Raw genomic sequence first — 71089 nt, forward strand, 5'->3', positions numbered from 1 at the left:
GCAGAGTGAAGAGGGACAGTGTGCTCAGGGGGGCCCTTCGGGCCACTTGGGTTTGCCCCTGACCTGGGGGTCTGTCCTACTTCTCTCCCTGCCCCTTCCCTCCCTGGGGTGGGCTGCGGGTGGCATTCCCTGTGTGGCTGGGCCCTCTCAGCACCACAGCCAGGATCTCCCTCATCCACACAGACAGGCCTGCTCTCTGGAGGACACTGATCTGGGACATGGGCTTTAAAGCACCATATTTCTGAAAGCCTAACAACCCTGTAGCTCTGGCCACTAGAAACAGAAAAACCATAAAGGGTGAGTTTGCTGAAGTACTGGTGCAAGAGCTTCGGGAAAGCATCCTGGTAGGATGCCAAAGCAGACCCAGTCCTCCCTGGGGACACACTGGCCCTCTTCCTGTGAGCTCCTACACATGCCTCAAGACCTCTCTAGCGTCTCTGCTCCTGGGACCCCTCCCTGCAGGGCCTGATTCTCCCTGCTCCACTGGCTCCCGCCTCCCCACTCTCTCTGACTGTTCAGGTGGCCCACCATCTTCACTTGGGCGTGGTTTGGCCTGGCCTCTTCACAAGGGAGCTGAGACCAGCAGTGCTGGAGGAGGGCCCAAGCCTGGGAAAGGTGCCGGCAGAGGGACTGTGGGGACCAGGGCCATGGAGGCCGGGGACTCGGGGACCCGGGAGTTAGTGCCACCGAGCACATGCTGAGTGTTGGTGCCAGGAGCCCCCCACTGCATTTCACCACCACGACACCCACAGGTGGGCCCCATCCCCAACAGGAGGGGTGGAAGCAGAGACCCCACAAGGTGGATCCAGGCGATGAAGAGGGTGAGAGGCAGACCCTTCTTCACTGGCTGACCTTTGCGGAGGGGAAGAGCATTGCCCCCCCCCCCCATCCTCAGAATCTTCACAGTTACAATGAGGAGCAATGTGGGGGTTTCATCCCAACAAATCTGTCCGTTTCTAAAATCTGGGCATGATGCTGCTGCTGGGATTCACACCCAGGCGTATGCCCGTGTGCCCACTGCCCCTCTGCCAGGGCTCTCCTCACATCCCTCTGCTGCCACCTCTGTGCCAGCCTGTACTGGCCTGGTGCTGCAGGTTCTGCTCTGGATGGATGGAGGGAACAGGTGCGTGGCCTGTGGGACAGCCAATCTTGGCGTTTCTCTGAGGCTACCTGGAGTCCTGGGCAGTAAGGGGACCCCAGACCCTACAGCCCAGCTCTGTGGCACAAAGCTTCAGTTTCCTCTTCTGGGCACAGGAGGAAATGACAGCTAAGCAGGCCTGGAGAGCGGGTGTGTGAAGTGTGGCATGCCCAAAGGTGCTCAGAACAGGGTTCCTGCCCATGGGAGGCATGGCCACTTTAGAGGAGCCCGTGCAGGGTGACTGGGCTGTGCTCTGGAAGTGGAGAGGTTTTGAAAGTGAGGAAACCAGTGAAGGCAGCATAGCAGGGGTGTCTAGCAGCCGTAGGGCCTCAGGTGGGGCCTCCCTGTCCTGAGGAGGAGAGGCAGGAGCTAACGTGGTGACAGTGTCAGGCCCTGGACACTCCCGGGAGTACCCAGCCCATGCTGCTGGAGGCCACTCAGGCCCACCCTCCCCTGGACCACGTCTGCCTGTGAGCCCTCAGGGAGCAGCCCTCCCAGAGAGCCCAGTGGAGACAGAGGCTCTGCCCGTGAGGCTGGCTGGGCCCAGGCACGTGTGGTCGTGTGTGCTCTCGATGTGCTGTTTTGGTGGTGGTTGTGGAGTCAGACAGGAGGGTTGGCCGGGCACAAAGCACAAAGCAGTTTTCACTGGGGTCACGTCACAGACTCTCAGCCCCACAAGGACTGCAGGCTTTTGTCTTCCTCTGAACCCACCTGGCACCAACTTCCTGTCCATCTTGAGTGGCTGATGCTGGTTTCAAAGCAAGACCCCTGGGCCCTCTAACCTCCCCTTATCCCTCGAGCCCACTGGCAGCCAGGTCACCCACCCTTGGGCTCTGGGGGTGCATGCCACACCCTACCTGGGAAGCCGCTGAGCCTACGGCTGTGCATCATTTCCTGGAACATGGAGGAATTCACTGGCACAAGGTGTGTTTCCCTAGGCCTCTGTCGGAGTCACAAGTTTTCTGAAAGCTGGCCAGTAAAATTGTGCAGTGAGGGCAGGCTTCCTGGGAGCAGCTGTATTGCTGAGTTGCTGTGTGACTTTGGGCTAGCCCTTTAATCTTCTGCGCTACTATTTTTACATTATTTTGAATGACATGAAAGATTATGTAATTGTTAGGCATCACTGTTGTATGAGGTTGTCTCATTGCTGTCATCTTCCTGGTGGACCAGAAGAAACCCTGGGAATCCCCAGTAGGCAGTTCAGCTCCTACTCATCTAGTATAAGAGCTACTCTGTCACATCAGCAGGACGAGCCAGCCAAGGACGGGCTCACCAGGGCTTACCAGCCAGCTGTCAACTGCAAGGCCCCAGGGAATTAGGGCAGAGCGTTACTGAGTGGCTGGGCAGATGTACACACACACCTGCACATGCCTTTCCACACCTGAGCATGTGCCTGTGTGCACACACAGGAGATAGGTAGGTGCACACACACATGTATGTCACACACGTGTGCATGTGTGTTCACATATATGTGCATGCACTTGTTTGTGTACTCACATATATGTACAGCTCCACACCAACTCTTTGCACCAGCAGGAACTACACTGAGAACTGTGAATGGACACAAATGCAAGGCAGGTATGACAGCAGGCTGACATCCATGTCCATGTCCCAGCAGACACAGCAGATGGGCAGAAGCCACTGTTTAGGTAGCTCCTGTCATGGATCCAAAACCTGCCTTGGAAGTAAACTATAAAGGACAAAAGGCTAACCTGCCCCCTCTCTAAACACACTGGGGTGCTAACATGGGCCAGGCACCCCTGTGGACCAGGGACATACCTCTTGCTGCCCAGCTGTGCATGCATTCCCTGTAACTTCCAGGATAGTCTTAGTCTGTCTCCTCCTGAGTCTCTCCGGAGTTAGAGCTCTGAAGACAGAAGGCACCATTGTGTGCTCAACCTGGAACTTAAAAATTGAAGCTGATATCAGTGCAGACCATGAACCCAAGGCCAGGGGAGGCAGTGTCACCCTCACTTCTGGGTGCCTTGGAGGTGGGTACCAGCCTCTCTGATGACCTCCTCCACACTCTGAGGGTCCTGGGCGCTTGGGGTTCCTCTTGATCAGAAGAGCGACAGCACAGGGCAGGGAGTGGCAGTGTGTGTGTGTGTGAAGTTAAAAGAGACACCAACACCTGAATCCTCCTGGATCCAGGAGGAGCCACTGGGGCAGATGGTAAGGGCTTTTTAGTTGCAGACTTCTGCATCTTCAAGAGACACTGTACACACAGTAGCCAGAGGATGGGGGCCTGGAACACCATGTACCCTGCCCTGGCAGCTCCTCTGACACAGTCTCCCGGAGGGTGCTGAAGGCCCTGCCTCCTGGGTCCTTTTACAGGGGGGCAAACACAACTGAAGGAGCAGGGGCATCACCCCAGCACATCCAGGTCTGCCAGACCATGCTGGCTTCTGGCAATGCCCCAGAGCAGAGGGAACAGGTTCCCCATGGCATTCCAGGCAGAGAACACACAGAATAGAGCAGGTGAAGCTGTTAGGCTCTGAGAAACTTCCAGCTTTCTAAAAAAAAAATGCAGAAACTTCTCTCTGGGCCAAGGACAAATTAGCTAAGGACAGACACAGTGCGATGATCATTTATCCTCTGAAGCCAGAGAGGATACTGGGATCCTGTCCTTGCCTCATGACTCAAGGTCAGAAGTGGCTGTTTTCCCTCATTATTTCTATTTTTAACAACTGTGTTCAGGCCTCTTGCAAAAATAGCAGGAGGTGAGAACACTTCAAGTGCTACATGCCCCCCACTGTCAGAAAACTGCAGGATGCGGGGAGAACTGGCCAGGACTGGGGCAATGCGGCATTAAGTCCTCCACCAGCAAGGCTACAGTGGCCCCTGGCGATGCTCTGATTCACCTGCTCACTGCACCAGTGGGTAAACTAAGGCAAGCCAGGGCAGGCACATGCCAAGGTCACACATGGAGAGAGGTCTCAAAACAGTGGGCACTGGTCCTTCTGAAATGCAGGCCCAGAAGGGACACCTGGCTGCAGAGAGCCTGATGGCAGGGGGAAGGAACAGGACTGCCCTGTTGGGTGCCCCAGCTCCTTAAGGTGCCTTCTGGAGCATACTCGGAGAGCTCAGAACCTAGACATGACCCCTGCACAAAGAAGCTAGGACGAGCCCTGTGGGGGGAGAGCTGAGGGATGAGGGACACACCTGGGAGTCTCTTCTGTGCATATGTGTGTGTGTACATGTGAACTCATATATGTATGTACGTGCCATGTCCCCAGGCCCGGAGGAACAGGACTTCTCTGGATGGGTCTGGAGGCCCCAGCCAGACCCCGGCTCCTCCCACCGCATGAGGCTGGGCGTCAGCCCCCACCTGGAGCCGCTGCACGGAGATGAGTAACTGAGAGGACAGAACTGCAGGGCTCTGCCTGCCTGGCTCAGAACCACCTGTGCGGGTCCCAGGTCAGTGGGGGTACGGCTCTGGAAAGGGCTGTCTCCACCAAGCACCTGTTCTCTTCCCCCTACTAGGTCTCAAAGCTATCGTGTGGCTCCAGGCAGAGCCAAGTTTCTGGGCCCTTGGAAAGCATATGGGAGGGGCACAGCAGCAGGACAGCCAGTGCCCCCACTGGGGGCAAACCTGCCCACACACCCCAGACCCACCAGCTCCTGGCCGCCCTTGGCAGCACTGTGGGCCCCTGGGACTAATCCTCTGGGGCTCACGATGGCCTTGCATCTGGTTCCCTGACCCTGAGCTCACTAAGCAGCCATCCTGGAAGGCCTTTGAGGAGCCTGGCCTGCCCTGAGTCTGGGACACAGAGAACTAGGAAGTCATGGGCCATGAGGAACAGGGACATGCATCGGGCCCCAGATGGTAGATTCTCAGTGGGCTGCATGGTCAGAGGCCTGGGGCAGGGAGGCTAGTGGCCGGTGCCAGCACTCTGAGACTTGCTGTGTGTCACACAGCCTGACAAAGGAGCTGCAGTGCCTCCGGAGCAGCGGAGGGTGGGAGAGAGACATGGAATGTCCCAGGAAGAGCCATTGTCCTGTCACCCGCCTATTAGAAGTCAGTCCCCATGGCCTGGCCATGCACAGGGGAGGGGACCCCATCTGACACAGAGCCCTGCGAGTCACCTGTTGTGAGCCTGTCACCTGGCTCCGTCCAGCTCTGTCCTTGGGAAACCCACCCAGGTGCCACAGGTGTCATGGCAGATCTGCATGGCCTCCTTGGGAATCAAGACCCACAAAGCTATTCATCCCTATGGACCCCACGAGGAAATCAACTGTAGAAACAAAGGAAAGCTTAGTAACAACAACAAGAGGTAGGCTCGAGTTCCTGGAGACCCTGGTGGCTTTACCTGTGAGTGCTCACATGGGGGGAGAAGAAGCATGTCTGCACCTGCGGGATGGAAGGTGAACGATGGCTCCAAGGGTGCTGGGATATGATGCAGTTCATACAGTGGTCGTTTTCAGAGACCTAGATCTTGAGAAAATAGTGCCAAGTAGATGTAAAAACAATTTGATATGTGCACTAGGGAAAGACCATGTAAAACGTCCACATTAGTAATGAAAATGGTAGTGGATGTGAGCAAATGGGAGCAAGAATTTGTACAGTAAAAGAATTACGGGTGTGTTTTCTTCTCAAATTTCTCTTTCACAAAAAGTCAGCATTTGCTAAAATATAAGACATGAAAGGAGTTCAGGTCAGGGGATCCCTGCTGAGCTGGAACGGCCTTGGGGACTGGGGACCGCAGAGGGAAGCCGGACACAGGTGAGGTAGGCAGGCCGGTCTGAGTAGAGGAGCGGAGGTGGGGAGGAGCCAGCCCCTAGGATCCTCCTATCAGGGCTTACCATAATTAAAGGATCAAAGATCAATGTTGTTAACATTATCCCAAAATGATGATGGAGAAAGTAATTACTGAGATTTTTTTAAGGTAATGGAAAACAGTATGTGCATGTAAACATTTTTGCCTTTTAATCAGTTGTGATTAGAAGAGCCAATGCTTTGAGCTACTGTCTGGTGCATCTTGCCCTTCTTCCAGTTCCTGGCCATTACTTAGCCGGGGTCTGGATGGGAAGAAACACATCGTCCCACTGGCTCATTTTACGACTCACTAAACAAGCATAGCAGACGCCCATTACTGCTTTTTGGCATTTGGGGGATTTTGAGATGTATGTACGGCTAACGATGGAATCAGCGCAGGTCAGAGCAGATGTTAATGGAGTTCATACCACATGGTCGGTAGAAGGGCCTGTCTCCCTGCCTGGTCATGTGTGGTGTTATTTAGAGCAAGGCTGGAACCGCACAAGGAAATAGCAGCCCCTGGCAGGAGGCATCTGAGTGACTGATGCACAGGGGTCCCCAGGTCTCGGTGGGTCCTGGAAGGGAGGGTTGACCAAGGTTAGCAGGAGGGAATAGACACATCTGGCTGCCAGCGCCGCTGCGCCGCGCGCTCATTGGCTGTGAGGTCCGTCAGTCGGAGGCGGGCCTGCGCCGCGGCGCCTCGCGCTCATTGGTAGCAAGGGCCGTCAGTCGGGGGCGGGCAGTCATTGGGCGCAGGGGCGTAAGTCCTGCGGCTGCGTAGTAGCTGTAGGCTCCGCTACCACCGTATTCAAGTCAGTAGCGTCTCGAGCGCCGCGGGCGAGGCAGCTTCGGCTGCTCTCTCCGTGCTTCGGTCCGCTGGCCCCGGGCAGGAGCGGCCCCTGCGAAGACCAGATGTTGATGGACCCGCGCCGCTGCTCGGCTGCGCCATCCTCCCGGCGCGCATGCGGGGGCGGCACCGACCTCGTGCCCGGCCTCGGATCGCCGCCTCGCGCCCGCTGGGCTCCCGGTGCCGCATTCGCCTTTCTCGGGTCTCCCGCAGCGGGCGGAGGGCTGCGATCGACCCGGACTTGGAGCCGCTGCCCCGGTCGGACTTCAGAGAGCTCGGCCGAGAAGCGGCTCCCGCTGTCGCATTTCTGCAGTGGAGGTTCCAGAGCGGGCCCTACTTCAGGGGTGAAGGCGACAGCGACAGCCCTGCGGGCTGGAAGGTACGTGGCCGCGGGGCGCGGCGGAACCCGGATGGGGCGCGGGGACCCCTGCCTCCGTCTGAGGGCGCGGTGGAGCCGGACGAGGGGGCGGCCGTGCAGGTGGCTCGGCGGGCAGCGCGTGGCCCGCGGGGCCGGGAAGCGGCCGACGTGGGTGGTGGGCTCGTGGGGCCCCGCCGGGGCCGGGAGTTGACGCGCTCCGCCGGAGGGGCCGCCCGTGAAGGGAGGGTGCGGAGCAGGTGCGCCCAGGGCGGGCGTCCGAAGTTCGCCCTGGCAGGGGGGGAGGGGCCCGCCGGAGCCGCCGCTCCTCCTTTCCGGCCCGGGTGGTGAGGGCGGCTGCTCCGCTCCGTGGCGCGCGTACGCTCGGCTCGGGGTCGCGCCGCCGACCTGCTCCCGCCGCCCGGGCCGGGGCCGAGCAGACGGGGAGGCCGGCGGGCGTTTTGCCGTGTGTGGGTTTTTTCGGCGAGGGCCGGGCCGGCTGAAGTTCAAGTGTGACCCGCGGCGGGGGAGAGGCCGCCCGGAAGCAGCGCCTCTAAAATTAAAATCTTTTTCATTAGGTATCTCTCGTAATTTTTTATTTGGTAATGAAGTTTCTTTACTTTGATCTGGGAACTGACAGTGCATTTTCTTGTATTTAGAAATTAATATCTTTCTGTCATTTTGGTTTGAAATCTGCAGCTGAGTAACTAACTTATAACTAGCCACAGGGATTCTGAGAGAGGGACCATGGGTGTAGTGAGAGTAGGGTGGGGGCCTCTGGAAAAAGACCCCTACCAAAACTCCGTATTAAACAATTCAGCAAAGTCAGAGTCATATTAATTCTCTAAAGTAAAATATCAAACTGGTCGTATAAGCATTCTTCCGTGAAGATCAGTTAAAACTAAAAAGCCAGGAGTAACCTGGCCTGGAATGTTTGAACATCCCCCAGATAAGAAAATACCTCAGCCTAGCCCATGTCTTCATTGTGTCAATTAAGTGAGGGTATTGTAAAATTTATTTTAGCCTGCTAAAAGACCCAGTTTATCTTTAACTTTGCCTAGATGCTGCTCTTCCTCCTCCAGCCCCTAATCAAGTAATATATAACCTGGGCAATTAATATAGCAAGTAAGCCCAGCCACAAGCAATATATAGTAAAAGGCAGAAAGGATCCCATCTTAAAGATAAGATTGCATTTTAACACCCAGGAAGTTAAGAAGTAAGATTCTTAACTTACTGTTTAGCAAACAGACAGGTCTAAGACCTCAGCCCACCTTGGGAGAACTGTCTGGAGAGGTGGAGGTGGAGGGGAGAGGTGGCAGTGGGGTGGGGGCTGAGCAGCATTCAGAGGGGTTGCGCTCAGGGTTTGGAAGGCCGGATGCTGTGTTTACAGGTGCCTCCTGCTAGGGCAGCCCGCGTGTGTGTCAGTCCCTCAGTCCCAGGACTGAGTCGCCTCCTGTGTGCAAAACCCGTTTTCATACTAGAGTCTTCATTTTGTAAAAGAATCCCCTACAGGATCCCTGAGAATGGTGAGCTCCTCCCACCCCATTCCCCTCAGGTAGGGTAAAATAAGGTTGACAGGTTACACTCCCAAACACCCCGACTTAGGAAACACCCACTGTGCACCCGTGAGAAGCCCCAGGAGGGCGAAGTTTGCAGTTATGTAAGGCATTGGGAGAATGGGGGCAGTGTACGTGTGCGTGTCTACCTTCAGGTGTCTGAGCCTTGCTGGTTTCCTGACAGGCTGTGGGGCCTTAGCTCAGTCCCTTTTCTTCTTTGTGCTAGTGACTAAGTTGGATTAGATGGTCTCTGCAGCCCCTTCCTGCCCCGACTCTTTCAGAAATGTGTTTGATAGAAGTTTCACAGAAGTGGTGAGGGCTTGCAGAAATTGGAATTGACATGAGGAAAGAATTCATTCTTCCTCTGGGACCGTGGTCTAGAAAAGACCTAGACATCTCAAAGGACATGTGTCTGTAAAGAAATGGGAGGCAGAATCTAAGGCTGGGGATCAGCGCCCACCTCTGAGAGCCAGACAGATAGCACGTGTGAATGTACTTGTAAGTTGTAGAGTGTTGTGCCAACATACTGAAGCATTGTTGCGAAATGTTGTGAAAGTCCCTCCGCCTCCCTACATTAATTTTACACCTTTCTTCCATCTGCCTCTCTGCTGTGCTGAGGCCCCCAGGAAGGAAACACGCACTGACTGGGGATGTGGAAGCTACAGGAGGGCTGGTGACAGGGATGAGCACATGAGCAGGATTTGGCATAAGCTTCCCTGCACTCCTAGTACAGGCAAAGCCAGGTGGCAGGAGTTCTGTAGGGAACCCCTGGCTTCCAGTCCAATATGTTGGCGACAACGTCCCCCCCCCCTCCACCAATCCCAACAAAATACTGCAAACACCTCCTCCTTTCAGGGCCTGAAAGGGCAGGCAGGATATGGATGGGGCTTCTTCTGTTTGGCTCTTTGGGCACTAAGACTGTGATCTGTAAAGCAGTTCTCATGTGTTAAGTGACTCCTGGACAAGTGTGCAAAGTGCATACACACTCACTAGGGAAGAAAAACAGGAAGAGAAAGGAGGCACCTCTAATGTCCCTCAAGCCTACTTTCCCACCTCCAACATCATACCGTACATCTAAGGCAAAGAGCACTGTCCCCAAGTCATCACCTCCCTGAAAGTTGTCAAATATCACCCTGTCTGGTCCCCAGTATAAAAATTCATACCTAGCCTTCCCAGACTTGTGGAAACAATATCCTCCTTAGACAAACCAAGGGTGACAATAACTGAGCTTTAAAAGCATAATAATTGACACCTCACTTCAGGAGGCTGCCTCCAGAGCATTCTCCTTAGGAATCTGAACTTCCCAGGAATCTGTTCATACTCAGAATGTTCTAGGGCTCTTACCATCTCCCTTGCTGCTGCAGGCTTTCCTAGCATTCTTCCTTCACAGCTTTTGTCATGATGTGCCATAACTCTTAACAGTTAGTTATTGGACTGTGTGTTTGGTGTCCACCTGCCTGCCTGACTGTCAGCTAATGGAAGGCTGGGAAGGGATCTGTGTGGTTGCTCTACTGGCACATAGTAGAAGCTCACTAACATGGCTGGTTCAGTTAGTTAATTAGTAATATGAAACACACCTTATGGTTCCCCCCAAATTAATTAATTGCAATGTTGATTTTTAAAAAATAATAACTAAATCCTCACATCAGGACAGTTCTTTGTGACTTGCAAAGGCCTTCTTAAAATTTGAATGAAGTGGTCATGTGGGTGAGGCACACAAGACCAAGTTATCTATCTAGATCTTAAGTTGTCTACCTGATAAATAATGGCAAACATCTTACGAATTAAAGCAAACATGACTATATATGAATTAGAGTGCAAGATGCATATGTGTTTTTAAGATAAAACATGAGACCAAAAATCATTCCAGTAGACCTTTCTTGTCACGTCCCTGTCCCCAGGTGGGTGTGTGCACTGTCTCCTGTTGGACTGTTGTCAGGGAAGGAAGACTTAAGAAACACATCTCATTGCATCCCCATAACTACTGTGTGGGAAGTAGGACTGTCATGTCCAGGATACTGGGGAAGGAACTGTATTTCAGTATTAATAACATAACTGAAAATCATCAAGCTCTTACTGTGCTAAAGGCACTACCCTCAGCTTTTTACATGGCCTTTCTTAGAATACAGGAGCAGACAGGGGCTATGAGTATGTATTATCATTAATCCCCACCTCGTAGGAAAGCAGGCTTGGCAGGTTTGTTAATCATCTAGAGCTGCCATTACAAAATACCAGAGACTGGATAGTTCAAACAACAGATTTATCTTCTCACTGTTCAGGAGGCTGGAAGGCCAAGATCAAGGTGCCATTCAAGTTGGTTATCAGTGAGGCCTGCCTCTCTTCTGGGCTTGTACGTGGCTGCCTTCTCACTGTGTCTTCACATGGCCTCTTATGTGTGCATGTATGGAGAGAGAGATCTCTAATTTATCTTCCTCCTCTTAGAAAGACATCAGTTATATTGGATGAGGCTCCACGCCTATGACCTCATTTAACCTTAAGGACCTCCCTGTAGGCCCAAACTCCAATTATAGTCACACTGGAGGTTAAGGCTTCAACATATGAATTGGGGGGATACAGTCCAGCCCACAGCAGTGGGGTTGGGTTGCTGACATTAACTTGCACAGTCATTCACCATCTGTGAGACAGAACTGACCATGAACCAAAGTCCTGATCTAAGCTTGCTGCTGACTGTCTCCATGGTGGCAGGTGACCTGTCCAAGCTCTAGGGCAGGCCCTGTATGCCAAGTCTTCCTGCTCCAGGTCCACTGTGCCTCAGCTGCACTGTTCAGCTCCCCAGGAACAATTACAGCATAGAAGCTCAGCATCAAAGTCAACTGACTCAAGAATGAGAACAAATCTGGGAAGCAGAATTTCTCTTCTAACAGGATATGTGTCTCACCATGAGTAAAGCAGGATCCATATGATGCAGTAATAGACACAGAAACCACTATAATGAAATCCCTTCCAGTAGGATTCCTGAATGTCATACAAAGAGAATCAGCCTTTGGTGAAGGTAACACTTTCACTTACAGTAATGACTGTAGACCACCTTCTACAGGACAAGTTAATCAACTCTCTATCCTCATATGAGGATAAAACATGGATATTAATAACACCTAGTTCTTGGGGTTATTGTAAATATTAAATGCATGGAAAATAGTTCAAACAATGCCTAGCATGTGGGATCCACTTAATAAATGATGGCTACTGTAATACTGACAATAAATATCTTTTTATCAGACTCAACACAATAAAATTGATTTATAGAATTTCACTTGGTTCTTCTCCAAGCTGATCTGAACACTTTTTGAGTCCTTACTCTGTTTTAAGTACTGAGAGAGACACTTTTGTATACAACTCAGAGCTAGGAATCATGTCATAATCTTGCCTGTGTTCCAGAGCTCCCTCATGGTGCGTGTCCCTTGGAAATCCATCTCTGATCTTCAATAACTGGACCACTATACAACTGCCATTTCCGAGTGACTGAAAAACTACTAATACATATGCCAGCATGTCCATTTTCTCCTTATTCTACTTATTTCTGCCTATTGATTGTGGTTGTGTCTTCACAACTTTGCTTTTGTGAACTTTTTGGTCTCAAGCTATCCTCTCTTTACAGTCTCTGATCTAAATCTTCTCTGCTTTTTAATATGCTTTCTTAATGTCCAGGTTTATGTATGATCTGCCTGGCTCATATGAAGTAACTCATTTCCCCAAAGTTCCTTTTCTTCCACTTCACAACTAGTTCTTTTTTAAGTAGCTGAATTCAGTGCAAGATGGGATTTTCTTTTGCTGCCATCTGTATTCTTCGGGAGATCGTATTGTCTACTGAGAAACTCAAGAAATAATCTGAAGCTCTGCTTTTTAGTACATGAGATTTTTACTGCTTAGGAGATGGTAGAAAAAACTATTCTGTCTTGCCTCTATTAGACCAGCTTTGAGATCCATGTTAGGAAAGCCACATCTTCCCTATCCATAGTGTTCAAGGGCCAAGAACATGTAACCTGTAGCTTCTCCTATGATGAGTTCCTGTCCAGTGACTCACCACCCGACCTCTGTCCCCAAGGGTATGAATCCCCACTCCGATATACCTCTTCCCAGACATCCCAAGTTCATTCTCTACTGCTTCTGTTGGTTACTGTCTTTCAGAAAGGAATTCTTATTGATATTCATCTTTTCCATCCAGATATGTTCCCTGAGGTCATCTCTGCCAGCCTGAAGACTCAGTAGGGCTGATGGTTCAGGAAATGGACAAACTTGGGTTTGAGTTTCGACTGCAACTTTCTCGTTATGCAAACTTGTATGAATTGAGTAAATTAACTTAATTTCCCTGAAACTTCAGTTTCATTTCATTTTTCATGCCATGCAGAAAGGTAATACATGTAAGCTTGCACTTAGGAAACACTCAGTAGTAATAGATGTTGTATTTATCAAATGCAATTATTTGAATTTTGGCTATTCTCTGTGTTAGCCATATTACAGAGGAATACGGAGCTATGAGATTTAATCCTCCTCTTTCCTGTAGAGGCTTCCTACAGGCTGCAACACTGGCGGTGTTTCCATTTCCTTGTATACTCAGTCTCCACAGCATTTGGCTCCTCTTTTTCAGTCAAGGTTTTTCCTGCCTCTCCCTCAAATATCAGTTTCAAACCTGCCTTTCTCACTTGGGTGAGCACCCTGCCAAATAAGTTCCTCACTCCTCACCCTCTGCCAGGAGCCTGTGATTATTCCATTCTGACCTTTGGTCAGGAAAACAATCCTGTTTTTGGATACTATCAATTTCTCATACCCTTCTTACTCTTCCAAAAAAACTTATAACTGAACAAAAAAGTAAAGCCCCCCACACAAACCCACTACCCCTAAGCATTTTCCTCCTTCCTTTCCTGGCCACTCTTCTCAAAAACATGATCAGTGCTTACAGCCTCTTGTTCCTTCCCACATATCCCCCACCCGGTCTCATTCCCATTCACATGGTCTGCAGAGAGCCCACCTTCAGGGTCACAGTGGCTCCATTCTGTCTGACTTTTTGCCTCTTCCAGGCCCCATCTCTTGGACTTCTTGTAGGTCTGCAGTTCTGCTGACCTCCTACTCCTTTCTAGATGTATTCTAATTTGTGGGGCTAGAGAAAGCATGGATTTGGGAATCAAGTAAGTCTAGGTTAGATAACCTCTGCTCCATCCCTCCAGGAAGCCTTTCTGCCTCTCCTTGGGCCACACAGCCCCACTGTTATTACAGATATAGCCTCTGGGCTTCTCTTGCCCTAAGACAAGTTACCGAGCGACCTAGGGAGCCGAGTCTTTTTCCCTCTGTCTGTAAAGCAGGAAGAATGGCACCCAGAAATGGGAGATGGGAATGTGGTAGTGTTTGCCTAGCCCCCAGTGCCTGGCCTCTGGTAGATATTTACTAAACGTTATTTCCCATCTTCCCCCCAGCTCACTTACTTTTCTTCTTTGGTGGTTCTTGCCCCTCTCCTCACCACTACAGCCCTCTCTACACTCACTCCTATAGTAAATCAAGCCCCTCTATAAGGGTAATTGTCAATGTCCATCTTCAGAATGAGTTGGGCTCCACTCCTGCTGTGGTACATTTCCATTCGGAGGGCAACTCAACCTCTGAGTGACTCAATTTTGAACTCATCTTATTCACCACCAAATCAGATCACCCTTCCTGTTTCCCTTTTTCTGCTAACAAGACAACCACATAAGGAGCTATTGTAGGAAATGGGGCTGTTTGTGAACAAGACTAAATTTGAAGGGGGGACATGGGATCAGTCAGTCCTGTAGAAGATGTAATAGAAAAACTCCCCAGAAGGCTGCACAAGAGGTTAAACAGAGGCCAGTTTGGGCTTGATCTAGGCAAAGCATACAAATGAAAAGAGTATTCAGTAGTAGAATTGTAGTTCCCAAGGATATAATGAAGCAGAAGTTGTATGGCCACAGATAAGGAAGCCACAGAATTGCTCCTTTGGGGACCACAATAACGTAAACATTAAGAACAACTGTCACTTAATAGTCAAGAGGTTTCCATAGAAACCAGGACTTCTAGGAGTGCATATTTCAACCAAAGCATTCATCTTTTACTTAAACGTACACTCTATCATAACTTTTAATGGGCCTTAGGATTTGTCTGTGCTTAAGGATAGAATTGGGAAAGAAGAGGTCCTGATGCAGTCAAAGCCAGTGATTTAAAAGTATAGATTTGGTCATACCACCTCCCCCTTGAATCCTTTTGGTTACACTAGACATCAGATTCTGGGCATGTTTGGCAAGATCCTTAAGCTACAGCACTTGATGCTGAGAATAAGGAAAGCAAGTTAATGTCGTGTGTTGTACTAAGACACTTTGAAAGCAGCCCCAGGCAGAAAAGACCATCATATTTGGAACCACCCAGACCAATGCCTGAGTCCCTGCCACTTCCTAACTGTGTCCTTAGCCAGATCCTTCACTACTTTGAACGTGTTTCCTCATCTTAGAATGGAGAGTTAAAGACTTAGTTGGTCTGGGTTGTGAGGAGGATCGAAGGAGCTAATGAATCCCAGGACTGGGCACAGAGCCTGATGCCTTAGTAGGCAAGCCATTCATTCATTCATTCATTCATTCCACAAATAGTACTTGCTGTGTGCTAGTTTCCATTTGGGGCACTGGGGGTATACCAGTGAACAAAACAGAACGGATAAACATCCTCTCCTTATGCAGCACATGTGCCAGTGGGGAAGCGGCAGGGAGACAGATAAATCAAATCATTAAGTCAGATTTACAGGATGTGAGAGAGTGGTTGGTGATAGCAAAGGAATAAAGAGGGGAGGAAAGACAGTGCTTTGGGAGTGTGGTGCTGTGGGGGTACAGGACTCCTGGTTTAACTAGGGTGACCAGGTAGGGCCTCACTAGGAGGGCAGCATCTGAGATAAGGCCTGAGGTGATGGAGAAGTGTGTTCCAGGGCGGGGGGTCTCAAGGGCAGAGGCCTAATAAGGGCAGAGGGGTGGCAGGGCCAGATCACGTGGGGCCTCAGAGGTCATGGTCAAGTCTTTGGCTTTTCTGTGAGTGAGGTGGGAGCCATGGAGGGTTCTGAACAGAGGAAGCATCCAATCCCCATGCTGCTGCTTGCAGTGGGCCTCCCCCTCAGCAGCCTTTGGTAACCTGGCGGCCCCTCCCCACGAGGACTCTAAATAGCGGACACCCTCAGAGCATTCTGCTCCAGCCTGATTCCTTGGAGATAAAGAGGTTTAGACAGTTCTGCCAAGAGGTGGATAAGGAAGAAAAGGGCAAATGCCAAGCTGAAAACGGAACCCAGAAATCCCTTCTCTGCCTCATACTCCTCCATGAAGGCTAGTGAGCTCACTTAGAGCAACTAGGCCCCAAATGGTAATCACTCCATCTCAAAATCACTCCATCTCAAGAAAGCAAAATGTGCAGCAGCTTTATGCCAGGCCCTGGTGAGTTCCAGCAAGAGTGTCATCACACAAGTTAAGGGGGTGGTGGGAGAAAAATCCACTCAAGACTAGGTCCCAGCTGCCCTCTTTCCCCAGAATGTCACCCTCCAGCCTCCCGATGGCGAGGTTCATTGCCCTATGAGAAACTGTATTACTCTATTCGGACTCTGCCTATAGCTGGCTGCGTGACCTTGAGCTGGTCACTTGACCCATCAGAGCCTGTGTTTCCACATGGGTACCATAGGGTTAGTAGTCCTGTTCCTCTATGGTGGCTGTGAGGATGTAATGGTTTGATGATACATAAACCTTGGTATATGCAAAATTCTGGTGTTCACTTCCTTCTACTGACTCGCAGTAACCCCAGGCAAGGCAGGCCAAGTCCTTGATGTCAGCTGGCTGGGAGGAAGACCTGGCTAGAAGTGACACACCTGAACTCATGCCTCCCACATATTTCAGTAACAGAAGCAGGCATCTTGGAGGCCTGAGCCAGCCCTGACAGCTAGCCACTCCCTTCTGAGGCAGTGTCTGCTTCTTTCTCCCTTTGCCCATCTGTTAATCTTTTTACAGGAGCTCAGTGAGTGAGCTCCCTGAGAGAGAGCAAGTGGGCCCCAAATGGTAGTTTGTCCTTTAAGGGATCATTGCCCTTCTGATTAGGTGTGATTATGAGACACTCTAATTACCTCTTGGTGATGGGTAGGTAGGGAAATGGTGCCTGAAACAAAGACTATTTCTAGGGCAAAGTTTGGTTACAAAATGTATTTACACCACTGAGTGGGAGTGAAGTTCTTGCATTTGCCAATAGCTGATATTTCTTATGGCACTGTTGCCAGCCCTGGGGCTTCCCCTCCTGGAGGCAGGCTGGGCTCCTGGACCACTCTCTGGTCTCAGTAAGGCCTCTGGAGCCTTCCCAAAGAGGGAAGAGTTAATGGTGAACTGGGGGGCTGTCCACTGACCTGAAGGGCTTCTTTGGAAACAGCCTGAGAGTCTGCAGGGCTGAGGCGAGAAGGTGGCACTGTTGTTTAGAATGGCTTCTGAACATTCCTGGGCTGCTACAGACTCCTGGGAGTCATACTGCCCCTAGAGAGTGGGAAGGACACCAGTGAGACCTTGGTGACCCTCCATTCTGGCCTGCCCAGGGCCGCCGTCCTGCTCTTACTCTGTCCTGTTGTCCTCTGAAGGATGTGTCTTTGTGGCAGATCATATGCTCTGATTTTTGGAATCACAAGAGTCACTTATTTGACAATAACATATTGATGGCTGTGAGCTAAGCTTTGAGGCTCTTGGTTGCTATAGTGAGGACAGGACTGTGAATTTGTGGTTGCACACAGTGGGGCCGGGACTGCCCACCTTGTCCCCTGGCCTCCTGTTTGGAGGAATTTCAGGCTCCGAGGGGGTAGGGAAGAGGATTCCTGACACTCATCTGCCTGATCAGCCAACCTTTCCAGCATGTACGTCCTCCTGTCACCTTGGCCCAGGAACCCCCTTGGCTGGCCTGGCCTCCTGGAACCTCTCACACACCTTACTTACGGTCTTCCCACCTGCATGCATGCTGCTTGGCTCTGGAGTCCTCTCTGCAGGTCAGAAGCCTATCTGTCTGTCAGGGTCTGGTTCACGTTCTTTCCAGGTGTCCTTCTTTCACAGGAAAGGCTGTTTGCCTCGAGAAGACAACCATATAATGTTAGAACCAGATGGCCCCAAAAGATCACTGCATAGCAGTTTTCAAACTGTGCTGTTGAAGAACCCTGCTGCGAACGTGCTCACTGGAGCAGTGACACTTTTCCTTAAGGTGTCCTTGAAGGAAGGGCCAATCGGCTTTAAACCACATTTGAAACCCACTGATCTTGTCCAAGCTCCCCATTTTATGGATGAGAAGACAGATGAGGTCTACGGGGTGGGGTGAGGTGGGGGGTGTCTTCCTTAAAATCACCAGTGGGTGAGTGATGGAAGCACAGTGGGTCATAGCTCTGGCCTGTGAGTTCAGTTGCTTAGTCCCAAGTGCGGTTCTGCTTTTTCCTAAGAGAGTTACTTTATCTTATGTAGAATAGTAATACACACCCCCAGTCCCTGTTCTGAAACCCTTGGGGCCAGATGTGTTTCTGAATGCAGAACCTTTCAGAATGTGGAACATATACTGGATTATATGGCGCTGCTGGTGGGGTTTAGGGGCAGCACTGTGTAAAACGTCACTATTTCTGATTCAAAACGTATGAGCAGTCATTGCAGAAGGGGTAGATAGGTCATAGTCTTGTGTTGGTTCAGTTGAAGCTCTGCTGCCCAATCAATTAACAACAAAATCAGCTTTTGGTTTTTAGAGAGTCCTGGATTTTAAAAATTATGGATAAAGGATTATGAACCTGTAATAATAGTGCCAAACTTCTAGGGTGGTTGTAAAGACCAGATGGGAGGGAAGGAAAAACCCCAACCAGCACCCCTGCCTGTAACTGCCGGTCAGGTGCCCATGCGGGGTGAGCCTTCAGCCACCGTCTCTGGCGGGTGTTGTCGTCCCCTCCCCCATCTCCCAGTTCAGGGCTGTTTCTCCCCTACACTGCCCATCTCAGTGCAGGCCTTGTCTCCTCACCTAGGTGGTCGGTGTCGAGAGGACAGAGGGCTGTTTGTGCGGTCATGAGCTGTCAGGCTCACACTTGGTGTGCCGTGCTGAACTGACACACAGGACTTTCTCTAGATGCCTCGGCAGTCGGAACAGGCTTAGAGAAGTGAGGCCAAGGGCCTTCTGGAATGGAAGTGAGTGCCAAAGTACAGGTGGTGGCTGTCCCTGAGAAGTGGTGTCCTGTGAGGACTGGTGTTTACTTCTGGGGCTGCTGTTGTCAGGTGGCCTGGGGACATCCAGAGGCCCCCTGGTTTTCAGTCCAGCATTTTCCACTGCACTCACTGTTTTCCAGACTGAGCCCAGGTTTGCTCAGTTCTCAGCCTCTCCAGTTGCCTGCCTTCTGCTTCACTGTCTGTGTCTGTGGATAAAATGAGAGTTCCTGTGGCCAGGATTCTCACCTGGCCCTTGTTGACTAAGCTCACTGCACACCTGTGGGCAATACATGGCTGTTGACTCTATATGAAGAGCTCTGCCCGGTGCTCTGGGTGCAACACGGTGGCAGGGCTGCAAGGCTGCAGGAGAGCAGAGCAGAGGCTGGAGTGGTGGCAGTGCCGAGGACAGAGGCCCATAGAATAGCTGTGTGGGACGACTGTGCAGAGAGGCTTGGGGAACGACTGTGCGGAGAGGCCCGGAGGACGGCTGTGTGGGATGGTTGTGTGGACAGAGGGGCCCTGAGGATGGCTGTGCAGGATGGCTGTGTGGACAGAGGGGCCCTGAGGATGGCTGTGAGGACAGAGGGGCCCAGTGGACAGCTGTGCGGACAGAGGGGCCCAGAGGCAGAGACCAGCTTGCTGCATGCAGACTCGCTCTGAGTGAACGGGATTTTAGTGACTGACTTGCCACCTGGAAATAAAGTTGGGTATAACCTTTTCACCCCAAGAACGTTTTGCTGTCATTTACTTTGGTCACACTGAATCCATAGCGAACTTGCCCGGGGTTGAAACCCATTGTCGAGACAGTGGCCCTGGGCTCTGGCTTCGTGGGTCCGCTCCCTTGCCTGGGATTGGCTGAGGTATGAGCATGTCGAGTGACTTAGTTCCTGCCAATGAGACATTAGAGGCAATGGTGGTAGGAGTGGGAACTGTACATGCCTAAGAGGGAAGAAGGATGGTCTTTTTCCTCTGAGAATGTTGTTCACTTTTGAGGCCTGGAGCTGCAGCCATCTCGTGGCCATGAGATGAGGAGTGAGGCTGGCCCGTGGAGGGTTGTCTTCTGCTTTGGGAGGTCTTTGTGCAGCTGGAGTTCAGGAAGCAGGACTGTTAACTAGCTTCCAGGTGGTTGTGGCTCCGGGAGTCCCAGGACTAGACTGTGAACATGACTGTCCAAGTGGTGGGACAGAATGTCTCCTTGAGGAGAGCAATGACAGCATCGTTTCCAGGACTGCAGGGTGCAGCTGGGTTCCTGGGGGGGCTAAGGTTCTCTTGTTGAGACTTCTCTCCCTGTAGATCATACTTTCCAAGGGCAGGGACTGAACTGGGGCTTGAAGTCTCCAAGAGATGCTTGTTGATATGTGTGGGTGTCTGTGTGCCTTGTCTTAGTGGAACTGGCTTCCTGAGAGAGCCATGTTTTGGGCATCAGTGTTGTCTGGAGCAGCCTGACTGATGGAAAGGTTCAGATACTCAGTCCTGTACAGGGGGAGGAAGCCGGCAGGGCAGCAGTGGCCGCAGGGGGGATGGGGGTGGGGAGTGTGGATGCGGATGGGGCTTCTGGCGTACTGCATGCTGCTTACCGCCTGCGTCTGATGACAGTTGGTGTTAGCTGGGCTCAGAACTAGTCAGTGCCGAGCCAGGGCTTCAACCCAGTTCTGAGACACCCCGCCTCCCACAGTCCATTCATTCTGCTTCAGTGAGCCTGGCATAAGGAGTGGGGATGCTCTGACATGTGATGTGATGGGGACACAAAGGTGAATGTGGCCACTGGGCTGTCAGCCCCAGGAGGGTAGGGCTCTTGTGCTCTTTTGCTCATGGTTATGTAGCAAGCACCAATAACATGTCCGGCACACAGTGGGTTCTCTACTAATTGTTAAAGGAACAACTCGGCCTCAGCCTTTAAGGAGTTAACTTGGGTTCATTTACTCATCAGATACCTGCCGAGCCCCCACTGTGTGTCAGCCCCTGTCCTGAGGACCTGGAATGCAGTGATCACGAAGACCATCCTTATGCTCAAGTCTAGGACACCGAGGCTGGGCATACATGTATGTGGTCAGGGCTTGCAGTGGTAGAGGACAAGGGCTGTGGGGTCACCCGAGATGCTAGGACTCTTGGTGTCATCCCTAGGGGGACTGTGTGGGGCCCTGCCCTCCTGGGGCTGAGTGTCTGACGGATTGCTGTTTGGGCTGACTGAATGCCTGTGACCTTCTCTCCCCATGTCTTTTGTGCACTGTGGGGTGGACCCTTGCTGAGCAGCCTTTCTCAGGGGTGTTCTTGGACTCCTATGTTCTGCTGACCATTCCTGTCCTGCTCTGCTCACATATGGGTGGCTCAGCCGCTTTGCTCCCTGAGACCTGCCCTCTCTGACCCTCGTCGGATCCAGCCTAACAAGGAAGCAGTGTTTTCTGTCAAGGCAGCTGGGTGTAGGGGGGAGCGTCCAACTCGGTGAGGTGACAGTGCTGGTGGTGCCAAGCCAGGGATGTGCAGTAAATACCACTCCCTTCCTGTTGTCCACTGGGCCAAGGGAGTCTGCTCTTGGGCTTGGAGGCCTCTGAAAGTGGTTCCCTCAGTCCTTTCACAGCTGCCCACGTCCTGTGGTAGCCTCTGCCCCTGCCCCACCACACACACCACTTGTGTCCAGGCTCCCTTCTGCCTGGAGTCTCACTTGGAGAAATTCCTCAAGCCCGGCTCAGACCTCACTTCCTTCTGACACCCTTCTGAGTTTCCTGGTGGCCTGTCCACACCACCAGGTCAGGACTTGTTGAGACTTCTCCCTGTAGATCATACTTTCCGAGGGCAGGGACTGAACTGGGGCTTGAAGTCTCTGAGGGATGCTTGTTGACATGTGTGGGCGTCCGTGTGCCTTGTCTGAGTGGAGCTGGCTTCCTGAGAGAGCCGTTTCCAAGCCTTCTGGGCTGGCCTGATAACATCCCCCTGCCCTATTAGAGCCATGTCCTGCCCTGCTCAGTTGTGGGGACAGGCCAAACCAACCCCAAGCTAATGGCCTTTAAGTCCTTTTTGTTTGACTAGGTTTCTCTAGGGGAAGTGTGTGTGTGTGTGTGTGTGTGTCTCTAAGGGAAGTGTGTGTGTGTGTGTGTGTGTGTTTCTCTAGGGGAAGTGTGTGTGTGTGTGTGTGTGTGTGTGTGTGTGTGTGTCCAGTATACTTGTCTATTCCGTCAGCTCAGTGCAAGTACTGTTTCCTGTTCCCATATTTTACCCTCCCATCCTATCCTTCCAGCTTCTCCATATATATAGACATGGTGAGGAGGCTTTGGCATGAAGCTTGGACTCCGGCTACCAAGATTTTCCCAGAATATTGTTTCTGCTAACTTATTTTGAGCTCCTAAATTTTTGTTGTATGCCGTCTTTGTTTTTTTAATTTCGGTGTCATTAATCTACAATTTACATGAGGAACGTTGCTTACTAGACTCCCCCTATCACCAAGTCCCCCCGCATACTCCATTACAGTCACTGTCCATCAGTGTAGTAAGATGCTATAGAATCACTACTTGTCTTCTCTGTGTTGTACAACCCTCCCCGTGCCCCTCTCTACATTATGTCTGCTAATAGTAATGTCCCCTTTTCCCCCTTATCCCTCCCTTCCCACCCATCCTCCCCAGTCCCTTTCCCTTTGGCAACTGTAGTCCATTCTTGGGTTCTGTGAATACCATCTTTTATTTTACATGGATGCTGCACAGAAAGGGGAGTGTGGGATTGATGCGCGTGCTCTGTCGTTGGGGCTTGGGGGCAGCGCCTGAGGGGGGCGGGGTCTGCCCGCGTCCAAGGCTGCGCACACTCGTCCCACCTACCAGCGCCGCCCTGTTCCGGAGCCCGCCGCGCACGGGGGGCGGGGTCTGCCCGCAACCAAGGCTGCGCATGCTCTTCCCGCCTTCCAGCACCGCCCACTTCCAGTGCCTGCTGCGCATGCTCCTCCTGCCGGCCAGCGCCACCTACTTCCGGTGCCCGCCACGTGTCCGTCCAGCTGCGCCATCACCTGCTGCAGAGAAGGAAGCTTCCTGCCTGGTCCCGCCCGCCGCTCGCCAGTGCCTCCCACTCATACCGTCCCCGCCGGCCAAGGCCTCCTCCCGCTGATGTCGCCGTCGCTCGCGAAAGCCCTGCACCGCCGGCCGGAGCCCTCCAACAGCGGCTGCCTACCGCCGGCTCCAGGGCCCCACCTTGCCAGGGTCCCTGTGCCCTTCTCACGCAGGCCTGGCCTCGCAGCGGCAGCTCACCGTAAGCAGCCATCCCCAGGGGGCAGGCGGCTTCGGGTTGGGGAATGAGTCGGCTGCGGGGAGCTGCGGGCTGTTGCTCCTCGGCGGCGGGGTCTGCGGCCGGGGGCGGAGTCCAGCCCGCCATCTGCAGGTGCGCCGTGAGAGGCGGCAGAGGCGGTGGCGGGGAGCAGGGTTTCCAGTGGGCGGCAGCGTGGACAGGCTGCGCTCCATGGTGGGCCGTGGCGTCTGCTGGGCGGGTGTCTGTGCCCGAGGTGGACTTCCGAGGCTGCCGTTGGCAGGTGCGCAGCCAGAGGCGAGGGCAAGGCGACGGAAGCATTGGCAGTGGGAGGGCAGCGTCCATGGCTGGTGACTGTGTCGGTTCTGGGGGCTGAGCAGCAGCGGCGTAAGGGGACGGAGTCGCCCGCAGCCAATGCCCAGCATGCCCCCCCTCCCCGCGCCAGGCAAAGCCACTGGCCTCCATCGCCGCTTCTCTCCACCAAAGCGCAGCCACCGTCCTGGAGCCCGCCCCTCTCCTGCCCTGCCCGCCGGTGCCTCCCGCTGACACCCGCCCTAGACGCCTGCCGCTACCACCGTCCTCCAATGCCTTCTTCCGCTGATGCCGATGTTGCTGCCTTCACCAGCGCTCATGGCCCTCCACTGCGAGATCCCTCAGACTCGTACCACCGCCAGCAGGGGCCCCCCTGCCAGGGACCCGGTTCCCTGGTTCCCTTGCAGGCCTCGCCGCCTTGCAGCAACCTCAGTTCATAGTAAGTAGCCACCCCCATGTTGGCTTTTCTATCAGGGAGTTTGGGGGTGTTGCATGGTCCTTGGGAGGAAAGTGGAAAGCTGTGGGTGGGCATTGGAAAGCAATGGGCAGCGCATGCACCTACCCAGCCAGGAAGGTGACTGGGTCTCAGCCAGGAGCTCCCCAGGCCTGCCAGCTTCTCTGACTTCGGGTAATGGTTCAGATGTCTGGTCCGTGGGTACGTGGGCATGGCTGCTGCGAGGGTGCATCCGCGGGGTTCGGGGGGTCTCCTGTGCTCCCAAACGGGTAAGCGCGGGAGTAGGCCAGTAGACCAGGGAGTGTGTCAAGGTACCTGCGGCTGCGTGTTGGCGGCTTGGCCCACTGGTGAGTGTGTCGCTGTGGTGTCTGCTGCCCTCTGCGTGTGTGTGCGTGCGTGTGTGTGTGTGTGTCTGTGTGTGTGCGCGGTAGCTCTTGCACGTGTGGTGTGTGTGAGAGCACTGTGCGGCCTGGGACAGTGTTTGTGTCTCTGGGTGCCTGTGCACTAGGAGAGCTTGAGGAAGGCAGCTGGTTTTCCATAACTGCCTAGCAGAGAAGTCAGGTGGGGAGACTGGGGCGGGCTGCTGGGGAGATTGGCCTCAGCAGGGAGGCCCCTGGAGCATGCATAGTCATAGGTGAGAGCATCCTTCCCCACCCCCTTCCACCTGGCAGGTTGCCTGCAAATCAGGGCTTCCCCTGTGACCCACTGCCCCTGCCTCCAAAAAAGCCATCTGCTAGTGGACTGTCCCTTCTTAGTGGGGAAGCCCAGTGGGTGAGGTTCACCCTCTTAGTGACATTTTTGTTTTCCCTATAAGGTTTCCACAGGGAACAACTTTGAAGTCAACTCATGAAAGTTCTACTTGATCCATTTGTGTAAACATCTGCTGTTCCCTACCTTCAGGGTCACACGAGGCAGGTAGGTAAGTTCTTTTAGCATCCTTAGCAAGCCACCATTCAGTGTCCTTCCTAATCCGATAGCATTACAGAGAGCACAGCTGTTCTCTAAGAAACCTCCCTCCTGCTTTCTGTGGTGGCTGCATCAACTTGCAGCCATTGTCCCACCAGCATTCTGTTGTCTCCACATCCTTGCCAACACCTGTAATTTTTTTGTCTCTTGGATTTTGGACAGTCTGACTAATGCGACGTGACATCTCATAGGATTTAATCTTGCATTTCCCTGATGATGAGTGATATTGAGCATCTTTTTATGTCTGTTGGCCATCTGTATGCCTCCTTGGCAAAAATGTCTTTGAAGTAGGTGAGGGGTGAGAAAATGAGAATATTTGATATCTTGATCTAGGCGATGGTGATGTGTGTACATACATCAGACTTCATTGAGCTTTGCGATTTGTGCATTTTATTGTATGTATTTTGGTGTAAAGTTTTTTTAAGAACAAATATTATGGTCCTTTGACAAGGGTCAGTGTTGGAGAGACACACTGCGTGTATTCTGGCACTCTGTGGAGGTGAACTTGGGCTGCTCTAATATACATGCATCCGTGGGTGTAGGAGTGGGTAGTTTCTGTCGTGCAGCCATCTAGGCAGGCTACTTAGTGAAGTGGTCATTCCTGCTTGCTGATGCCACCCAATCTGGTACATGCTATTAGAAAATTAAATAATGAAGTACAGTATAGGAGTTAATATTTTGTTCCATGGTGCTATCAAAACAGAGGGTAGCTTTTGGACAGAGGAGGTGAGGAGGCCTGCAGCGCACATAATCTCCTGGCCCCCCTCTCCTTGGCGTTACTTACAGACCCTGATGAGCACCGGGAAGCCCAGCCAGAGGGTCAGTTTCCTGGGGTAAATGTCAGGTAGCATCGAGTTCATTCTCCCTCTAGGCTTGTGGCTCCCAAGGCCTTAGCCTGAGTTGAAAGGGGCATGCTATGGAAGTATGAAGGACTTAGACCTATAATTTAACATTGACAAAGTTATGTAAATTTTACTAATACTTCAGTAATTGAGAAAGAGGTTATGATATTGGCTTGAAAGCATTTTTTGGTGGTTTGATTCCTTGTTTGTTTAAGTTGACAAAGGCAGGCTCCTCAGATGTATGGTAAGGTGGGGAGCAGCTGTGTAATCATTCAAGATTGGTATTAGTTAGTTCTTCTATGTGCACTTCTCATTTAGAAGCTAAAGCTTCTCAGATTATAAAAACTATCAGCAGTTAGTGAAATAAAGGATCCTCTGGGCGACACAGTATTTCATGTTGTGTAAGCATCTGGGTAATCAGAATAATGTGGTATTCCTGAAAGTCTGAGAAAATGTTGAGGGGGGAAAAATTATATTAACAACTACAAATATAATTGTTAAGTGAATCTTTGTTCATGTAGGGTTGAAGGTATATCCTGAAAATAGAGGAAATCAATCTATAAATCCCCCCATAATAGCAAAAACCGCACCTATGGAGAGAACATAATAAAATGGGCTGTACTACATAGTAAGTATCTTAAAGAATAATATCTAATGGTGAATTAAGTAGTACAATACCAGTTAAGCCCCCTACTGTAAGCAAGAAAATAAAGCTCAGGGCCCATAATGTGGCTGGGGATCATTTTACATTTACACCATGCAGAGTTGCTAATCAACTGAATACTTTCACACCTGTTGGAATTGCAATAATTATAGTGGCGGATGTAAAAGAGGCTTGTGTATCAACGTCTATGCCTACTGTAAATGTATATGCTCATATAATGAAGCCTAGAAAGCCAATTGACATTATTGCCCAGACTCTGCCCATATACCCAAAAGGTTATTTTTCCCAGAATGGTAGGTTACAATATGAGAGATGATTCCAAAGCCAGGAAGGATTAAAATATATACTTTGTGGTGACCAAAAATCAGAATAAGTGTTGATATAAAATTGGATCCCCTCCACCAGCAGGATCAAAAAATGTGTTTAGGTTGATATCTGTTAAAGCATAGTAATGCTGGCAGCTAGAACATGGTAGAGACAGTAGTAGGAGTACGGCTGTAACTACAACTGATCACACAAGTAGTGGAGTTTGATATTGGCTTATAGTGGGAGGTTTTGTGTTGTTAATAGTTGTGATGCAGTTACTAAAGCCCCTAGAATTGACACCTGCTAAGTGAAGAGAAAAAAAGGTTAAATCCACTGAGGCCCTTACATGTGCTAAATTACCTGCTAAGGGGGGCATATACGGTTCACTGGGTTCCAGTTCCTGTTTCGACTGTAGAGGATGCTAGGAGAAGAAGAAAGGAGGGAGGGAGGAGTCAAAACTTATGTTATTATTTATATGGGGAAATGCTATGTCTGGGGCACTAATTATTAAAGGCACTAGTCAGTTTCCAAAGCCCCCTATTATAATAGGTATCACCATAAAGAAAATTATTAGAAAGGCATGCACGGTTATGCTTACATTATAGATGTGGTCACTACCTAAGAGGGTCCCAGGCTGGCCTAGTTCAGCACTGTAAGGAGGCTTAGAGCGGGTCCCACTATTCCAGGTCAAGTGCCAAAAAGAAGGTATAATGTGCCGATGTCTTTGTGATTAGTTGAAAATAATCAACGATTGATGAACATGGGTAAGGTGGCTGAATAAGTATTAGACTGTAAATCTAAAAATAGAGGTAAAGTCCTCTTCTTGCCAAGTCCTGAGGTGTTTTACATACTGAATTGAAAATTGAGAGAAGCAGCTTCAATTCTGCCGGGACTTCTCTCGGCACCTTTTTTTTTTTTTTTTTTTATGGCGGGAGAAGTAGATTGAAGCCAGCTGATTAGGGTTTTTAGCTGTTAACTAAAGTTTCATGGGTTTGTATCCCATCAATCTAGTGAGGATTTAGCTTAATCAAAGTGTTTGATTTGCATACAAGTGATGTAGGATAGAGTCTTACAGTCCTTAGGATCAGAAATTAAGTGTTTTATACTTGCTTAGAGCTTTGAAGGGTCTTGGTCTGTGTAATCTAAATTTCTAGTTTAGAATTGATATGGTCGGAATTAGTGGAAGTATTTATTGTGGATAGAATATTTAGGGGTGGGGCTAATTTTATGTGTTCCATAGTTTCAAATTGTCACTTTTATGTTGTTGGTTATTGGAAATATTGTTAATGTTGTGGAGTATGTCAGTGCATATAAAAATACAAGTTTAGTAGAGCTGTCACTGCTATTATTGGCAATATTATGTTGTTGTTTCTGCTAAGTTCTTGAATGATCATGCACTTAGGTAAAAATCTGGATAATGGTGGAAGGCCTCCAAGTGATAGGATTGTGAGCATAATGGTTGTAGCTAGCAGTGTCTTATTTGATAGGTGAGACAAAGATACGGTTGTTGTCAATGAGTTGTATACTAGCATTACAGATATTGATAGGGTCATTATAATATATATTAGGCGATTTAGAATAGTAATAGTTGGGTTATATGTTGTTATTATTATTATTCAACCTGTGTGGGCAATTGAGGAGTTAGCTGTAATTTTTTGTAATTGTGTTTGGTTTAGACCCACTCAGCCTCCAATTAAAATTGAGAGTGTTGCCATAGGTATTATCAAGTTTATGTTAACTGTGGGTGAAATTTAACACAGAACTGAGATGGGTGTGACTTTTTGTCGGGTTAATAGTGGTATGCCCTATGACAGCAGGGTTCCTGGTGCTACTTCTGGAAGTCAGAAGTGGAATGGGGCTATTCCCAGTTTTATGGCTATGGCTGTGGTAATGATGATAGATGCCATGGTATCATACATTTTTGTGATAGCCCATTGTCCATAGAATATGAGATTGGTAGTGATGGCTAGCATTAGTAATATAGATGCGGGCGGTAGCTTGTACTAGGAAATGTTTTGTTGTTGCCTCTATAGATCGTGGATTGAATTTTTTCATTAAAATAGGAATTATAGCAAGTATTTTTATTTGGAGTCCTGGGGGAGACCTGGAGAGAGCCAGATGGACTTCAGTGCTATAGAAGGTGCGGCAGTGGCAGACACTGTCCAGGGACGGACGGACGGGAAAGGGGAATTGGAGAGAATTCAGGAGCCCAAGTCCCTGGGTTAGGAGTGGAAGCCTGGCCTCACCTGCTTTTCCAGGGATGTGGCTGTGGGTGTGGACTCAGCCCATGTGGGTCTCTCTCCTATACAGCAGCAGCTGAATGCTGGTGTTGCTGGGCAGGTCTCTCCCTGGGTACTAGGTGAAACCTCACCCCGAATCAGGGACAGTTCTTGACTCTGATAGGGAAAGAATTCTCGACCAGGTCAAATGTGTGCCAGGAAGAAAGGAATTCATTAAAGCAAGAGTAGAAAGCGAATGTCAGCAGCTGTGCAGGCAGCAGAGAGCAAGGCAGAGCAGAGGGAGAAAAGAAAGTTCACTGAATTGCTGCTTGGCACAGGGCATGTTCCTTGGCAACTCCTGGCACCTGGTGTCCACTTGATCTGTACGGCGTGAGAATTATATCCCTACAGTCCCAGAATTTGGGGAGCCATGGAGCACTGGATGGAGTGAGATTATGTCCTAAGAACTACTGCTTCCCCATTGGCCTTAAATAAAACAGGGAGAGAGAAAAGGATTATAAAACTAGAAAGCTGAATAAAGTAGCGAAGTGACAGAGACATTTACCTTTGGACGTGGAGGTCAGAGGGTTTTTGTCTTAGGGTAAATAGTTCAGAGACAAGTCCAGTTGGCTTGTGCAACAAGAAGGTTCATTTAATGTCAGACAGTGTACACACCCAGACGGGAGTGCAGGTGTCCTGAGAGAGGAGGCGCAGTTAAGGGCCTTTTGGGTAGCTCTGGGTGTAAGGCATGCTGCATACAGCTGATTCCTAATTCCTTTGAAGTTTTGTCTTAAGAGTAGAATTATTCAGGGGACTGTGTTGATCCAGATCTCAGCATTTTTTATCACCCTAGGTTCATTTGCCCTTCTCAGGTCTCTCTCCCATCGTGGTTACAATGTTCCTTAATTGATAGAGGGGCTGGAAGAAGCAGAACAGCATGTAGATGAAGTTAAAGTATAAAGTGGGCTTTTCTTAGGCTGAGTGTATTTTACAGTGGCATGAACCTCATCCCATTTCCCTGCTCTGTGTCACTGCAAATGCAGAGAGTGGATGGAGAACGTGTCTCAAAAACTTCTGTACTTTCTTTGACAGTCAAAACTTCCCAGTAACATCCAGTTAGTTCTCATCTTGGTCACCAGAGGCAGCTGCGAACGGGTGATGTGGGTGCTGTCACTCAGAAGTGGGACCTGCTGCATAGACATTCTTTGTGCTCCATTGTAGTCAGAGCAGCATAAAGACTGCTCATACTCAGGAAATTAAAATTCTAGGCTTGGGAAATTCCCCCCCTAACTACACCCTATCGTGCTGCCTTGCAAGTGCTCAGAGAGCCAGGAAGAATCTCTGGCGGAAGTGGAGCTTACGCTGCCACATTCGACATGGCGACGGGGAGTCACTGGGCCACCTCCTCTTCCCTGTCGGGTTTTTCCAATCTGAGCCCTGAGGGGAGCGGAGCCCCTAGCATTGCACAGCTGAGCACATACGGCAGCTATCCAGCTGCTCTGACTCCAGGGTTTTGGTCTTGTTATTTCTTGTTTTTTGGTACAAGCCGTTCTGACTGGTGTGAGGTGATAGTTTGTTGTCAGGTTTTTTTTTTGTTATCATTAATCTACAATTACATGAACAACATTATGGTGACTAGATTCCCCCCTATTTCAAGTCGCCACCCCATACCTGATTACATACCATCAGCGTACTCAGATGCTATAGAATCACAACTTGTCTTCTCTGTGTTGTAATGCCTTCCCTATGCGCCAACACCCCTCCCCACACAGACGTTATGTATGGTAATCGTAAGGTCCCCTTTCTTTTTCCCCACCGTTATCCCTCCCTTCCCACCCATCCTCCCCAGTCCCTTTCCCTTTGGTAACTGTTAGTCCATTCTTGGGTTCTGTGATTCTGCTGCTGTTTTGTTCCTTCAGTTTCTCTTTGTTCTTATACTCCACATGTGAGTGAAATCCCTTGGTACTTGTCTTTCCCCACCTGGCTTCTTTCACTGAGCCTAGTCATAATACCCTCTAGCTCCATCCGTGTTGTTGCCAGCGGTAGGATTTGTTTCCTTCTTATGGCTGAGTGATACTCCATTGTGTATAATGTGTACCACGTCTTCTTTATCCATTCACCTGCTGATGGACACTTAGGTTGCTTCCATTTCTCGGCTCTTGTAAATAGTGCTGCGATAAGCATAGGGGCGCATCTGTCTTTTTCAAACTGGGCTGCTACACTCTTAGGGTAAATTCCTAGAAGTGGAATTCCCGGGTCAAGTGGTATTTCTATTTTGAGCTTCCTGAGGAACCTCCATACTGCTTTCCACAATGGTTGAGCTGAGATGTCCATTCCCACCAGCAGTGTCGGAGGGTTCCCCTGTCTCCACATCCTCGCCACCGTCTGTTGTTGTGTGTCTTCCCGATGGTGGCCATCCTGACTGGTGTGAGGTGATACCTCATGGTGGTTTTAATTTGCATTTCTCTGAGGAATAGCGGTGTGGAGGATCTTTTCATGTGCCTGTTGGCCACCTGAATTTCTTCTTTGGAGAAGTGTCTGTTCAGATCCTCTGCCCATGTTTTAATTGGATTATTTGCTTTTTCTGTGTGGAGGTGCGTGGGCACTTCATACGTATTTTAGATGTCATCAACCCCTTATCGGACATGCCATCTATGAATCTGTCCTCCCATACTGTCGGATGTCTGTGTTCTACTGATGGTTTTTAAACAGAATCTTCTACCCCCTGCCATCTCATTCCAACTCTGAGTCAATTTTTTTTTTTTTTCCCTCAGAACACCAACCCGCCCAGAAAACTGGAACGAAGAGGAGAAGATGTGATAGAGGAACATCGAGCCTAAACTGAGAGGTGAGATGGTGGAGACTGGTAGTAAGTATCTTTCCATGTGCTGCTTTCAAGGTTCACGGGGAAAAAAGGTTGCCACGGAGGTAAGGCCCGGGATGTGGACGTCACCTGGTATCGGTGGAGCCACCTAGCCACTAGCCATTCATGGGAAGGCTAGCGTGCGGCACTGTTATTTCCTGCGGAGTTACACGTGCGGCGTCCCCCCGTTGCAGTTCGGTCAGGCCCCGTGTGGGACTGCCCTGGCACTGGCCGGGGTGGATCTGAGAGCTGTGCCCGTTCCTGCTGGGCTGCCCCAGCATCCCTCTCAGAACAAGGCCTCCAAAGTGCTCCTGGGAGAGAGACAGAGAGAGAGAGAGAGAGAGAGAGAGAGAGACAGAGACAGAATTATGCCCAAGAGACAGGGGCAACTTTTTGCTGGAGCTCCATGAGCATGTTTCTGATTTTTATGTGGGGATCCCTCTCACAAAGATGGATCGAGTCCAGTTACCAGGTTCCTTTGGCTTTGACGTTTCGTATTTGTAGGTGGCGCCCTGTACAGCGCCCAGAAGCTTTTCCCTCTGGAGCTGCTCAGCCCTTGGGGTGATGGCAGGCAGGGGTCACGGGGGCGGCGCTGGTGCCCGCGGGAGGGAAGAGGTCTTTCCCGCTTCCCGGCCGCAGTGCCTGTGTCCACCGCCAGGGCCAGTTTGCGGAGCACGCGGGGAGAAGCCTCTGTGCTTTGCACCCGTGGCTGCCGTAGGTGGGGCCGTCCTGTCGCTGGCCTGGCGCGATGGAGGGGAGCAGCCGGTTTGCGAGCCGGTGCTGGTGGGGGAGGAAGGTGCAGCAGGCCGCCGTGTTGTGTTATCAGTCACATCACGGTGGGGGGCCTTGGAGCTGCGTAGGCAGCCAGGGTGGGTGGAGCGCCCGGAGCTCCTAAAAGTTCCCCCACCTGCTGGGCAGAGTGCACCCGGACAGGTTTGCGCACCTGTGCTTTCTCCCGAGCGGCAAGCTCTGTGCAACCCTTGCCCCTTTAGCAGCTCTCTCGCTGTTAGGAAGTCTCTCAGACTGCCCGCCTTTCTTTCATCCCACAGCAGCCGGATGTGGATCCCTGTGTTGCGCGAGTGGCAGGAACCTCAAGTCTCTCCAAGTGCTCCGCCTGTCTTTGCTTTCCAACCCCACCGGTCCTCCAGAGCATCATGTGAGGTAGGTCCGTGCTCCCGGAGCAGATCTCCAGGGCTGGGTGTCGAGCAGTCCTAGGCCTCCACCCGCCTCCCCGTTTCCGTTTCTCTTCCTCCCTCCGGTGAGCTCGGGTGCGGGAAGGGCCTGCCGGGTCCCTCCGGATCACGGCTTTGGTACGTCACCCTTCACCTTGAGGTGACGGCCTGCCGCGGCAGCCTCCTCTCCTGCTTCTCTTCCAGGATCTGGTGTAGTTGTGATATTTCCACATTGTATGTACGTATGCATGTATGTGGTTTTCGGAGGAGGTTTCTGCCTCCCCTCTCACACTGCCTGCCGTCTTTAATCCCACCAAGCCATCTTTAGTTTTTTTTTTTTCTTTTTCAGTTTCAGTTTCACTTGGATAGGGTACCTTTTCCCACCCCTTCAACTTGTAGTTTGTCTGTGTGCTTGGATCTCAAGTGAGCCTCCAGTAAGGGAGCACGTAGGCGGTCTTGAGTTTTCATCCATTCATTCAACCCTGTGTCTTTTGTTTGGAGCATTTAAAGTCTTTCCCTTTACTGTGATAATTGATAGCTGTGTCCTTATGGCACTTCTTCAAGTTGATTTCTGTCTCCTTTTCGCTTGTAGTTCTTCTCTGTGCTTTCATCGTTGCTCTCCTGGTTATGAGCGATAGCTTTGTTGAGTATTATGCTTTCTTACCTGTCTGTCTGTCTGTCTGTCTGTCTGTCTATCTGTCTATCTTATCTATCTGATCTCTCTACTCTCATCTATCTACTGTCATCTCTGTGTCTATCTATCCAAACTATCTAATCTACCACCTATCTGTCTGTTATCTGTCATCTATATGTATCTATATCAATGTGGCTATCTAACCTGTATGTATCTATATCATCTATCTAGTCTGTCATCTTTATCAATCTATCTACCTGTCATCTATCTATGTGTATCTATAGGTGTCTGTCTAATCTGTCCACCTGATCTATCATGTATCATCTATCTAATCTGTCTGCCTAGTCTGTCTAATCTCTCTATATGTATCTATATGGTCTATGTAACCTATCATTCTATCTCATCTGTCAGTCTGATCTAATCTATCCATCTATCTCATGTATCTGTCTCAATCTATCTGTTTATTTATTTTGTCCATTTTTGTCAACGTACCGTCACTAGGCGCGCAGTCATTCCTCTGTCTCCTTCTCAGTCTTGATTCCTTGTGTTTGTTTCTGTGAGTTAGCTGTGTGTTTGGGTCTTGAGAGGAGTGGCCGTGGGTTGGAACACCTGGGTAGGTGGCCCGAGTCCGCTGGGTGTAGATGGCCAGCTGGACTCTCTAACCAGTGCGGGCTGGGGCCCTCCGGGTGCTCTGCCCTGGCGCTGGCCCTGCCGGGGCGGCTGCGTGAGCTGCGGGGCAGATCCGAGGCCCCACACAGGGAGCACCCCGGCCGGCCTGCTGGGGCCGAGGCAGGTGCACGCCCAGTAGTAGGTCTGTGTGCCTGCGCGCCGATGTCACCTGGGTGGCCCTGCTTGGCCGCCCATCTCCAGAGAGCATGTGTAGTCGCAGGTTCAGTGAGCCGCCTTCTTGGGGAGACGCGGGGCTGGTGTGGGCTAGTGGCCCGTGGGCTTGCTGAGGTGGCAGGCCAGCTAGCTCGCGGGGAAACTGCTCCCCTCTGTTGTCAAGGTGGAGGTGGAGTTTCAGTGCATTTAGGCATTTAGATGTGAGTGAGGTCTATCTGAAATGGAATAGTAGCATTTAGAGCTGTGTTTTCTGTTGGTGTGGAAAGGGTGCTGAGCATAAAGAGTTGGGTGGCGGTGGCAGGAATTCGAGGAATGTTGATGTCCTTGCATTTATTTATGTTCTGTCAAGGGAAGTGATTCTGAAGTAACTTTTTACTCATGTATGAAGGTGGTGCGTAAGGGTCACCCCACGTCAGTCATGGTGAGATGAAGTGAGGTGGTAGAATTAAAGCCTGTACCCCTTGGCCTTATACGTAGGAGACGCACCGTGGGTGCTCTTTGCTGCTCTCCTGTCCTGGCTTATTGCCTTAACTAACGTGATGGTTCAGAGTGGTCCCAGCGAGATTTCCAGCAAAATCTTTCTACAATTGCATAGAAACACTTGGGATATCTATATCCCCAGAGGCTAGTGGAAAAGTTTACTCTTTCTGGTCACTGTTTGCAAGTTGTTCGCTCTATCGCGCATTTCTTTGTTACTTTTAGACCGATAGGGGCAGTGGTACACGCACACGCACGCGCACACACACACACACCCACCCACACACACACACACACACACACAGAATTAAACATGTTTAAGAACCAAAATGAAAAGAGTGGTTTTCTGTGTCACAGCAGGGATTCCCTAGCCTGCGGCGAGCTCAGAGCAGTGGCAGAGAAGAGGGAAGGGGCCTCGTTAGCCAACCCGGTCTCCCTCCTCTGGACTTGCCTCCCCCTGGGCTGTCATCCCTTAAACGCTCAGCACGCAGGCCTCGCGTGGAGCACGCACAGTCATAAAACGCGGCTACTTCCACATCCCGGTCACTGGGGCGTGGGGCATGTTACATTGTTCGGTGTGGCTCAAAGCGTTATCACTCGTGTATGTGAGTTCTTCCTCTGTAGCAGAGTGAAAGAGTAAAGACAGCCAGAGGCATATTAGCAAGAACAGGGTTTAGTGGGAAAATACAATACACGCACACAGATCTGGGAAAGACTTTCTTTAATGGATAGCAGGGAGGATAGGAAGCGCCAACAAAAGGACATGGGCCTTGTACGGGGCTGGGGGAGACCGGTAGACGGCCGCAAGGGTGGCGGCGTGTCCAGCGCGTCACCGTCGTCGGGGGTAGGGCTGAGCCCGGCGGTTGTGCCACGTGTGGCATCGGGCCGGTGGGGACCGGAAGATGGCCCGCAGGGGCGCAGTGGTGCGCATAGGCGCGCCGGCCGTGTCAGAGTCGGGCCCCGGGCCGGCGGCCCACGGCGGCGGCGTGGTGTCCATGGGCTGGCCGGCCGTGTCAGAGTCCGGCCCCAGGGCGGCGGCGGCCCACGGCGGCGGCGTGGTGTCCATGGGCTGGCCGGCCGTGTCAGAGTCCGGCCCCAGGGCGGTGGCGGCCCACGGCGGCGGCGTGGTGTCCATGGGCTCGCCGGCCGTGTCAGAGTCCGGCCCCAGGGCGGCGGCGGCCCACGGCGGCGGCGTGGTGTCCATGGGCTCGCCGGCCGTGTCAGAGTCCGGCCCCAGGGCGGCGGCGGCCCACGGCGGCGGCGTGGTGTCCATGGGCTCGCCGGCCGTGTCAGAGTCCGGCCCCAGGGCGGCGGCGGCCCACGGCGGCGGCGTGGTGTCCATGGGCTCGCCGGCCGTGTCAGAGTCCGGCCCCAGGGCGGCGGCGGCCCACGGCGGCGGCGTGGTGTCCATGGGCTCGCCGGCCGTGTCAGAGTCCGGCCCCAGGGCGGCGGCGGCCCACGGGGGCGGCATGGTGTTCAGAGGCTCGCCCTCCGCGTCAGAGTCCGGCCCCAGCGGCGTGGTGTCCATAGGTCCTTCGTTTGAGACAGGCATGAGAATAGGGTACGAAGCTAGGGAGAGCTTCCAACTCCTCCTCAGACCTCCTCAGCGCGCACGGAGTTGCCCAGCTAGGGCAGCCTCTGATAGGTCAGCCAGGGGACGCATCACAGAGCAGCCGCCCGGGCAACCGTGATGTCACCCAGGGGGGAGGGGAGCCCCCACTGCCGTGAGCACACCAGCCCCACCCAGAGGAGACCCTGGCCCAGTGTCACAGGGCGTGGGCCCCACGCCAACCCCAGTAGTGTCCCCAGCCCCCCCCACCCCCGGGACTGCCCGCCGAGGGCCGTGCAGGTGTCAGGGCCAGCCAGACCACCACGCAGACCATTCAGGGCCGCAGTGCTCGCGTCTGTCAGAGCTACGCCCGCCCGGGTGTCGCCTCTGCACGCGCTTGGGACCCGGGGCGCGGCGGCCAATGCTGTGCCCCCGCGGTCCCTGAGGCCGGGGCTGCCGGGGCGCCGCCCGCCCTCGCCCCGGGCCTTCCCATCTTCTCTGGGAGGCCTGGAGCCAGACATGCTTCCTCCGCCATGGCCAGCCAGGCGGGTGACAGATTCCGAGGAGGGGACCGTCCGCGTGACTTCCCTTTCTAGCTAGCGGGCAGGTTCTTTCTTCGCTTCCCGGAAATCGTAGGTCAGGGACCACCAGGTTTCAGCATAGCAACATTCCACGTTCTCACTGAGCCTGGCGGCCCAGATTTTTCTCTTTGGTCTCGTTTTGGGGCCTGTGTCTGGTATACGAGTAACACAACACAGTAAACTGGGAAACACTTTTTATTTTCTTACTGTCATTTTCTTATGTTTATTCATTTTGTTATCCTTAATCTACAGTTACATGAAGAACATTATGTTTCCTCGACTCCCCCCTTCACCAAGTCCGCCCCCACAAACCCCGTGACAGTCACTGTCCATCAGTGTAGTAGGATGCTGTAGAATCACTACTCGTCTGCTCTGTGTCGCACAGTCCTCCCTATGCGCGCCCCCCCCACCCCGCCCCACATTATACATGCTAATAATCGTAAGGCCTCCTTTCTTTTTCCCCACCGTTATCCCTCCCTTCCCACCCATCCTCCCCAGTCCCTTTCCATTTGGTAACTGTTAGTCCATTCTTAGGTTCTGTGATTCTGCTGCTGTTTTGTTCCTTCAGTTTCTCTTTGTTCTTATACTCCACATATGAGTGAAATCCCTTGGTACTTGTCTTTCTCCGCCTGGCTTATTTCACTGAGCATAGTCATAATACCCTCTAGCTCCATCCGTGTTGTTGCCAACGGTAGGATTTGTTTTCTTCTTATGGCTGAGTGATACTCCATTGTGTATCATATGTACCACGTCTTCTTTATCCATTCACCTGCTGATGGACACTTAGGTTGCTTCCATTTCTCGGCTCTTGTAAATAGCGCTGCGATAAGCATAGGGGCGCATCTGTCTTTTTCAAACTGGGCTGCTACACTCTTAGGGTAAATTCCTAGAAGTGGAATTCCCGGGTCAAGTGGTATTTCTATTTTGAGCTTCCTGAGGAACCTCCATACTGCTTTCCACAATGGTTGAGCTGAGATGTCCATTCCCACCAGCAGTGTCGGAGGGTTCCCCTCTCTCCACATCCTCGCCACCGTCTGTTGTTGTGTGTCTTCCCGATGGTGGCCATCCTGACTGGTGTGAGGTGATATCTCATGGTGGTTTTAATTTGCATTTCTCTGAGGATTGGCGGTGTGGAGGATCTTTTCATGTGCCTGCTGGCCACCTCAATTTCTTCTTTGGAGAAGTGTCTGTTCAGATCCTCTGCCCATTTTTTAATGGGATTATTTGCTTTTCTTGTCTGTTGAGGTGCGTGAGCTCTTTATGTATTTTGGATGTCAACCCTTTATCGGATCTGTCATTGATGAATATATTCTCGCATATACTTTAGGGTACCTTTTTGTTCTATTGAGGGTGTCCTTTGCTGTACAGAAGCTTTTCAGCTTGATGTAGTCCCACCAGTTCATTTTTGCTCTTGCTTCCCTTGCCCGGGGAGGTTATGTTCTTGAAGAAGTTGCTCATGTTTATGTCCAGGAGATTTGTGCCTATATGTTTTTTTTCTGAGAGTTTTATGGTTTCATGACTCACATTCAGGTCTTGGATCCATTTCGAATTTACTCTTCTGTATGGGGTTAGACAGTGATCCAGTTTCATTCTCTTACGTGTAGCTGTCCAGTTTTGCCAGCACCGTCTGTTGAAGAGAGTGTCATTTCCCCATTGTATGTCCCCGGCTCCCTCATCATATATTAATTGACCACATATGTTTGGGTTAATGTCTGGAGTCTCTTATTCTGTTCCACCCGTCTGTGGCTCTGTTCTAGTGCCAGGAGCAAACTGTCTTGATCAAGACTGTGGCTTTGTAGTAGAGCTTGATGTTGGGGAGCGAGATACCGCACCCACACACACACACACACACACACACACACAGACACACACACACACACACACACACACCACACACACACACCACACACACACACCACACACACCCACACACACACCACACACACACACACACACACACCCTACACACACAGACCGCACACACACAGACCGCACACACACACCACACACACACACACACACACACATACACACACCCCACACACACCCCACCCCCACACACACACACATCACACACACACACACCACACACACACACCACACACACACACACCACACACACACACACACACACACACCCCACACACACAGACCACACACACACACACCACACACACAGACCACACACACACACACACACACAGACATACACACACCCCACACACACACACACACACACAGACATGCTTTCTTCTTCCTTCTCAGGATTGCTATGGCTATTCGGGATCTTTGGCGTTTCCATATGAATTTTTGAAGTATTTGTTCCAGTACGTGGAAGAATGCTGTTGGTGATTTGATAGGGACTGCACCCGATCTGTAGATTGCTTTGGGCAGGATGGCCATTCTGACGATATTTATTCTTCCTAGCCAAGAGCGTGGATGAGTTTCCATTTGTTAGCATCCTCTTTAATTTCTCTTAAGAGTGTCTTATCGTTTTCAGGGTATAGGTCTTTCGCTTCCTTGGTTAGGTTTATTCCTAGGCATTTTATTCTTTTTGATGCAGTTGTGAATGGAATTGTTTTCCTGATTTCCCTCTCCTTTGGTTCACTGTTAGTGTACAGGAAAGCCTCAGATTTCTGTGTGTTGATTTTGTGTCCCGCAGCTCTGCTGTATTCCGGTTATCAGTTGTAGCAGTTTTGGAGTGGGTTCTTCAGGGTTTCCTTACGTACAGTATCGTGTCATCTGCAGATGGTGACCGCCTAGCTGCTTCTTTACCAGTCTGGATTCCTTGTATTTCTTTGTCTGTTCTAATTGCCGTGGCTGGGACCCCCGGGACTGTGTTGAATAACGGTGGGGAGAGTGGGCACCCCTGTCTCGTTCCCCATCTCAGAGGAACGGCTTTCAGCCTCTCGCTGTTGAGTATGACGTTGGCTGTGGGTTTTGTCATATACGGCCTTTATTAGGTTGAGGTGCTCGCCCTGTATACCCACTTGGTTGAGAGTTTTTATCGTGAGTGGATGTTGCATTTTGTCGGATGCTTTTTCAGCATCTGTGGAGACGATCGCGTGGTTTTTGTCTTTCTTTCTGTTTATGTGGTGGATGGTGTGGATGGATTTTCGAATGCTGTCACCATCCTTGCATCCCTGGGATGAATCCCACTTGATCAGGGTGTTTGATCCCCTTGATGTATTTTTGAATTTGTTTTTGCTAATATTTTGTTCATTTCCTAGGTATTCTTGCTCCTCATCCGCAGTTCCTGAAAATCCTTCTGAGCCACAACTGTCCAATGGGTGTCTCGTTAGGTTAATGCAGAGGCTTTGGGGCCCTAGCCCAGGGTAGAGGCTGGTCGCCAGGGGCTCCAGGCTTGTGGTTAGCGGGTGGGAACTTGCAGCCTCCAGCCCCCAGGGAAGGAAGAGGAAAGGGATGAGGGCTGGAGGTTGAATCAGCAATGGCCAGCGATTTAGTCAGCCATGACTCTGCAGTGAAGCCCTCACAGAACCCTATGAGAAGAGCAAAGCTCTCTCTCTCTCATCTCCTGCTTCTCTGTCAGAGCTTCCATGCTTGGGGAACCAGGTCGCCTGCACATGCCACCATGCCATTCCCCAAGTCCCGGGAGGACAGAAGCTCCTTTACTTGGGACCTTGCCGTGTGTGCGCGTGCGTGTGCGTGTGAAGCGCGCGCGTGCGCTGCTGTGTCCTTTATGATAGTCTTTGTTAAACTGGTAAACGTGTTTTCCTGAGCTGCTGAGGCACCCTAGCAACTTGGGCAGTACTTACTAAGGGGGAGGTCGTTGGAACTTCCAATCCTAGCCTGTATGTAGGTGGGAAGCACAAGCTAATTGCATGGGCCTGGCAACCGGGCTCTGGAGTTGGGGGTGGAGGGCAGTCTTGAGGATAGAAACCTTACCCTGGGGAATCTTGTGCTGCGTCCAGGCAGATATCCTCAGAGTTGAGTTCTCAGAAACCCTGCTGGTGTTGGAGAATTGCTTGGTGTTGTATGCATTGGGAACAGGTCCGGTATCCTGAAGGGAGTTCCACTGCTGTGTATGAAAAAGAACGCTGGGTCATGTGGTACCGCTATGGATATTTTTAGGAACCTCCACACTGTTTCCCATAGTAGCTGCACCAATTTACATGGTCACCAACAGTGCACGAGGGTTCCCTTTGTCCACTTCCTCATCAACGCTTGTTATTTCTTGTTTTGCTTTTTTTTGTTTTTTTTTTTCTCTTCTTTTGGTACTAGCCATTCTGACTGGTGTGAGGTGATAGCTCGTTGTGATTTTTGCGTGTGTGTGACCGTTAATGTACAATTACATGAGCAACATGGTTACTGGACTCCCCCTCCCACTATCTTATCAAGTCCCCCCCACCCCTTACCCCATTACAGTCACTGCCCTTCGGCGTCGTAAGACGCTGTAGAATCCCTACCTGTCTTCTCTGTGTTATGCTGCCTTCCCCGGGCCCCGGCACCCCCGCCGCCCCACCCCCTACGTTATGTGTGCGAGCCGTAATGCCCCTTTTCCCCACTTATCCCTCCCTCCCCACCCATCCTCCCCAGTCCCTTTCCCTTTGGTAACTGTTAGTCCACTCTTGGGTTCTGTGAGTCTGCTGCCGTTTTGCTCCTTTAGTTTCTGCTTTGTTCTTTTACCCCACAGATGAGTGAAGTCATCTGATGCTTGTCTTTCTCCATCCTGCTCATTTCACTGAGCATAATACCCTCTAGCTCCATCCGTGTTGTCGCAAACGGTAGGATTTCTTTTCTTCTTACGGCTGAATAATATTCCATCTTGCATATGTACCACCTCTTCTTTATCCATCCGCCTACTGACGGACACTCACGTTGCTTCCATTTCTTGGCTATTGTGCGTAGTGCTGTGATAGACATAGGGGTGCGTGTGTCTTTTTCAAACTAGGCTCCTGCATTCTTAGGGTACATTGCTGGGAGTGGAATTCCTGGGTCAAATGGTATTTGTACTTTTCTGGTTTTTGAGGAACCTCCATACTGCTTTCCACAATGGTTGAGCTGAGATGTGCATTCCCACCAGCAGTGTCGGAGGGTTCCCCTCTCTCCACATCCTCGCCACCGTCTGTTGTTGTGTGTCTTCCCGATGGTGGCCATCCTGACTGGTGTGAGGTGATATCTCATGGTGGTTTTAATTTGCATTTCTCTGAGGATTGGCGGTGTGGAGGATCTTTTCATGTGCCTGTTGGCCACCTCAATTTCTTCTTTGGAGAAGTGTCTGTTCAGATCCTCTGCCCATGTTTTAATTGGATTATTTGCTTTTTCTGTGTGGAGGTGCGTGGGCACTTCATACGTATTTTAGATGTCATCAACCCCTTATCGGATATGCCATCTATGAATCTGTCCTCCCATACTGTCGGATGTCTGTGTTCTACTGATGGTTTTTAAACAGAATCTTCTACCCCCTGCCATCTCATTCCAACTCTGAGTCAATTTTTTTTTTTTTTCCCTCAGAACACCAACCCGCCCAGAAAACTGGAACGAAGAGGAGAAGATGTGATAGAGGAACATCGAGCCTAAACTGAGAGGTGAGATGGTGGAGACTGGTAGTAAGTATCTTTCCATGTGCTGCTTTCAAGGTTCACGGGGAAAAAAGGTTGCCACGGAGGTAAGGCCCAGGATGTGGACGTCACCTGGTATCGGTGGAGCCACCTAGCCACTAGCCATTCATGGGAAGGCTAGTGTGCGGCACTGTTATTTCCTGCGGAGTTACACGTGCGGCGTCCCCCCGATGCAGTTCGGTCAGGCCCCGTGTGGGACTGCCCTGGCACTGGCCGGGGTGGATCTGAGAGCTGTGCCCGTTCCTGCTGGGCTGCCCCAGCATCCCTTTCAGAACAAGGCCTCCAAAGTGCTCCTGGGAGAGAGAGAGAGAGAGAGAGAGAGAGAGACAGAGACAGAATTATGCCCAAGAGACAGGGGCAACTTTTTGCTGGAGCTCCATGAGCATGTTTCTGATTTTTATGTGGGGATCCCTCTCACAAAGATGGATCGAGTCCTGTTACCAGGTTCCTTTGGCTTTGACGTTTCGTATTTGTAGGTGGCGCCCTGTACAGCGCCCAGAAGCTTTTCCCTCTGGAGCTGCTCAGCCCTTGGGGTGATGGCAGGCAGGGGTCACGGGGGCGGCGCTGGTGCCCGCGGGAGGGAAGAGGTCTTTCCCGCTTCCCGGCCGCAGTGCCTGTGTCCACCGCCAGGGCCAGTTTGCGGAGCACGCGGGGAGAAGCCTCTGTGCTTTGCACTCGTAGCTGCCGTAGGTGGGGCCGTCCTGTCGCTGGCCTGGCGCGATGGAGGGGGGCAGCTGGTTTGCGAACCGGTGCTGGCGGGGGAGGAAGGTGCAGCAGGCCGTGTTGTGTTATCAGTCACATCACGGTGGGGGGCTTTGGAGCTACGTAGGCAGCCAGGGTGGGTGGAGCGCCCGGAGCTCCTAAAAGTTCCCCCACCTGCTGGGCAGAGTGCACCCGGACAGTTTTGCGCACCTGTGCTTTCTCCCGAGCGGCAAGCTCTGTGCAACCCTTGCCCCTTTAGCAGCTCTCTCGCTGTTAGGAAGTCTCTCAGACTGCCCGCCTTTCTTTCATCCCACAGCAGCCGGATGTGGATCCCTGTGTTGGCGCGAGTGGCAGGAACCTCAAGTCTCTCCAAGTGCTCCGCCTGTCTTTGCTTTCCAACCCCACCGGTCCTCCAGAGCATCACGTGAGGTAGGTCCGTGCTCCCAGAGCAGATCTCCAGGGCTGGGTGTTCAGCAGCGCTAGGCCTCCACCCGCCTCCCCGTTTCCGTTTCTCTTCCTCCCTCCGGTGAGCTCGGGTGCGGGAAGGGCCTGCCGGGTCCCTCCGGATCACGGCTTTGGTACGTCACCCTTCACCTTGAGGTGACGGCCTGCCGCGGCAGCCTCCTCTCCTGCTTCTCTTCCAGGATCTGGTGTAGTTGTTGTATTTCCACACTGTATGAATGTACGCATGTATGTAGTTTTCGGAGGAGGTTTCTGCCTCCCCTCTCACACTGCCTGCCGTCTTTAATCCCACCAAGCCATCTTTAATTTTTTTTTTTTTCTTTTTCAGTTTCAGTTTCACTTGGATAGGGTACCTTTTCCCACCCCTTCAACTTGTAGTTTGTCTGTGTGCTTGGATCTCAAGTGAGCCTCCTGTAAGGGAGCACGTAGGCGGTCTTGAGTTTTCATCCATTCATTCAACCCTGTGTCTTTTGTTTGGAGCATTTAAAGTCTTTCCCTTTACTGTGATAATTGATAGCTGTGTCCTTATGGCACTTCTTCAAGTTGATTTCTGTCTCCTTCTCACTTGTAGTTCTTCTCTGTGCTTTCATCGTTGCTCTCCTGGTTATGAGCGATAGGTTTGTTGAGTATTATGCTTTCTTACCTGTCTGTCTTGTCTGTCTGTCTGTCTGTCTGTCTGTCTATCTGTCTGTCTTATCTATCTGATCTCTCTACTCTCATCTATCTACTGTCATCTCTGTGTCTATCTATCCAAACTATCTAATCTACCACCTATCTGTCTGTTATCTGTCATCTATATGTATCTATATCAATGTGGCTATCTAACCTATATGTATCTATATCATCTATCTAGTCTGTCATCTTATCAATCTATCTACCTGTCATCTGTCTATGTGTATCTATAGGTGTCTGTCTAATCTGTCCACCTGATCTATCATGTATCATCTATCTAATCTGTCTGCCTAGTCTGTCTAATCTCTCTATATGTATCTATATGGTCTATGTAACCTATCATTCTATCTCATCTGTCAGTCTGATCTAATCTATCCATCTATCTCATGTATCTGTCTCAATCTATCTATGTGTTTGTTTATTTTGTCCATTTTTGTCAACGTACCGTCACTAGGCGCGCAGTCATTCCTCTGTCTCCTTCTCAGTCTTGATTCCTTGTGTTTGTTTCTGTGAGTTAGCTGTGTGTTTGGGTCTTGAGAGGAGTGGCCGTGGGTTGGAACACCTGGGTAGGTGGCCCGAGTCCGCTGGGTGTAGATGGCCGGCTGGACTCTCTAACCAGTGCGGGCTGGGGCCCTCCGGGTGCTCTGCCCTGGCGCTGGCCCTGCCGGGGCGGCTGCGTGAGCTGCGGGGCAGATCCGAGGCCCCACACAGGGAGCACCCCGGCCGGCCTGCTGGGGCCGAGGCAGGTGCACGCCCAGTAGTAGGTCTGTGTGCCTGCGCGCCGATGTCACCTGGGTGGCCCTGCTTGGCCGCCCATCTCCAGAGAGCATGTGTAGTCGCAGGTTCAGTGAGCCGCCTTCTTGGGGAGACGCGGGGCTGGTGTGGGCTAGTGGCCCGTGGGCTTGCTGAGGTGGCAGGCCAGCTAGCTCGCGGGGAAACTGCTCCCCTCTGTTGTCAAGGTGGAGGTGGAGTTTCAGTGCATTTAGGCATTTAGATGTGAGTGAGGTCTATCTGAAATGGAATAGTAGCATTTAGAGCTGTGTTTTCTGTTGGTGTGGAAAGGGTGCTGAGCATAAAGAGTTGGGTGGCGGTGGCAGGAATTCGAGGAATGTTGATGTCCTTGCATTTATTTATGTTCTGTCAAGGGAAGTGATTCTGAAGTAACTTTTTACTCATGTATGAAGGTGGTGCGTAAGGGTCACCCCACGTCAGTCATGGTGAGATGAAGTGAGGTGGTAGAATTAAAGCCTGTACCCCTTGGCCTTATACGTAGGAGACGCACCGTGGGTGCTCTTTGCTGCTCTCCTGTCCTGGCTTATTGCCTTAACTAACGTGATGGTTCAGAGTGGTCCCAGCGAGATTTCCAGCAAAATCTTTCTACAATTGCATAGAAACACTTGGGATATCTATATCCCCAGAGGCTAGTGGAAAAGTTTACTCTTTCTGGTCACTGTTTGCAAGTTGTTCGCTCTATCGCGCATTTCTTTGTTACTTTTAGACCGATAGGGGCAGTGGTACACGCACACGCACGCGCACACACACACACACCCACACACACACACACACACACACACACACACACACACAGAATTAAACATGTTTAAGAACCAAAATGAAAAGAGTGGTTTTCTGTGTCACAGCAGGGATTCCCTAGCCTGCGGCGAGCTCAGAGCAGTGGCAGAGAAGAGGGAAGGGGCCTCGTTAGCCAACCCGGTCTCCCTCCTCTGGACTTGCCTCCCCCTGGGCTGTCATCCCTTAAACGCTCAGCACGCAGGCCTCGCGTGGAGCACGCACAGTCATAAAACGCGGCTACTTCCACATCCCGGTCACTGGGGCGTGGGGCATGTTACATTGTTCGGTGTGGCTCAAAGCGTTATCACTCGTGTATGTGAGTTCTTCCTCTGTAGCAGAGTGAAAGAGTAAAGACAGCCAGAGGCATATTAGCAAGAACAGGGTTTAGTGGGAAAATACAATACACCCACACAGATCTGGGAAAGACTTTCTTTAATGGATAGCAGGGAGGATAGGAAGCGCCAACAAAAGGACATGGGCCTTGTACGGGGCTGGGGGAGACCGGTAGACGGCCGCAAGGGTGGCGGCGTGTCCAGCGCGTCACCGTCGTCGGGGGTAGGGCTGAGCCCGGCGGTTGTGCCACGTGTGGCATCGGGCCGGTGGGGACCGGAAGATGGCCCGCAGGGGCGCAGTGGTGCGCATAGGCGCGCCGGCCGTGTCAGAGTCGGGCCCCGGGCCGGCGGCCCACGGCGGCGGCGTGGTGTCCATGGGCTGGCCGGCCGTGTCAGAGTCCGGCCCCAGGGCGGCGGCGGCCCACGGCGGCGGCGTGGTGTCCATGGGCTGGCCGGCCGTGTCAGAGTCCGGCCCCAGGGCGGCGGCGGCCCACGGCGGCGGCGTGGTGTCCATGGGCTCGCCGGCCGTGTCAGAGTCCGGCCCCAGGGCGGCGGCGGCCCACGGCGGCGGCGTGGTGTCCATGGGCTCGCCGGCCGTGTCAGAGTCCGGCCCCAGGGCGGCGGCGGCCCACGGCGGCGGCGTGGTGTCCATGGGCTCGCCGGCCGTGTCAGAGTCCGGCCCCAGGGCGGCGGCGGCCCACGGCGGCGGCGTGGTGTCCATGGGCTCGCCGGCCGTGTCAGAGTCCGGCCCCAGGGCGGCGGCGGCCCACGGGGGCGGCATGGTGTTCAGAGGCTCGCCCTCCGCGTCAGAGTCCGGCCCCAGCGGCGTGGTGTCCATAGGTCCTTCGTTTGAGACAGGCATGAGAATAGGGTACGAAGCTAGGGAGAGCTTCCAACTCCTCCTCAGACCTCCTCAGCGCGCACGGAGTTGCCCAGCTAGGGCAGCCTCTGATAGGTCAGCCAGGGGACGCATCACAGAGCAGCCGCCCGGGCAACCGTGATGTCACCCAGGGGGGAGGGGAGCCCCCACTGCCGTGAGCACACCAGCCCCACCCAGAGGAGACCCTGGCCCAGTGTCACAGGGCGTGGGCCCCACGCCAACCCCAGTAGTGTCCCCAGCCCCCCCCACCCCCGGGACTGCCCGCCGAGGGCCGTGCAGGTGTCAGGGCCAGCCAGACCACCACGCAGACCATTCAGGGCCGCAGTGCTCGCGTCTGTCAGAGCTACGCCCGCCCGGGTGTCGCCTCTGCACGCGCTTGGGACCCGGGGCGCGGCGGCCAATGCTGTGCCCCCGCGGTCCCTGAGGCCGGGGCTGCCGGGGCGCCGCCCGCCCTCGCCCCGGGCCTTCCCATCTTCTCTGGGAGGCCTGGAGCCAGACATGCTTCCTCCGCCATGGCCAGCCAGGCGGGTGACAGATTCCGAGGAGGGGACCGTCCGCGTGACTTCCCTTTCTAGCTAGCGGGCAGGTTCTTTCTTCGCTTCCCGGAAATCGTAGGTCAGGGACCACCAGGTTTCAGCATAGCAACATTCCACGTTCTCACTGAGCGTGGCGGCCCAGATTTTTCTCTTTGGTCTCGTTTTGGGGCCTGTGTCTGGTATACGAGTAACACAACACAGTAAACTGGGAAACACTTTTTATTTTCTTACTGTCATTTTCTTATGTTTATTCATTTTGTTATCCTTAATCTACAGTTACATGAAGAACATTATGTTTCCTCGACTCCCCCCTTCACCAAGTCCGCCCCCACAAACCCCGTGACAGTCACTGTCCATCAGTGTAGTAGGATGCTGTAGAATCACTACTCGTCTGCTCTGTGTCGCACAGTCCTCCCTATGCGCGCCCCCCCCACCCCGCCCCACATTATACATGCTAATAATCGTAAGGCCTCCTTTCTTTTTCCCCACCGTTATCCCTCCCTTCCCACCCATCCTCCCCAGTCCCTTTCCATTTGGTAACTGTTAGTCCATTCTTAGGTTCTGTGATTCTGCTGCTGTTTTGTTCCTTCAGTTTCTCTTTGTTATACTCCACATATGAGTGAAATCCCTTGGTACTTGTCTTTCTCCGCCTGGCTTATTTCACTGAGCATAGTCATAATACCCTCTAGCTCCATCCGTGTTGTTGCCAACGGTAGGATTTGTTTTCTTCTTATGGCTGAGTGATACTCCATTGTGTATCATATGTACCACGTCTTCTTTATCCATTCACCTGCTGATGGACACTTAGGTTGCTTCCATTTCTCGGCTCTTGTAAATAGCGCTGCGATAAGCATAGGGGCGCATCTGTCTTTTTCAAACTGGGCTGCTACACTCTTAGGGTAAATTCCTAGAAGTGGAATTCCCGGGTCAAGTGGTATTTCTATTTTGAGCTTCCTGAGGAACCTCCATACTGCTTTCCACAATGGTTGAGCTGAGATGTCCATTCCCACCAGCAGTGTCGGAGGGTTCCCCTCTCTCCACATCCTCGCCACCGTCTGTTGTTGTGTGTCTTCCCGATGGTGGCCATCCTGACTGGTGTGAGGTGATATCTCATGGTGGTTTTAATTTGCATTTCTCTGAGGATTGGCGGTGTGGAGGATCTTTTCATGTGCCTGCTGGCCACCTCAATTTCTTCTTTGGAGAAGTGTCTGTTCAGATCCTCTGCCCATTTTTTAATGGGATTATTTGCTTTTCTTGTCTGTTGAGGTGCGTGAGCTCTTTATGTATTTTGGATGTCAACCCTTTATCGGATCTGTCATTGATGAATATATTCTCGCATATACTTTAGGGTACCTTTTTGTTCTATTGAGGGTGTCCTTTGCTGTACAGAAGCTTTTCAGCTTGATGTAGTCCCACCAGTTCATTTTTGCTCTTGCTTCCCTTGCCCGGGGAGGTTATGTTCTTGAAGAAGTTGCTCATGTTTATGTCCAGGAGATTTGTGCCTATATGTTTTTTTTCTGAGAGTTTTATGGTTTCATGACTCACATTCAGGTCTTGGATCCATTTCGAATTTACTCTTCTGTATGGGGTTAGACAGTGATCCAGTTTCATTCTCTTACGTGTAGCTGTCCAGTTTTGCCAGCACCGTCTGTTGAAGAGAGTGTCATTTCCCCATTGTATGTCCCCGGCTCCCTCATCATATATTAATTGACCACATATGTTTGGGTTAATGTCTGGAGTCTCTTATTCTGTTCCACCCGTCTGTGGCTCTGTTCTAGTGCCAGGAGCAAACTGTCTTGATCAAGACTGTGGCTTTGTAGTAGAGCTTGATGTTGGGGAGCGAGATACCGCACCCACACACACACACACACACACACACACAGACACACACACACACACACACACACACCACACACACACACCACACACACACACACCACACACACACACCACACACACCCACACACACACCACACACACACACCCTACACACACAGACCACACACACACAGACCGCACACACACACCACACACACACACACACATACACACACCCCACACACACCCCACGCCCCCACACACACACATCACACACACACACACCACACACACACACCACACACACACACACCACACACACACACACACACACACACCACACACACACACACACACACACACCCCACACACACAGACCACACACACACACACCACACACACAGACCACACACACACACACACACACACATACACACACCCCACACACACACACACACCCCCACACACACACCACACACACACACCACACACACACACCCACCACACACACACACCACACACACACACACCCACCACACACACACACACACACACCACACACAGACCACACACACACACCACACACACACACACACACACACACATACACACACCCCACACACACACACACACACACAGACATGCTTTCTTCTTCCTTCTCAGGATTGCTATGGCTATTCGGGATCTTTGGCGTTTCCATATGAATTTTTGAAGTATTTGTTCCAGTACGTGGAAGAATGCTGTTGGTGATTTGATAGGGACTGCACCCGATCTGTAGATTGCTTTGGGCAGGATGGCCATTCTGACGATATTTATTCTTCCTAGCCAAGAGCGTGGATGAGTTTCCATTTGTTAGCATCCTCTTTAATTTCTCTTAAGAGTGTCTTATCGTTTTCAGGGTATAGGTCTTTCGCTTCCTTGGTTAGGTTTATTCCTAGGCATTTTATTCTTTTTGATGCAGTTGTGAATGGAATTGTTTTCCTGATTTCCCTCTCCTTTGGTTCACTGTTAGTGTACAGGAAAGCCTCAGATTTCTGTGTGTTGATTTTGTGTCCCGCAGCTCTGCTGTATTCCGGTTATCAGTTGTAGCAGTTTTGGAGTGGGTTCTTCAGGGTTTCCTTACGTACAGTATCGTGTCATCTGCAGATGGTGACCGCCTAGCTGCTTCTTTACCAGTCTGGATTCCTTGTATTTCTTTGTCTGTTCTAATTGCCGTGGCTGGGACCCCCGGGACTGTGTTGAATAACGGTGGGGAGAGTGGGCACCCCTGTCTCGTTCCCCATCTCAGAGGAACGGCTTTCAGCCTCTCGCTGTTGAGTATGACGTTGGCTGTGGGTTTTGTCATATACGGCCTTTATTAGGTTGAGGTGCTCGCCCTGTATACCCACTTGGTTGAGAGTTTTTATCGTGAGTGGATGTTGCATTTTGTCGGATGCTTTTTCAGCATCTGTGGAGACGATCGCGTGGTTTTTGTCTTTCTTTCTGTTTATGTGGTGGATGGTGTGGATGGATTTTCGAATGCTGTCACCATCCTTGCATCCCTGGGATGAATCCCACTTGATCAGGGTGTTTGATCCCCTTGATGTATTTTTGAATTTGTTTTTGCTAATATTTTGTTCATTTCCTAGGTATTCTTGCTCCTCATCCGCAGTTCCTGAAAATCCTTCTGAGCCACAACTGTCCAATGGGTGTCTCGTTAGGTTAATGCAGAGGCTTTGGGGCCCTAGCCCAGGGTAGAGGCTGGTCGCCAGGGGCTCCAGGCTTGTGGTTAGCGGGTGGGAACTTGCAGCCTCCAGCCCCCAGGGAAGGAAGAGGAAAGGGATGAGGGCTGGAGGTTGAATCAGCAATGGCCAGCGATTTAGTCAGCCATGACTCTGCAGTGAAGCCCTCACAGAACCCTATGAGAAGAGCAAAGCTCTCTCTCTCTCATCTCCTGCTTCTCTGTCAGAGCTTCCATGCTTGGGGAACCAGGTCGCCTGCACATGCCACCATGCCATTCCCCAAGTCCCGGGAGGACAGAAGCTCCTTTACTTGGGACCTTGCCGTGTGTGCGCGTGCGTGTGCGTGTGAAGCGCGCGCGTGCGCTGCTGTGTCCTTTATGATAGTCTTTGTTAAACTGGTAAACGTGTTTTCCTGAGCTGCTGAGGCACCCTAGCAACTTGGGCAGTACTTACTAAGGGGGAGGTCGTTGGAACTTCCAATCCTAGCCTGTATGTAGGTGGGAAGCACAAGCTAATTGCATGGGCCTGGCAACCGGGCTCTGGAGTTGGGGGTGGAGGGCAGTCTTGAGGATAGAAACCTTACCCTGGGGAATCTTGTGCTGCGTCCAGGCAGATATCCTCAGAGTTGAGTTCTCAGAAACCCTGCTGGTGTTGGAGAATTGCTTGGTGTTGTATGCATTGGGAACAGGTCCGGTATCCTGAAGGGAGTTCCACTGCTGTGTATGAAAAAGAACGCTGGGTCATGTGGTACCGCTATGGATATTTTTAGGAACCTCCACACTGTTTCCCATAGTAGCTGCACCAATTTACATGGTCACCAACAGTGCACGAGGGTTCCCTTTGTCCACTTCCTCATCAACGCTTGTTATTTCTTGTTTTGCTTTTTTTTGTTTTTTTTTTTCTCTTCTTTTGGTACTAGCCATTCTGACTGGTGTGAGGTGATAGCTCGTTGTGATTTTTGCGTGTGTGTGACCGTTAATGTACAATTACATGAGCAACATGGTTACTGGACTCCCCCTCCCACTATCTTATCAAGTCCCCCCCACCCCTTACCCCATTACAGTCACTGCCCTTCGGCGTCGTAAGACGCTGTAGAATCCCTACCTGTCTTCTCTGTGTTATGCTGCCTTCCCCGGGCCCCGGCACCCCCGCCGCCCCACCCCCTACGTTATGTGTGCGAGCCGTAATGCCCCTTTTCCCCACTTATCCCTCCCTCCCCACCCATCCTCCCCAGTCCCTTTCCCTTTGGTAACTGTTAGTCCACTCTTGGGTTCTGTGAGTCTGCTGCCGTTTTGCTCCTTTAGTTTCTGCTTTGTTCTTTTACCCCACAGATGAGTGAAGTCATCTGATGCTTGTCTTTCTCCATCCTGCTCATTTCACTGAGCATAATACCCTCTAGCTCCATCCGTGTTGTCGCAAACGGTAGGATTTCTTTTCTTCTTACGGCTGAATAATATTCCATCTTGCATATGTACCACCTCTTCTTTATCCATCCGCCTACTGACGGACACTCACGTTGCTTCCATTTCTTGGCTATTGTGCGTAGTGCTGTGATAGACATAGGGGTGCGTGTGTCTTTTTCAAACTAGGCTCCTGCATTCTTAGGGTACATTGCTGGGAGTGGAATTCCTGGGTCAAATGGTATTTGTACTTTTCTGGTTTTTGAGGAACCTCCATACTGCTTTCCACAATGGTTGAGCTGAGATGTGCATTCCCACCAGCAGTGTCGGAGGGTTCCCCTCTCTCCACATCCTCGCCACCGTCTGTTGTTGTGTGTCTTCCCGATGGTGGCCATCCTGACTGGTGTGAGGTGATATCTCATGGTGGTTTTAATTTGCATTTCTCTGAGGATTGGCGGTGTGGAGGATCTTTTCATGTGCCTGTTGGCCACCTGAATTTCTTCTTTGGAGAAGTGTCTGTTCAGATCCTCTGCCCATGTTTTAATTGGATTATTTGCTTTTTCTGTGTGGAGGTGCGTGGGCACTTCATACGTATTTTAGATGTCATCAACCCCTTATCGGATATGCCATCTATGAATCTGTCCTCCCATACTGTCGGATGTCTGTGTTCTACTGATGGTTTTTAAACAGAATCTTCTACCCCCTGCCATCTCATTCCAACTCTGAGTCAATTTTTTTTTTTTTCCCTCAGAACACCAACGCGCCCAGAAAACTGGAACGAAGAGGAGAAGATGTGATAGAGGAACATCGAGCCTAAACTGAGAGGTGAGATGGTGGAGACTGGTAGTAAGTATCTTTCCATGTGCTGCTTTCAAGGTTCACGGGGAAAAAAGGTTGCCACGGAGGTAAGGCCCGGGATGTGGACGTCACCTGGTATCGGTGGAGCCACCTAGCCACTAGCCATTCATGGGAAGGCTAGTGTGCGGCACTGTTATTTCCTGCGGAGTTACACGTGCGGCGTCCCCCCGATGCAGTTCGGTCAGGCCCCGTGTGGGACTGCCCTGGCACTGGCCGGGGTGGATCTGAGAGCTGTGCCCGTTCCTGCTGGGCTGCCCCAGCATCCCTTTCAGAACAAGGCCTCCAAAGTGCTCCTGGGAGAGAGAGAGAGAGAGAGAGAGAGAGAGAGACAGAGACAGAGACAGAATTATGCCCAAGAGACAGGGGCAACTTTTTGCTGGAGCTCCATGAGCATGTTTCTGATTTTTATGTGGGGATCCCTCTCACAAAGATGGATCGAGTCCTGTTACCAGGTTCCTTTGGCTTTGACGTTTCGTATTTGTAGGTGGCGCCCTGTACAGCGCCCAGAAGCTTTTCCCTCTGGAGCTGCTCAGCCCTTGGGGTGATGGCAGGCAGGGGTCACGGGGGCGGCGCTGGTGCCCGCGGGAGGGAAGAGGTCTTTCCTGCTTCCCGGCCGCAGTGCCTGTGTCCACCGCCAGGGCCAGTTTGCGGAGCACGCGGGGAGAAGCCTCTGTGCTTTGCACCCGTGGCTGCCATAGGTGGGGCCGTCCTGTCGCTGGCCTGGCGCGATGGAGGGGAGCAGCCGGTTTGCGAGCCGGTGCTGGCAGGGGAGGAAGGTGCAGCAGGCCGCCGTGTTGTGTTATCAGTCACATTACGGTGGGGGGCCTTGGAGCTGCGTAGGCAGCCAGGGTGGGTGGAGCGCCCGGAGCTCCTAAAAGTTCCCCCACCTGCTGGGCAAAGTGCACCCGGACAGGTTTGCGCACCTGTGCTTTCTCCCGAGCGGCAAGCTCTGTGCAACCCTTGCCCCTTTAGCAGCTCTCTCGCTGTTAGGAAGTCTCTCAGACTGCCCGCCTTTCTTTCATCCCACAGCAGCCGGATGTGGATCCCTGTGTTGCGCGAGTGGCAGGAACCTCAAGTCTCTCCAAGTGCTCCGCCTGTCTTTGCTTTCCAACCCCACCGGTCCTCCAGAGCATCATGTGAGGTAGGTCCGTGCTCCCGGAGCAGATCTCCAGGGCTGGGTGTCGAGCAGTCCTAGGCCTCCACCCGCCTCCCCGTTTCCGTTTCTCTTCCTCCCTCCGGTGAGCTCGGGTGCGGGAAGGGCCTGCCGGGTCCCTCCGGATCACGGCTTTGGTACGTCACCCTTCACCTTGAGGTGACGGCCTGCCGCGGCAGCCTCCTCTCCTGCTTCTCTTCCAGGATCTGGTGTAGTTGTGATGTTTCCACATTGTATGTACGTATGCATGTATGTGGTTTTCGGAGGAGGTTTCTGCCTCCCCTCTCACACTGCCTGCCGTCTTTAATCCCACCAAGCCATCTTTAATTTTTTTTTTTTCTTTTTCAGTTTCAGTTTCACTTGGATAGGGTACCTTTTCCCACCCCTTCAACTTGTAGTTTGTCTGTGTGCTTGGATCTCAAGTGAGCCTCCAGTAAGGGAGCACGTAGGCGGTCTTGAGTTTTCATCCATTCATTCAACCCTGTGTCTTTTGTTTGGAGCATTTAAAGTCTTTCCCTTTACTGTGATAATTGATAGCTGTGTCCTTATGGCACTTCTTCAAGTTGATTTCTGTCTCCTTTTCGCTTGTAGTTCTTCTCTGTGCTTTCATCGTTGCTCTCCTGGTTATGAGCAATAGCTTTGTTGAGTATTATGCTTTCTTACCTGTCTGTCTGTCTGTCTGTCTGTCTGTCTATCTGTCTATCTTATCTATCTGATCTCTCTACTCTCATCTATCTACTGTCATCTCTGTGTCTATCTATCCAAACTATCTAATCTACCACCTATCTGTCTGTTATCTGTCATCTATATGTATCTATATCAATGTGGCTATCTAACCTATATGTATCTATATCATCTATCTAGTCTGTCATCTTATCAATCTATCTACCTGTCATCTGTCTATGTGTATCTATAGGTGTCTGTCTAATCTGTCCACCTGATCTATCATGTATCATCTATCTAATCTGTCTGCCTAGTCTGTCTAATCTCTCTATATGTATCTATATGGTCTATGTAACCTATCATTCTATCTCATCTGTCAGTCTGATCTAATCTATCCATCTATCTCATGTATCTGTCTCAATCTATCTGTTTATTTATTTTGTCCATTTTTGTCAACGTACCGTCACTAGGCGCGCAGTCATTCCTCTGTCTCCTTCTCAGTCTTGATTCCTTGTGTTTGTTTCTGTGAGTTAGCTGTGTGTTTGGGTCTTGAGAGGAGTGGCCGTGGGTTGGAACACCTGGGTAGGTGGCCCGAGTCCGCTGGGTGTAGATGGCCGGCTGGACTCTCTAACCAGTGCGGGCTGGGGCCCTCCGGGTGCTCTGCCCTGGCGCTGGCCCTGCCGGGGCGGCTGCGTGAGCTGCGGGGCAGATCCGAGGCCCCACACAGGGAGCACCCCGGCCGGCCTGCTGGGGCCGAGGCAGGTGCACGCCCAGTAGTAGGTCTGTGTGCCTGCGCGCCGATGTCACCTGGGTGGCCCTGCTTGGCCGCCCATCTCCAGAGAGCATGTGTAGTCGCAGGTTCAGTGAGCCGCCTTCTTGGGGAGACGCGGGGCTGGTGTGGGCTAGTGGCCCGTGGGCTTGCTGAGGTGGCAGGCCAGCTAGCTCGCGGGGAAACTGCTCCCCTCTGTTGTCAAGGTGGAGGTGGAGTTTCAGTGCATTTAGGCATTTAGATGTGAGTGAGGTCTATCTGAAATGGAATAGTAGCATTTAGAGCTGTGTTTTCTGTTGGTGTGGAAAGGGTGCTGAGCATAAAGAGTTGGGTGGCGGTGGCAGGAATTCGAGGAATGTTGATGTCCTTGCATTTATTTATGTTCTGTCAAGGGAAGTGATTCTGAAGTAACTTTTTACTCATGTATGAAGGTGGTGCGTAAGGGTCACCCCACGTCAGTCATGGTGAGATGAAGTGAGGTGGTAGAATTAAAGCCTGTACCCCTTGGCCTTATACGTAGGAGACGCACCGTGGGTGCTCTTTGCTGCTCTCCTGTCCTGGCTTATTGCCTTAACTAACGTGATGGTTCAGAGTGGTCCCAGCGAGATTTCCAGCAAAGTCTTTCTACAATTGCATAGAAACACTTGGGATATCTATATCCCCAGAGGCTAGTGGAAAAGTTTACTCTTTCTGGTCACTGTTTGCAAGTTGTTCGCTCTATCGCGCATTTCTTTGTTACTTTTAGACCGATAGGGGCAGTGGTACACGCACACGCACGCGCACACACACACACACCCACACACACACACACACACACACACACACACACACAGAATTAAACATGTTTAAGAACCAAAATGAAAAGAGTGGTTTTCTGTGTCACAGCAGGGATTCCCTAGCCTGCGGCGAGCTCAGAGCAGTGGCAGAGAAGAGGGAAGGGGCCTCGTTAGCCAACCCGGTCTCCCTCCTCTGGACTTGCCTCCCCCTGGGCTGTCATCCCTTAAACGCTCAGCACGCAGGCCTCGCGTGGAGCACGCACAGTCATAAAACGCGGCTACTTCCACATCCCGGTCACTGGGGCGTGGGGCATGTTACATTGTTCGGTGTGGCTCAAAGCGTTATCACTCGTGTATGTGAGTTCTTCCTCTGTAGCAGAGTGAAAGAGTAAAGACAGCCAGAGGCATATTAGCAAGAACAGGGTTTAGTGGGAAAATACAATACACCCACACAGATCTGGGAAAGACTTTCTTTAATGGATAGCAGGGAGGATAGGAAGCGCCAACAAAAGGACATGGGCCTTGTACGGGGCTGGGGGAGACCGGTAGACGGCCGCAAGGGTGGCGGCGTGTCCAGCGCGTCACCGTCGTCGGGGGTAGGGCTGAGCCCGGCGGTTGTGCCACGTGTGGCATCGGGCCGGTGGGGACCGGAAGATGGCCCGCAGGGGCGCAGTGGTGCGCATAGGCGCGCCGGCCGTGTCAGAGTCGGGCCCCGGGCCGGCGGCCCACGGCGGCGGCGTGGTGTCCATGGGCTGGCCGGCCGTGTCAGAGTCCGGCCCCAGGGCGGCGGCGGCCCACGGCGGCGGCGTGGTGTCCATGGGCTGGCCGGCCGTGTCAGAGTCCGGCCCCAGGGCGGCGGCGGCCCACGGCGGCGGCGTGGTGTCCATGGGCTCGCCGGCCGTGTCAGAGTCCGGCCCCAGGGCGGCGGCGGCCCACGGCGGCGGCGTGGTGTCCATGGGCTCGCCGGCCGTGTCAGAGTCCGGCCCCAGGGCGGCGGCGGCCCACGGCGGCGGCGTGGTGTCCATGGGCTCGCCGGCCGTGTCAGAGTCCGGCCCCAGGGCGGCGGCGGCCCACGGCGGCGGCGTGGTGTCCATGGGCTCGCCGGCCGTGTCAGAGTCCGGCCCCAGGGCGGCGGCGGCCCACGGGGGCGGCATGGTGTTCAGAGGCTCGCCCTCCGCGTCAGAGTCCGGCCCCAGCGGCGTGGTGTCCATAGGTCCTTCGTTTGAGACAGGCATGAGAATAGGGTACGAAGCTAGGGAGAGCTTCCAACTCCTCCTCAGACCTCCTCAGCGCGCACGGAGTTGCCCAGCTAGGGCAGCCTCTGATAGGTCAGCCAGGGGACGCATCACAGAGCAGCCGCCCGGGCAACCGTGATGTCACCCAGGGGGGAGGGGAGCCCCCACTGCCGTGAGCACACCAGCCCCACCCAGAGGAGACCCTGGCCCAGTGTCACAGGGCGTGGGCCCCACGCCAACCCCAGTAGTGTCCCCAGCCCCCCCCACCCCCGGGACTGCCCGCCGAGGGCCGTGCAGGTGTCAGGGCCAGCCAGACCACCACGCAGACCATTCAGGGCCGCAGTGCTCGCGTCTGTCAGAGCTACGCCCGCCCGGGTGTCGCCTCTGCACGCGCTTGGGACCCGGGGCGCGGCGGCCAATGCTGTGCCCCCGCGGTCCCTGAGGCCGGGGCTGCCGGGGCGCCGCCCGCCCTCGCCCCGGGCCTTCCCATCTTCTCTGGGAGGCCTGGAGCCAGACATGCTTCCTCCGCCATGGCCAGCCAGGCGGGTGACAGATTCCGAGGAGGGGACCGTCCGCGTGACTTCCCTTTCTAGCTAGCGGGCAGGTTCTTTCTTCGCTTCCCGGAAATCGTAGGTCAGGGACCACCAGGTTTCAGCATAGCAACATTCCACGTTCTCACTGAGCGTGGCGGCCCAGATTTTTCTCTTTGGTCTCGTTTTGGGGCCTGTGTCTGGTATACGAGTAACACAACACAGTAAACTGGGAAACACTTTTTATTTTCTTACTGTCATTTTCTTATGTTTATTCATTTTGTTATCCTTAATCTACAGTTACATGAAGAACATTATGTTTCCTCGACTCCCCCCTTCACCAAGTCCGCCCCCACAAACCCCGTGACAGTCACTGTCCATCAGTGTAGTAGGATGCTGTAGAATCACTACTCGTCTGCTCTGTGTCGCACAGTCCTCCCTATGCGCGCCCCCCCCACCCCGCCCCACATTATACATGCTAATAATCGTAAGGCCTCCTTTCTTTTTCCCCACCGTTATCCCTCCCTTCCCACCCATCCTCCCCAGTCCCTTTCCATTTGGTAACTGTTAGTCCATTCTTAGGTTCTGTGATTCTGCTGCTGTTTTGTTCCTTCAGTTTCTCTTTGTTATACTCCACATATGAGTGAAATCCCTTGGTACTTGTCTTTCTCCGCCTGGCTTATTTCACTGAGCATAGTCATAATACCCTCTAGCTCCATCCGTGTTGTTGCCAACGGTAGGATTTGTTTTCTTCTTATGGCTGAGTGATACTCCATTGTGTATCATATGTACCACGTCTTCTTTATCCATTCACCTGCTGATGGACACTTAGGTTGCTTCCATTTCTCGGCTCTTGTAAATAGCGCTGCGATAAGCATAGGGGCGCATCTGTCTTTTTCAAACTGGGCTGCTACACTCTTAGGGTAAATTCCTAGAAGTGGAATTCCCGGGTCAAGTGGTATTTCTATTTTGAGCTTCCTGAGGAACCTCCATACTGCTTTCCACAATGGTTGAGCTGAGATGTCCATTCCCACCAGCAGTGTCGGAGGGTTCCCCTCTCTCCACATCCTCGCCACCGTCTGTTGTTGTGTGTCTTCCCGATGGTGGCCATCCTGACTGGTGTGAGGTGATATCTCATGGTGGTTTTAATTTGCATTTCTCTGAGGATTGGCGGTGTGGAGGATCTTTTCATGTGCCTGCTGGCCACCTCAATTTCTTCTTTGGAGAAGTGTCTGTTCAGATCCTCTGCCCATTTTTTAATGGGATTATTTGCTTTTCTTGTCTGTTGAGGTGCGTGAGCTCTTTATGTATTTTGGATGTCAACCCTTTATCGGATCTGTCATTGATGAATATATTCTCGCATATACTTTAGGGTACCTTTTTGTTCTATTGAGGGTGTCCTTTGCTGTACAGAAGCTTTTCAGCTTGATGTAGTCCCACCAGTTCATTTTTGCTCTTGCTTCCCTTGCCCGGGGAGGTTATGTTCTTGAAGAAGTTGCTCATGTTTATGTCCAGGAGATTTGTGCCTATATGTTTTTTTTCTGAGAGTTTTATGGTTTCATGACTCACATTCAGGTCTTGGATCCATTTCGAATTTACTCTTCTGTATGGGGTTAGACAGTGATCCAGTTTCATTCTCTTACGTGTAGCTGTCCAGTTTTGCCAGCACCGTCTGTTGAAGAGAGTGTCATTTCCCCATTGTATGTCCCCGGCTCCCTCATCATATATTAATTGACCACATATGTTTGGGTTAATGTCTGGAGTCTCTTATTCTGTTCCACCCGTCTGTGGCTCTGTTCTAGTGCCAGGAGCAAACTGTCTTGATCAAGACTGTGGCTTTGTAGTAGAGCTTGATGTTGGGGAGCGAGATACCGCACCCACACACACACACACACACACACACACAGACACACACACACACACACACACACACCACACACACACACCACACACACACACACCACACACACACACCACACACACCCACACACACACCACACACACACACCCTACACACACAGACCACACACACACAGACCGCACACACACACCACACACACACACACACATACACACACCCCACACACACCCCACGCCCCCACACACACACATCACACACACACACACCACACACACACACCACACACACACACACCACACACACACACACACACACACACCACACACACACACACACACACACACCCCACACACACAGACCACACACACACACACCACACACACAGACCACACACACACACACACACACACATACACACACCCCACACACACACACACACCCCCACACACACACCACACACACACACCACACACACACACCCACCACACACACACACCACACACACACACACCCACCACACACACACACACACACACCACACACAGACCACACACACACACCACACACACACACACACACACACACATACACACACCCCACACACACACACACACACACAGACATGCTTTCTTCTTCCTTCTCAGGATTGCTATGGCTATTCGGGATCTTTGGCGTTTCCATATGAATTTTTGAAGTATTTGTTCCAGTACGTGGAAGAATGCTGTTGGTGATTTGATAGGGACTGCACCCGATCTGTAGATTGCTTTGGGCAGGATGGCCATTCTGACGATATTTATTCTTCCTAGCCAAGAGCGTGGATGAGTTTCCATTTGTTAGCATCCTCTTTAATTTCTCTTAAGAGTGTCTTATCGTTTTCAGGGTATAGGTCTTTCGCTTCCTTGGTTAGGTTTATTCCTAGGCATTTTATTCTTTTTGATGCAGTTGTGAATGGAATTGTTTTCCTGATTTCCCTCTCCTTTGGTTCACTGTTAGTGTACAGGAAAGCCTCAGATTTCTGTGTGTTGATTTTGTGTCCCGCAGCTCTGCTGTATTCCGGTTATCAGTTGTAGCAGTTTTGGAGTGGGTTCTTCAGGGTTTCCTTACGTACAGTATCGTGTCATCTGCAGATGGTGACCGCCTAGCTGCTTCTTTACCAGTCTGGATTCCTTGTATTTCTTTGTCTGTTCTAATTGCCGTGGCTGGGACCCCCGGGACTGTGTTGAATAACGGTGGGGAGAGTGGGCACCCCTGTCTCGTTCCCCATCTCAGAGGAACGGCTTTCAGCCTCTCGCTGTTGAGTATGACGTTGGCTGTGGGTTTTGTCATATACGGCCTTTATTAGGTTGAGGTGCTCGCCCTGTATACCCACTTGGTTGAGAGTTTTTATCGTGAGTGGATGTTGCATTTTGTCGGATGCTTTTTCAGCATCTGTGGAGACGATCGCGTGGTTTTTGTCTTTCTTTCTGTTTATGTGGTGGATGGTGTGGATGGATTTTCGAATGCTGTCACCATCCTTGCATCCCTGGGATGAATCCCACTTGATCAGGGTGTTTGATCCCCTTGATGTATTTTTGAATTTGTTTTTGCTAATATTTTGTTCATTTCCTAGGTATTCTTGCTCCTCATCCGCAGTTCCTGAAAATCCTTCTGAGCCACAACTGTCCAATGGGTGTCTCGTTAGGTTAATGCAGAGGCTTTGGGGCCCTAGCCCAGGGTAGAGGCTGGTCGCCAGGGGCTCCAGGCTTGTGGTTAGCGGGTGGGAACTTGCAGCCTCCAGCCCCCAGGGAAGGAAGAGGAAAGGGATGAGGGCTGGAGGTTGAATCAGCAATGGCCAGCGATTTAGTCAGCCATGACTCTGCAGTGAAGCCCTCACAGAACCCTATGAGAAGAGCAAAGCTCTCTCTCTCTCATCTCCTGCTTCTCTGTCAGAGCTTCCATGCTTGGGGAACCAGGTCGCCTGCACATGCCACCATGCCATTCCCCAAGTCCCGGGAGGACAGAAGCTCCTTTACTTGGGACCTTGCCGTGTGTGCGCGTGCGTGTGCGTGTGAAGCGCGCGCGTGCGCTGCTGTGTCCTTTATGATAGTCTTTGTTAAACTGGTAAACGTGTTTTCCTGAGCTGCTGAGGCACCCTAGCAACTTGGGCAGTACTTACTAAGGGGGAGGTCGTTGGAACTTCCAATCCTAGCCTGTATGTAGGTGGGAAGCACAAGCTAATTGCATGGGCCTGGCAACCGGGCTCTGGAGTTGGGGGTGGAGGGCAGTCTTGAGGATAGAAACCTTACCCTGGGGAATCTTGTGCTGCGTCCAGGCAGATATCCTCAGAGTTGAGTTCTCAGAAACCCTGCTGGTGTTGGAGAATTGCTTGGTGTTGTATGCATTGGGAACAGGTCCGGTATCCTGAAGGGAGTTCCACTGCTGTGTATGAAAAAGAACGCTGGGTCATGTGGTACCGCTATGGATATTTTTAGGAACCTCCACACTGTTTCCCATAGTAGCTGCACCAATTTACATGGTCACCAACAGTGCACGAGGGTTCCCTTTGTCCACTTCCTCATCAACGCTTGTTATTTCTTGTTTTGCTTTTTTTTGTTTTTTTTTTTCTCTTCTTTTGGTACTAGCCATTCTGACTGGTGTGAGGTGATAGCTCGTTGTGATTTTTGCGTGTGTGTGACCGTTAATGTACAATTACATGAGCAACATGGTTACTGGACTCCCCCTCCCACTATCTTATCAAGTCCCCCCCACCCCTTACCCCATTACAGTCACTGCCCTTCGGCGTCGTAAGACGCTGTAGAATCCCTACCTGTCTTCTCTGTGTTATGCTGCCTTCCCCGGGCCCCGGCACCCCCGCCGCCCCACCCCCTACGTTATGTGTGCGAGCCGTAATGCCCCTTTTCCCCACTTATCCCTCCCTCCCCACCCATCCTCCCCAGTCCCTTTCCCTTTGGTAACTGTTAGTCCACTCTTGGGTTCTGTGAGTCTGCTGCCGTTTTGCTCCTTTAGTTTCTGCTTTGTTCTTTTACCCCACAGATGAGTGAAGTCATCTGATGCTTGTCTTTCTCCATCCTGCTCATTTCACTGAGCATAATACCCTCTAGCTCCATCCGTGTTGTCGCAAACGGTAGGATTTCTTTTCTTCTTACGGCTGAATAATATTCCATCTTGCATATGTACCACCTCTTCTTTATCCATCCGCCTACTGACGGACACTCACGTTGCTTCCATTTCTTGGCTATTGTGCGTAGTGCTGTGATAGACATAGGGGTGCGTGTGTCTTTTTCAAACTAGGCTCCTGCATTCTTAGGGTACATTGCTGGGAGTGGAATTCCTGGGTCAAATGGTATTTGTACTTTTCTGGTTTTTGAGGAACCTCCATACTGCTTTCCACAATGGTTGAGCTGAGATGTGCATTCCCACCAGCAGTGTCGGAGGGTTCCCCTCTCTCCACATCCTCGCCACCGTCTGTTGTTGTGTGTCTTCCCGATGGTGGCCATCCTGACTGGTGTGAGGTGATATCTCATGGTGGTTTTAATTTGCATTTCTCTGAGGATTGGCGGTGTGGAGGATCTTTTCATGTGCCTGTTGGCCACCTGAATTTCTTCTTTGGAGAAGTGTCTGTTCAGATCCTCTGCCCATGTTTTAATTGGATTATTTGCTTTTTCTGTGTGGAGGTGCGTGGGCACTTCATACGTATTTTAGATGTCATCAACCCCTTATCGGATATGCCATCTATGAATCTGTCCTCCCATACTGTCGGATGTCTGTGTTCTACTGATGGTTTTTAAACAGAATCTTCTACCCCCTGCCATCTCATTCCAACTCTGAGTCAATTTTTTTTTTTTTCCCTCAGAACACCAACGCGCCCAGAAAACTGGAACGAAGAGGAGAAGATGTGATAGAGGAACATCGAGCCTAAACTGAGAGGTGAGATGGTGGAGACTGGTAGTAAGTATCTTTCCATGTGCTGCTTTCAAGGTTCACGGGGAAAAAAGGTTGCCACGGAGGTAAGGCCCGGGATGTGGACGTCACCTGGTATCGGTGGAGCCACCTAGCCACTAGCCATTCATGGGAAGGCTAGTGTGCGGCACTGTTATTTCCTGCGGAGTTACACGTGCGGCGTCCCCCCGATGCAGTTCGGTCAGGCCCCGTGTGGGACTGCCCTGGCACTGGCCGGGGTGGATCTGAGAGCTGTGCCCGTTCCTGCTGGGCTGCCCCAGCATCCCTTTCAGAACAAGGCCTCCAAAGTGCTCCTGGGAGAGAGAGAGAGAGAGAGAGAGAGAGAGAGACAGAGACAGAGACAGAATTATGCCCAAGAGACAGGGGCAACTTTTTGCTGGAGCTCCATGAGCATGTTTCTGATTTTTATGTGGGGATCCCTCTCACAAAGATGGATCGAGTCCTGTTACCAGGTTCCTTTGGCTTTGACGTTTCGTATTTGTAGGTGGCGCCCTGTACAGCGCCCAGAAGCTTTTCCCTCTGGAGCTGCTCAGCCCTTGGGGTGATGGCAGGCAGGGGTCACGGGGGCGGCGCTGGTGCCCGCGGGAGGGAAGAGGTCTTTCCTGCTTCCCGGCCGCAGTGCCTGTGTCCACCGCCAGGGCCAGTTTGCGGAGCACGCGGGGAGAAGCCTCTGTGCTTTGCACCCGTGGCTGCCATAGGTGGGGCCGTCCTGTCGCTGGCCTGGCGCGATGGAGGGGAGCAGCCGGTTTGCGAGCCGGTGCTGGCAGGGGAGGAAGGTGCAGCAGGCCGCCGTGTTGTGTTATCAGTCACATTACGGTGGGGGGCCTTGGAGCTGCGTAGGCAGCCAGGGTGGGTGGAGCGCCCGGAGCTCCTAAAAGTTCCCCCACCTGCTGGGCAAAGTGCACCCGGACAGGTTTGCGCACCTGTGCTTTCTCCCGAGCGGCAAGCTCTGTGCAACCCTTGCCCCTTTAGCAGCTCTCTCGCTGTTAGGAAGTCTCTCAGACTGCCCGCCTTTCTTTCATCCCACAGCAGCCGGATGTGGATCCCTGTGTTGCGCGAGTGGCAGGAACCTCAAGTCTCTCCAAGTGCTCCGCCTGTCTTTGCTTTCCAACCCCACCGGTCCTCCAGAGCATCATGTGAGGTAGGTCCGTGCTCCCGGAGCAGATCTCCAGGGCTGGGTGTCGAGCAGTCCTAGGCCTCCACCCGCCTCCCCGTTTCCGTTTCTCTTCCTCCCTCCGGTGAGCTCGGGTGCGGGAAGGGCCTGCCGGGTCCCTCCGGATCACGGCTTTGGTACGTCACCCTTCACCTTGAGGTGACGGCCTGCCGCGGCAGCCTCCTCTCCTGCTTCTCTTCCAGGATCTGGTGTAGTTGTGATGTTTCCACATTGTATGTACGTATGCATGTATGTGGTTTTCGGAGGAGGTTTCTGCCTCCCCTCTCACACTGCCTGCCGTCTTTAATCCCACCAAGCCATCTTTAATTTTTTTTTTTTCTTTTTCAGTTTCAGTTTCACTTGGATAGGGTACCTTTTCCCACCCCTTCAACTTGTAGTTTGTCTGTGTGCTTGGATCTCAAGTGAGCCTCCAGTAAGGGAGCACGTAGGCGGTCTTGAGTTTTCATCCATTCATTCAACCCTGTGTCTTTTGTTTGGAGCATTTAAAGTCTTTCCCTTTACTGTGATAATTGATAGCTGTGTCCTTATGGCACTTCTTCAAGTTGATTTCTGTCTCCTTTTCGCTTGTAGTTCTTCTCTGTGCTTTCATCGTTGCTCTCCTGGTTATGAGCAATAGCTTTGTTGAGTATTATGCTTTCTTACCTGTCTGTCTGTCTGTCTGTCTGTCTGTCTATCTGTCTATCTTATCTATCTGATCTCTCTACTCTCATCTATCTACTGTCATCTCTGTGTCTATCTATCCAAACTATCTAATCTACCACCTATCTGTCTGTTATCTGTCATCTATATGTATCTATATCAATGTGGCTATCTAACCTATATGTATCTATATCATCTATCTAGTCTGTCATCTTATCAATCTATCTACCTGTCATCTGTCTATGTGTATCTATAGGTGTCTGTCTAATCTGTCCACCTGATCTATCATGTATCATCTATCTAATCTGTCTGCCTAGTCTGTCTAATCTCTCTATATGTATCTATATGGTCTATGTAACCTATCATTCTATCTCATCTGTCAGTCTGATCTAATCTATCCATCTATCTCATGTATCTGTCTCAATCTATCTGTTTATTTATTTTGTCCATTTTTGTCAACGTACCGTCACTAGGCGCGCAGTCATTCCTCTGTCTCCTTCTCAGTCTTGATTCCTTGTGTTTGTTTCTGTGAGTTAGCTGTGTGTTTGGGTCTTGAGAGGAGTGGCCGTGGGTTGGAACACCTGGGTAGGTGGCCCGAGTCCGCTGGGTGTAGATGGCCGGCTGGACTCTCTAACCAGTGCGGGCTGGGGCCCTCCGGGTGCTCTGCCCTGGCGCTGGCCCTGCCGGGGCGGCTGCGTGAGCTGCGGGGCAGATCCGAGGCCCCACACAGGGAGCACCCCGGCCGGCCTGCTGGGGCCGAGGCAGGTGCACGCCCAGTAGTAGGTCTGTGTGCCTGCGCGCCGATGTCACCTGGGTGGCCCTGCTTGGCCGCCCATCTCCAGAGAGCATGTGTAGTCGCAGGTTCAGTGAGCCGCCTTCTTGGGGAGACGCGGGGCTGGTGTGGGCTAGTGGCCCGTGGGCTTGCTGAGGTGGCAGGCCAGCTAGCTCGCGGGGAAACTGCTCCCCTCTGTTGTCAAGGTGGAGGTGGAGTTTCAGTGCATTTAGGCATTTAGATGTGAGTGAGGTCTATCTGAAATGGAATAGTAGCATTTAGAGCTGTGTTTTCTGTTGGTGTGGAAAGGGTGCTGAGCATAAAGAGTTGGGTGGCGGTGGCAGGAATTCGAGGAATGTTGATGTCCTTGCATTTATTTATGTTCTGTCAAGGGAAGTGATTCTGAAGTAACTTTTTACTCATGTATGAAGGTGGTGCGTAAGGGTCACCCCACGTCAGTCATGGTGAGATGAAGTGAGGTGGTAGAATTAAAGCCTGTACCCCTTGGCCTTATACGTAGGAGACGCACCGTGGGTGCTCTTTGCTGCTCTCCTGTCCTGGCTTATTGCCTTAACTAACGTGATGGTTCAGAGTGGTCCCAGCGAGATTTCCAGCAAAGTCTTTCTACAATTGCATAGAAACACTTGGGATATCTATATCCCCAGAGGCTAGTGGAAAAGTTTACTCTTTCTGGTCACTGTTTGCAAGTTGTTCGCTCTATCGCGCATTTCTTTGTTACTTTTAGACCGATAGGGGCAGTGGTACACGCACACGCACGCGCACACACACACACACCCACACACACACACACACACACACACACACACACACAGAATTAAACATGTTTAAGAACCAAAATGAAAAGAGTGGTTTTCTGTGTCACAGCAGGGATTCCCTAGCCTGCGGCGAGCTCAGAGCAGTGGCAGAGAAGAGGGAAGGGGCCTCGTTAGCCAACCCGGTCTCCCTCCTCTGGACTTGCCTCCCCCTGGGCTGTCATCCCTTAAACGCTCAGCACGCAGGCCTCGCGTGGAGCACGCACAGTCATAAAACGCGGCTACTTCCACATCCCGGTCACTGGGGCGTGGGGCATGTTACATTGTTCGGTGTGGCTCAAAGCGTTATCACTCGTGTATGTGAGTTCTTCCTCTGTAGCAGAGTGAAAGAGTAAAGACAGCCAGAGGCATATTAGCAAGAACAGGGTTTAGTGGGAAAATACAATACACCCACACAGATCTGGGAAAGACTTTCTTTAATGGATAGCAGGGAGGATAGGAAGCGCCAACAAAAGGACATGGGCCTTGTACGGGGCTGGGGGAGACCGGTAGACGGCCGCAAGGGTGGCGGCGTGTCCAGCGCGTCACCGTCGTCGGGGGTAGGGCTGAGCCCGGCGGTTGTGCCACGTGTGGCATCGGGCCGGTGGGGACCGGAAGATGGCCCGCAGGGGCGCAGTGGTGCGCATAGGCGCGCCGGCCGTGTCAGAGTCGGGCCCCGGGCCGGCGGCCCACGGCGGCGGCGTGGTGTCCATGGGCTGGCCGGCCGTGTCAGAGTCCGGCCCCAGGGCGGCGGCGGCCCACGGCGGCGGCGTGGTGTCCATGGGCTGGCCGGCCGTGTCAGAGTCCGGCCCCAGGGCGGCGGCGGCCCACGGCGGCGGCGTGGTGTCCATGGGCTCGCCGGCCGTGTCAGAGTCCGGCCCCAGGGCGGCGGCGGCCCACGGCGGCGGCGTGGTGTCCATGGGCTCGCCGGCCGTGTCAGAGTCCGGCCCCAGGGCGGCGGCGGCCCACGGCGGCGGCGTGGTGTCCATGGGCTCGCCGGCCGTGTCAGAGTCCGGCCCCAGGGCGGCGGCGGCCCACGGCGGCGGCGTGGTGTCCATGGGCTCGCCGGCCGTGTCAGAGTCCGGCCCCAGGGCGGCGGCGGCCCACGGGGGCGGCATGGTGTTCAGAGGCTCGCCCTCCGCGTCAGAGTCCGGCCCCAGCGGCGTGGTGTCCATAGGTCCTTCGTTTGAGACAGGCATGAGAATAGGGTACGAAGCTAGGGAGAGCTTCCAACTCCTCCTCAGACCTCCTCAGCGCGCACGGAGTTGCCCAGCTAGGGCAGCCTCTGATAGGTCAGCCAGGGGACGCATCACAGAGCAGCCGCCCGGGCAACCGTGATGTCACCCAGGGGGGAGGGGAGCCCCCACTGCCGTGAGCACACCAGCCCCACCCAGAGGAGACCCTGGCCCAGTGTCACAGGGCGTGGGCCCCACGCCAACCCCAGTAGTGTCCCCAGCCCCCCCCACCCCCGGGACTGCCCGCCGAGGGCCGTGCAGGTGTCAGGGCCAGCCAGACCACCACGCAGACCATTCAGGGCCGCAGTGCTCGCGTCTGTCAGAGCTACGCCCGCCCGGGTGTCGCCTCTGCACGCGCTTGGGACCCGGGGCGCGGCGGCCAATGCTGTGCCCCCGCGGTCCCTGAGGCCGGGGCTGCCGGGGCGCCGCCCGCCCTCGCCCCGGGCCTTCCCATCTTCTCTGGGAGGCCTGGAGCCAGACATGCTTCCTCCGCCATGGCCAGCCAGGCGGGTGACAGATTCCGAGGAGGGGACCGTCCGCGTGACTTCCCTTTCTAGCTAGCGGGCAGGTTCTTTCTTCGCTTCCCGGAAATCGTAGGTCAGGGACCACCAGGTTTCAGCATAGCAACATTCCACGTTCTCACTGAGCCTGGCGGCCCAGATTTTTCTCTTTGGTCTCGTTTTGGGGCCTGTGTCTGGTATACGAGTAACACAACACAGTAAACTGGGAAACACTTTTTATTTTCTTACTGTCATTTTCTTATGTTTATTCATTTTGTTATCCTTAATCTACAGTTACATGAAGAACATTATGTTTCCTCGACTCCCCCCTTCACCAAGTCCGCCCCCACAAACCCCGTGACAGTCACTGTCCATCAGTGTAGTAGGATGCTGTAGAATCACTACTCGTCTGCTCTGTGTCGCACAGTCCTCCCTATGCGCGCCCCCCCCACCCCGCCCCACATTATACATGCTAATAATCGTAAGGCCTCCTTTCTTTTTCCCCACCGTTATCCCTCCCTTCCCACCCATCCTCCCCAGTCCCTTTCCATTTGGTAACTGTTAGTCCATTCTTAGGTTCTGTGATTCTGCTGCTGTTTTGTTCCTTCAGTTTCTCTTTGTTCTTATACTCCACATATGAGTGAAATCCCTTGGTACTTGTCTTTCTCCGCCTGGCTTATTTCACTGAGCATAGTCATAATACCCTCTAGCTCCATCCGTGTTGTTGCCAACGGTAGGATTTGTTTTCTTCTTATGGCTGAGTGATACTCCATTGTGTATCATATGTACCACGTCTTCTTTATCCATTCACCTGCTGATGGACACTTAGGTTGCTTCCATTTCTCGGCTCTTGTAAATAGCGCTGCGATAAGCATAGGGGCGCATCTGTCTTTTTCAAACTGGGCTGCTACACTCTTAGGGTAAATTCCTAGAAGTGGAATTCCCGGGTCAAGTGGTATTTCTATTTTGAGCTTCCTGAGGAACCTCCATACTGCTTTCCACAATGGTTGAGCTGAGATGTCCATTCCCACCAGCAGTGTCGGAGGGTTCCCCTCTCTCCACATCCTCGCCACCGTCTGTTGTTGTGTGTCTTCCCGATGGTGGCCATCCTGACTGGTGTGAGGTGATATCTCATGGTGGTTTTAATTTGCATTTCTCTGAGGATTGGCGGTGTGGAGGATCTTTTCATGTGCCTGCTGGCCACCTCAATTTCTTCTTTGGAGAAGTGTCTGTTCAGATCCTCTGCCCATTTTTTAATGGGATTATTTGCTTTTCTTGTCTGTTGAGGTGCGTGAGCTCTTTATGTATTTTGGATGTCAACCCTTTATCGGATCTGTCATTGATGAATATATTCTCGCATATACTTTAGGGTACCTTTTTGTTCTATTGAGGGTGTCCTTTGCTGTACAGAAGCTTTTCAGCTTGATGTAGTCCCACCAGTTCATTTTTGCTCTTGCTTCCCTTGCCCGGGGAGGTTATGTTCTTGAAGAAGTCGCTCATGTTTATGTCCAGGAGATTTGTGCCTAT

General features: G+C 52.1%; 1 protein-coding gene and 1 pseudogene across 1 annotated transcript; one reads left to right on the forward strand and one right to left on the reverse strand.

The window, feature by feature from the left end:
- The first annotated feature begins 4364 nt into the window (after window positions 1–4364).
- On the forward strand, window positions 4365–32835 carry LOC130679807 (BRD4-interacting chromatin-remodeling complex-associated protein-like). Its single transcript, XM_057489237.1, has 7 exons — window positions 4365–4489; window positions 6679–7120; window positions 22736–23072; window positions 23553–23817; window positions 24647–24747; window positions 31604–31677; window positions 32742–32835. Coding segments are annotated over exons 1-5 (1170 nt in total). The 3' UTR covers window positions 24648–24747; window positions 31604–31677; window positions 32742–32835.
- LOC130679835 (cytochrome c oxidase subunit 1-like) lies at window positions 25185–27045 on the reverse strand (annotated as a pseudogene).
- Window positions 32836–71089: the final 38254 nt, after the last annotated feature.

The sequence above is a fragment of the Manis pentadactyla genome, chromosome 12 (genome assembly GCF_030020395.1).
Source record: "Manis pentadactyla isolate mManPen7 chromosome 12, mManPen7.hap1, whole genome shotgun sequence".
Taxonomy (NCBI): Eukaryota; Metazoa; Chordata; class Mammalia; order Pholidota; family Manidae; genus Manis; species Manis pentadactyla.

Bases quoted from the DNA above. Each gene is read 5' to 3' on its own strand.
- LOC130679807 (XM_057489237.1), top strand. From the start codon at position 4,365: ATGTCCCCAGGCCCGGAGGAACAGGACTTCTCTGGATGGGTCTGGAGG. The intron at 4,490-6,678 runs GTAACTGAGAGG...GCTGCGTAGTAG, and splicing joins GAGCCGCTGCACGGAGATGA to CTGTAGGCTCCGCTACCACC. The intron at 7,121-22,735 runs GTACGTGGCCGC...CCCGCCTTCCAG, and splicing joins ACAGCCCTGCGGGCTGGAAG to CACCGCCCACTTCCAGTGCC.